The sequence below is a fragment of the Bidens hawaiensis genome, unplaced genomic scaffold, assembly GCF_021521415.1.
Source record: "Bidens hawaiensis isolate Kalapana, Puna unplaced genomic scaffold, B.hawaiensis_p1.1 tig00039149_1, whole genome shotgun sequence".
Lineage (NCBI taxonomy): Eukaryota > Viridiplantae > Streptophyta > Magnoliopsida > Asterales > Asteraceae > Bidens > Bidens hawaiensis.
In genome coordinates, this window is record NW_027496892.1 from 78,106 (window position 1) to 150,194 (window position 72,089).

General features: G+C 36.0%; 3 protein-coding genes across 3 annotated transcripts; all 3 read right to left on the reverse strand.

The window, feature by feature from the left end:
* Positions 1–32,095: 32,095 nt before the first annotated feature.
* LOC143591037 (GDSL esterase/lipase At5g33370-like) lies at positions 32,096–44,643 on the reverse strand. The gene is made up of 5 exons (XM_077071358.1): positions 44,083–44,643; positions 43,830–43,957; positions 35,671–35,913; positions 32,559–32,811; positions 32,096–32,467 (listed from the first exon to the last, which is right to left on the reverse strand). The coding sequence occupies exons 1-5, from the start codon at positions 44,405–44,407 to the stop codon at positions 32,235–32,237; spliced, it is 1,182 nt and encodes a 393-aa protein (XP_076927473.1). The 5' UTR covers positions 44,408–44,643; the 3' UTR covers positions 32,096–32,234.
* Positions 44,644–46,290: 1,647 nt separating this feature from the next.
* On the reverse strand, positions 46,291–60,418 carry LOC143591030 (protein PIR-like). Its single transcript, XM_077071353.1, has 29 exons — positions 60,238–60,418; positions 60,031–60,103; positions 59,684–59,748; positions 59,495–59,572; positions 59,300–59,419; positions 59,042–59,205; positions 58,871–58,940; positions 58,708–58,772; positions 58,395–58,590; positions 58,147–58,298; positions 57,730–57,823; positions 56,807–57,016; positions 53,400–53,611; positions 53,147–53,294; positions 52,041–52,209; positions 51,260–51,336; positions 50,929–51,099; positions 50,761–50,837; positions 50,577–50,679; positions 50,356–50,475; positions 50,070–50,213; positions 49,699–49,848; positions 49,465–49,608; positions 48,631–48,718; positions 48,401–48,528; positions 48,107–48,311; positions 47,860–48,032; positions 46,927–47,133; positions 46,291–46,774 (listed from the first exon to the last, which is right to left on the reverse strand). The coding sequence occupies exons 1-29, from the start codon at positions 60,292–60,294 to the stop codon at positions 46,580–46,582; spliced, it is 3,855 nt and encodes a 1,284-aa protein (XP_076927468.1). The 5' UTR covers positions 60,295–60,418; the 3' UTR covers positions 46,291–46,579.
* A 142-nt stretch (positions 60,419–60,560) lies between these two features.
* Positions 60,561–61,275, reverse strand: LOC143591034 (uncharacterized). The gene is made up of 2 exons (XM_077071357.1): positions 60,955–61,275; positions 60,561–60,716 (listed from the first exon to the last, which is right to left on the reverse strand). Exons 1-2 carry the CDS (start codon positions 61,273–61,275, stop codon positions 60,561–60,563), a joined length of 477 nt encoding a protein of 158 aa, XP_076927472.1.
* Positions 61,276–72,089: the final 10,814 nt, after the last annotated feature.

Genomic DNA, 72,089 nt, shown 5'->3' on the forward strand with positions numbered 1-72,089 from the left:
TATATATAATATAGACCCCATCAAATATTCTCACACTTAAACATTTTTCGTCCCTGAAAAAGAACTCTACACAGGATCATAACTAAGTGAAAACAACTAACTCCCAGATTATTTAATATTATTAAAACAATAGAAACAGCTCGACATATTGACCACGGTTACTGGTATATTTTTCCACTTTAAACCCAGCCACTAACCAATCAAGCCCCCAATTGCATTAAGCGTTTTAAGTTCAAAAGTCACGGCTACACCTACCCCATCTCAGACAAAAAGAACTAGAAAAACTAGAGTCGAAACAGAATGTTTCGACAAATCACCGTAAGCCAAGGACTCATTGGTGGTACTAAGTAGATACAGTCGGTGAAATTTGATGGATGAATGGTCATGTGGAGGCCATACGAACTATTCCTAAATATTATTGGACTTTGTCCTATATATCCCTAATTTGATATATATTGACTAAGAATCTCGAGCCCCAATAGCGATAACTTCAGAGTCACTATCCCCTTAGCAACGCGTAAACTCTCAGCCCCGTCTAGTATGTGCATCTTTGGCCTCTTTTATTATTTTTGGATGTTGTTTTGCATCTTTTATTCGTACTTTTTTTTCATGCTTTTGCAAGATTTTTGATTTTTTTTTTTGCACCTAAATAAATGTAACTATTTTCTAAGCTCGTAAAAAATGGATATTTGTGGTGGTGTGCTGGTTTGAGTGCATCTAAGTCTTATCATCTCAAAGTTTTTAGACTATGGTAATCCTCCTTAAGCATCGAAATTTGGTTTCACCGTTTTTCACATTATTAGATATATAAAATTAGCTAAAGAGGGCTATCAAAGCTAGTTGGGCCTAGGGATGAGCGTGGGACAGTACCTGTATCCGTACCCGTACATGTACCGGATGGTACTCGTACCAAAAATCAATAAAAACACGTACCAATACTCGTACCAAAGTTTTCGGTATGGTACGGGTACGGGTATTTTGGTACAGTACCCGTTTTTGTACCACTTTGTTTTTTTATTTCCAAATATTCGACGATCTTGAAACCGGTACCGTTACGAGTAACAAACAACCTGAATTAATCCGGGTATCGGTACTTTCACAGGTACGTGACGGGTACCAAATTGGTCGTCGATTTAATGATAAGATAGTATTGAAGAACCCTAATTCGGTCGCCAACTTTAAGTGATTTGTTTGTTGGTTCGAGTCTTGGATGTTATATCATTTAATTTTGAAAAAAAACGTTTGATAGTTGTTCAATAATAACATGATCGGAGAATTTATTTTATATATTAAATATGAAGAATCTCAATTAAACCTTTAAACATGTACAAAATACCAAATGTACCCGTACCGTACCCGTACTTGTACCCGATTGTACCTGTACCAAAATTCAACAAAAACGAGTACCAATACCCGCACCAAATAAGCTAAATCGGTATGGGTACGGTACGGGTACGAGTATGGGTATTTGGGACAAAATGCTCATCCCTAGTTGGGCCTACCGACACATCCCAAATCAGATATGCAAACCATCTCTTCTTTTATTATTATTATTATATATATTTCAAAAGTTCCGAGAGCTTATTAACACAACGATAATAATATCATTACCTGCTTAACGTAGAAGAAAAACAATTTTCAAGGGACATTTTTCTTTAAAACTTTTTATTTTTATTTTTATATTCTTTTAAACCTTTCTTTAATTTTATTTTTATTATATATTTAATATTTATAACATCAATTCCCTATCCCCAGATTTAAATTTCACATTGTTCTCAATATGAGACAAGATAAAGACAAAAATAAAAAATAAAAAATGGAACAGGCTCCCCTGGTAAATAGCAGTGAATGTGTGTCATGAGTCATGTTCCATGCCCTCCAATTTGAACGCAAGCCTCAAACTCAAGTGCTCTATACCAAGCTATCACTCACGAATGAACGCGATTCATCAAAAACAAGTGGCATTCCCACACGTGTTTATAATCATCTCATCAACCGCCATCAAACAACCATTAAACAACCTGCAAACAAGAAAAGAAGCTACTGGAGTATCGCAGAAACAAAACCAAAACTAAAACAAAATAAAATGAAACATATTACCAGGTTACCTCCCGGGAAGCGCTAAGTTTGTATACGAGTCTTCAGCCGGACGCACTCCCTAAACCTCAATCAGGAGGCTTCTCCTTTATCCGCTTCCCATCAATACTTCTTAACACTTTCCTGTTACAATTGGTCGGGAAGAAACCAACTACACCGCTCTCATGGGCCCAAACATACGACGTGAACTTGGCCCACCAACTCTTAGACTCCCCCAAAAATGATTCCATGAAATGAAACGGGAGTGACGAACTATTCTTCACACCATGATCTCTGAGCCTATCCTTATTCTTTTAACCAACTTTTTAAACCTCGACACATCCCGAATGGAGATTAAGAGCGGTTCATGCTTTGTTTTTCACAATCAAAGTGCAATGGTGGGAAGACTAAATCACCAACCATCACATGGCTCTCCTTACAAGGCTCCTTCTTGATCCCTGTACTTGTCTCGTTATACAATAGATCCTCAAGCAACTTTAAATCGCCAAGTGGGTCAAACTCTCCTTCATCTGTAACACTAAAATCCATCAACTCTTCACCAAACTCACCCCTAAACTCGTCCTCCCATGAAGGAACATATTCCTCTTACTGCTTTTCCATCCCCAAATTCTCAAATTCGATCACCGGCGCACTAAGTTGTGATTGACTCATTAAACCAAGTCGAATTCCATTTAAAGCTTGTTGGGTTAGAAATGGGGCATTTGGATTTGTATCATGGATGATGCGCAACCAATCAAACATTACCTTATCCGGATCTAGTATTTGCTCAACGAATTCACCGGATGAGTTTTCATAACCCAGAAGATTCCCCCGTAAATCAAACATCAAACGTAACCGGGGTTTCACTCGATTTTTCGCTTTGCAATCCAGAATCCTCTTTATCTCCATCTGCCACATGGTGTAGCGTTTTTGTTCTTTGCATCCCTTCCCGTAAGTCTCCATTACTGCAGACTTAAACATAAACGGATCACAGGCACCAGATAGTAGACGAAAATTAATTAAAACTAAAATTAAACTTAACTAGAAAATTAATAATAAGGTAAAATAAAAACTAAATTAACTATATTAATCTAGATATAAGCAAAAATACAAAACGGCAAGTCCCCAAACTCGGGTCGTTCTCTAATCGCCTTAAACCGTGTCCCCGGCAGCGGCGTTAAAAACTTGATGTGCAAAAATATATATAAATAATAAACACAAATCGCAACTAAGATTTACAAACCAAACAATCTATCCTAGTATACACAAACGGCAAGTGCTACCTAATGATATTTAATTGATTTTATATTATTTGTTTATTTTATTATAACTAATTTAAAACTAACTTAACTTAATTTAACTCAACGAAACTAACTGGAAAACTTAACGTCACTAACGGAGCTCTTAACGAATATGGAGAAACTACTACCTAGGCAAGAATCCTATTGACAGTTCAACGGCTAATAGAATTAACTAATCACACGACACCGGGATCTTAAAATAATCAACTAAGGCTCATTAAACTTCGCTAGATCACCTCTCGGTCTCACCAACTAACCCTCACAAATCTAAGAAGAATGAATAAATGCATCGGGATAAAGATTACTAAGGTACCTTAATGACGCATCTCCTCTCGGACTCAACGACACAAAACCCACTTAAAATTGGTGCTAGCATCTATAGGTATAAAGGGGTAACAATATCTAACCCGATCTAAAACACATATTTGCACGTAAAACTAAACCGGACAAGACCAAAACTCGCTCTCGCGCAATTCTAACCTAACCGAATAAAGACGTGAGATAAACCGACTCCCTATTACCTCTCGGTCGCAAGGAAGGTGAATCTATTGAATTTTAATAATTAATCGCATTCAAGATTCCTATGGCCGCGCTAACCACAAATAGATCAAAAACACCAAGTCTAAGACTGATAGCGTGTGCGAGTGGCTTATATAAATATGATAGATTGGATAATTAGCTTTTGCACAAAATCGTGTTTTAAATTTATAAAAGTGATTTCTACAAAGACTAAACACACACAAAATAGGCAAGTGTACTTATCGTATATGTAGAATAGTATTGGTAAGAACCAAGTATCGATCCGTGGACACAAATGTTTCTAATGATAAATCGTTGTTTTACTTTAATAAGAGGTTTTAATCATTTTGGGGTTAGTTTTTTTGAACTTTTTATAAAATATAAATACTTATATATAATATATAGGTGGCCAAGACGAGAGATTCTAAACGAGTTGTTCAATTATGCAAAGGTTACCATCTAAGATTAAGAATGCACTCCATTTTAGCATTGATAAATAATATTCAACATGTGGTAAACTTGCCGTAGCAATATATGATAGATAGCTCCTTAAGCCTTAAGTGAATATCTTTGGCACTAGGAGGTAACATGCGCATTTTAAAGTCCACACTTTCCTAATGTCATGTCACCTCAATGATGTCAATTTAAGTTGGCAAGTAGTTTCGTAAAGTAGAAAGATTGGGATTGACTCCGATTTCTCAAATACCAATTCTAACAACTTCGGGTGGTTGTAGTTTAGTCACACAACCTCCCCTTGGTTGATTTATGTAGGTTATAATTACACATTCCATTAACATGTGATTTCTTTAACTAGCATGATATCCTAAGCAAGCCATTTTCGGATTACCAAGACTTAGAGAAATACATCATAACTTATATCTCATCATTTCTAAGTACAATATAAGGATCCATGTTTCGATAATGTATTAAGTATTTCTATCTTCCAAGAACATGAATCGATCATGAACGGTTGCCAATAGAATTGACAACCACCAACTTTGAATAAGTTATTTAAAATGGTGAAACATTTCTCATAAAAAGATAATTGTAATATAACCATGTACTTTACTAGACTACACCACATGTTTTGTATAACTATCAAGTAAAACAAAGCTTCTTCATAGATTTTAGATGGTAAAAGGAGTTTAGCTCATAATGAGCATGATGATAAACATTAAGATGAATGATGATAACAAATACATGATTAAACTTGGAACAATCTAACCAAATGTAGATGAATCTTCCTTCTTATTGATGATGATGATGATGGTTGATGGTGATGACCTCCAAGCCTTCAAACTCTTCACTAAATCTTCTATGTGAGTGTTAGTGTGTGTTTTTATAAGAGAAAATCGGATAGAATTCTTTTTAAGGCACACCAAATGAGTGCAACATGAACCACTATTTATAGGCAATTTGGAGAGAGAAGCACGACCCCGTGCTTACGTAGGCACGCCCCCGTGTTTTATAGTGACATGTGCTAAATTCATTTTGTCATTTCTGGTAGATTTTTGCCTTTTCTGGTATTCAGAAGCATGAGGGCGTGTTTCTTGAGGCATGGGGGCGTGTTTCTTTGCTTTTCTTGTGTTTTCTTCTGTTTTTCTTCGTTTTTTCGCTTGTTTCTTCGTTTGGGGCTTGGTTTCACCTGCAATTACATTTTATTATGATAAGTAGCCTTTTATGCTATGTTATTTGATAGAAATTGCAGTTTTTAGAGATTATTTGATGCCAAAAAGATGTATATTTTTATGTACATCAAATATCCCCACACTTGAACATTGCTTGTCCTCAAGCAATATGTTTTATAAATATTCTCTAAAAACTGCAAGCTTAGATTATAACCATCCCTTTAGTGAGCTCCTAGAAAATGGAAACAAAATGATCAATCAAATTTTGTGTTTGTGATAAATAAAAAGGAAAATTGCTTTATGAGCTTTTGTTTATGCAAAACGTCACGTTCTCATAATGTTCACTCGCACTTGGTTTTATATCTGATCATACCTGTGATGTATGTATGTGAACACTCTTTAGTCATAATGCAACTTGTGATAAATAAGCTTGTAACAAGTTCAAATCTCCACCTTTGTAAAGGGTTGCATAGATTAGAAGGTAACATGGGTCGGTTTTGTGTGAGTTGGGATTTTTGGTATTTTATGATGGGTAAGGGCTCTTGTTGAGGATGGTAAATACAACTTTCCTGGTAATCGGGGATTCCGAGATGTCTTCGATGGTTAGCTTTTCATCCTGATATATATATGTGTGTGTGTGTGTGTATATATATATATTATTTTATATCCCTAGTGACTCTTTTATGGTCAGATCGTCAAGACCAGTTTTATCGTGGATGTGGATTAGTTCTTCCTCAATCCTGTTCTGATCATAACTTCCTATTCTAATGGATCGTTCGGCTTTGAGCCTAATAGCCCCCATCCTCATTAGTTTGGTATATTCATGCTGAGACTGAGTTTGACTTTTTCTACATCTTCCTTCGTGGGATCAGTTTCCACAACCTAAGCATCTTTCGTATCTTTTTGCTTTTCTCCTCATTGCATTTAAATGGTGACCTTTGTTCATCTTGGCGCCACTTTTTCCTCACCTCATTGCTTAAGAGAAAGATTCTCTCCCTAAGTTATGGAGGCAACCTAGGTTTTGTGAAGTGTATGCAACAAAGGAATTTGAAATCGAAAGAATGCATTTCCAGTTCTTTAGGGTCTGTCGGTAAAAGACCAGTGTTGTATTTTACCGGTGAGATGGATAAAGTGATAGGGTTTTGGTTAAGGTTTTTGGGTTTTGTAATTTGGTAAATGGTTTGGTGGAATTGTGATAACATTACCTTCTTCCTTATACATCGCTTCGTGCGGTCTTGAAATGAATAATTGCGACAAGTTCTAAATCACACGAAACATATGACTCACTCAAAGCTTCCGAAAAAAATATTTATATGGAATGAGGTTTATCTAACAGTAACGGAGGAATTGGGTATTAACACCATATTTTGCATAAATTATTCTCAATATTACAAAACTTCTTTTTACTTTTTCACTTTCCTTTAGTAATGATTGGTTATTTGCGAAAAAAAATTTGGATTTCTCATTAGGTTTTTAAATTAATCTTTGTTTGCTGCAAAAATATTTGTTGATTTAGAGAATTTATATAATTATTTGGACAAACAATTGGTCAAGTAATTCCCCTCCCCACACTTGAATCTCACATTGTCCTCAATGTGGAAAGAATCATGAAAAGATTAAAATTATAATTGAGTATAGTGGGTTAAAATGGAGAGTTACTTCCCTACGGGTTAACGAAACTTCGATAGAGCGTCCCTTGTTTATCGTCCATTTTCCTGTTTTTGTACCTGTATAATATAAAACTACAAACAACCACAAACAACCAAGCATAAACTGCTGAAAATTGGGTATGGAATCATCCATCCCTTGCCCTGTCGGGCTAAATTAGTACCTACCATAATGTCTTTGGCACCCACGGCCATAAAAGTATTCAAACCAACAAACAAATAAACAAACAAACAAACAAGTACGACAAAAAGTAAATTATTTAAAACACACATAATAATGTCATAAAGTATTACCAACCCATGCCCATGCCCGACCTACCAGTGCCGCCAGTCATCAGTTACCTGTGTCCGGGTCAAATGGTCCCCACTGCTTGTCCATGCGATAGCCCAACCGATCAATCTCTCGCCTCGTCTCTGCATATTCGGCTGCTCGATGTGCATCTGATGCAGCCATCTGCTCTGTAATCCTGTTAAATGAGGCAGTAATGTTAGCTGAGAATTGATCAATGAGTCCATATATACCCTCGAAAGAGTATCGGCTGTCGTGTGACGAGCTGGGGCTGGCTCCTGATGAAGACGGGCCTCCCCGCTAATGGTAGGTGCGGCGGCGGTACTCCCTGGCCGGTGATCCTCTCCTCTTGTGCACATCCTGAAGCATCATTTCTGTAGGGTCTTCTGGGTCCCAAACCTGGTTATTTCTGTCACAAAATCTCCATACATCAGGGTTCCTCCCAATTTGCTGAAGCATCTACATGCTTTCACAATAAACAAGGCTGAGGGCTATTGAATCTGGGCTTCGGGTTCCTTTTGTGTCTGCATTGTAGGCTCTGTAAAGGCTGTAGATCCACGGGCCACCAAAAATCGGGGTATTTCCTTTGGCAGCTGCATTTGTCATGAAAAGCTTGCAGAATAACATTGTGATGTTACAATGTATGTCATTTTTCATGTAGTACAGTGTATCAAAGATCCCTCAGGTTAACCACCCCTTTATTTTGGCCTCGGGCCGTGGCAGTGTGACTGAGCAGACGGTGAATGTATCTCATGAGCGGATCACGTAGTGCTGTGCTTTTTGAGACGCTTGCATTGTATTATTCAGTACCATAACTCAGTTGTTCCCAAGCCTCCAATCTTGTGTTTCCTGCTTCAGCTTCGTCATCAGCATCTTTATCTATAAAGTTTGTTTTAGCGTTAAACCAGATGTCTGAGTCAGTTTCCTCGGTTGTGTATATTCCCAGATTAATTCCCAGTTGGGTGACAAAAGTTGTGTGACATTCTCCCCCACATCTAAACTCGATTGCATCTTCATCCCACATGTAAAATTTCTTCTTCTTTATGTTGAAAGTGGCCAAGAACTCCTTTGTCAGTTCTGTCACCGCCTCTCTCGTTTGCTCAAAGACTCTTCTCCACGGCCCTTTAACAAATGTCTTGTATCGGGCCCATTGATTAACTTGGCGTAGCGTGTCTCTACAAGCGTAGAAGTTGGCTTCTAGATGTCGTCTGTTTAGGTAGCTTAGTCTTGCATTAGCCTGTCTGTTTTTCGTATCACGCCCGGTGAAGACTAGAAATGCATGAACGTCGTCTTCATACTCGGCCATCTGCAATTTATACCCAAATTAGTCAAATTTCATCTAAAATTTTCAATTTCATGGAACAGACAGCAAAGCATGGCTAATGCAAGACTAAGCTACTACTCCGTTTCTTCTGATTTTGACTTTTGGTTGACCACGATTCGTGTTGTTTCGGGCACGGCTCGTGTTTTTAATACTAATTTCTATCCTACTTAGATTCGAACCCTCGTTTCCAACCGGTTATAACAATCGGGTTTTATTAGTTTGTTGGATATTCATTTCAAGATCCAAAACCCGAATTGTTTCCTCCAATTAAACCTTAACAATCAAAACTTCAACAATCCATTCTTCCTATATTAGTAGAGTAACCCATATTATTTTCGGGTTTAGACCCGATTTGATCAATTAGAGAGATTTTAGGGTTAAACTAGACCTAGAATGATGAATTTGAACAATACAATTGTTAAATTAACATACCATCGGTTCGAGATTGAAAAATCGATGAAGGAATTAGTGAAATTAGGGTTGGTCGGCGGTTTATTGTCCAGATTCGAAGTAGGTGTTAGGGTTGATGTTTGGGAAAAGTTATTTTTATGATTTAAAAATTTTAACTGTTCTGGGCTAAAAAGTACGGCGCCGTGCTTTTGGAAGCACAACACCGTGCTGCATGGTGCAGACAGTTTTTCTTTTGACTTTGTTTATTTTTCGAGCTGGTTCATTTTTAAACTGGTTTTATTTGCTGGTTAGTTTAAGATAGTAATTAAAAGTCCTAAATTTAATTAAAACATAAAACATAAAGGCACACTTAAACATAGTAGAAATGAAAAGTACAACAACATTCCTAGATTCTAACACATAACACTAGCGGGAGCAACTTCAACACCAAACAAAGTCGGGACTTCAACGACCACCATTCCCGAACAAGTCTTGAATGTGTGGTGGTGCTCGTTTGGCTTCCAAAAGCTCGGCAAGCTTTTTGTCGAGCTTAACGATTTCTCAGTTGAGAAAGTTGAGCTTGGAAGCCACAACTTTGTGGTGGCCATCCACAACATGGAAGTTTTCGAACCTAAGCAGTTCGACTTTGTTGATTAGCTCGACTACACGAGCTTCGGTTTGAATGTTGCTTTCAACTTGATCTCTTATGATGCGTTGTAGCCTCATGACCTCCTCCTCAAGGTATGATGAGGATTCATGTTGCTTGCCTTTCCTCACTGGCCTCCATTCAACCTTCTTGCTTTCCATTTCAGTAATGTTGTGTTTGGTGTGAATGGAATAGTGAGTTTATGCATGCATTATATATAGACTGGAAAGTCAGACACGGCCCCGTGCTGCTAAGGGAATAAATGTTTCTGAGTCAGAGAATTGTACGGAGTCAACGCGTATCATGCTGAAGATTATAGGGTGACCACGGCCTCGTTCTTAGGGAAGCACGGCCCGTGCTTTTTGTCACATGTAATTTTCTTGTGATTTTCAACAAAATACGAGAGCTAGAATTCTTAGAATGATGTTTAGAAGTTTAATCATCCTAAAAATTACGTTTCATTAAAATTAAAAGGTCATAAAACAAATACGGGATAAGCCCGGTTTTCCTAAAAATAAGAAAATATTCGGGTTAAGCCTGATATCCTAACACGTTGTGCGTAATGCACTTGTTTACGCATAAAAGTAGAAAATTAAGTTTCCTAGATTTCTCTGAAAGGCTCTCCTCCTCCGAATGGTCCTGGCGGTGGAAAATACGTGAAACCGAGAACTTGAAACTAGAGTTGTTCGTTGACATTTTGAAGTTCATGTTTTCCACTGATTCAGTGAGTTGAACGAGGCACATCTCAGCAAGGAGAATCATTTCGGTGAGTTCTTTGAAGAGTTCTTGAAGTTTCAATAGAAGCTCGGTTTTGGAAACATGGCAGCCATCGTTTCTCGGGTGTCGGGAAACGGGGATTGCTTCACTCATCTCATTTGGCATGTTGAATTTTCAGAGACTATTGGTTTGGTTTTGGTTGGTGCAAGGAATGCAATGACACAAGGTGCCTTTTATAGCCAACCAGTAACCTAAGCACGACCCCATGTTTTTGGGAGCACGGCCTGTGTCTTCGTTCTGACAATTTTGTTACAAACCAGTCTGACTGAGATTTTTGCAGCGAAGATTCCGGACCGCGATTTTGGCACGGGACCGTGCTTTTGGAAGCACGCCCCCGTGTTTTTAACTTTTTAGTTTTAGTTTATATATATATATATATATATATATATATATATATATATATATCAAGTATTTACAAGGCCTAGTTTTGTGAAGGACTTGGCCAGACCTTGTTTCCTTGATTTCCTATTCAGGGAGTTGGAGGGTTTTTACCTCCAGAATTTCTTCAAATGGTCCATCGATATATGGTTTTAACCAATGCCCATTTACTTTGAACTTTTGGCTATTTGAATTTGAAATCTCAACTGTCCCATAGTCAAAAACTGATTCAACTATGTATGGACCTGTCCATCTAGATTTCAATTTTCCTGGAAAAAGACGTAAACGAGCGTTGTATAACAGTACACGATCACCAGCTTGGAATTTCTTGTTTCTTTTCAAATGGGCGTCGTGCAGGCGTTTAGTCTTTTCCTTGTAAGACCAGGAATTTTCATAGGCCAATGTTCTCAGTTCCTCGAGCTCATGAATTTGATCTTCCCGGTTTATGCCGGCGGAAGTTAGATCAAAGTTTAATGCTCTGAGAGCCCAGTAGGCTTTGTGTTTTAATTTTACTGGTAGATGACATGTTTTCCCGTAAACGAGTTTGAAGGGTGTCGTTCCTATGGGGTTTTGTAGGCCGTCCTGAGGGCCCACAAAGCGTCATCTAACTTTTATGCCCAATTTTTGTGATTCATTCCTATAGTTTTTTCTAAAATCCTTTTAATTCCTCGATTTGAGACCTCCACTTGCCCACTAGTCTGAGGGTGATATGGTGTTGCCAGTCAGTGGTGAACCCCATATCGTGCTAAGACTTTGTCCATCAGAGTGTAACAGAAGTGGGTACCTCTGTCGCTGATTAGGGCCTTTGGAGTGCCAAATCGTGAAAATAACCTTTTCAGAAATCTTACAACCACTAGAGCATTGTTAGTGGGAAGATCTTGTGCCTCTACCCATTTGGATACGTAATCGACTGCTACAAGGATGTATTTATTTCCGAATGAGTTAGGAAATGGGCCCATGAAATCTATTCCCTATACATCAAAGATTTCACAAATTTGAATGCCCTTTTGAGTCATCTCATTTTTGGATGAGATGTTGCCCGGCTCTTTGACAAGCATTGCATGCTTGGATCAAAGTGTGTGTATCTTTGTATATGGTGGTCCAAAAAAATCCAGCATCAAACACTTTCCTGACGGTAGTGGCGGTACCGTGGTGCCCATCAGTAGGTCCATCATGGCAGTGTTTGAGAATATCTAAGGCTTCCTTGCCTGCTATGCACCTACGAATAACTTGATCAACGCTTATCCTAAACAATTATGGATCTTCCCAGAAGTAAAACTTAAGGTCGGAGAAGAATTTCTTCCGCTGTTGATGAGTAAGTCCTTTTCTTAGGATTCTACAAGCTAGGTAATTTGCGAAGTCGGCATACCAAGGACTTTCGTCTTTCTCCTCTATAACCGCTTGAATGCGCATGAGAATTTCATGTGGGAAATTATCGTTGATAATTTCCTCGTGAAGTTCTTTTGAAGCTGGGCATTCTAAACGTTAGAGGTGGTCTGCGGTGACATTTTATGCTCCCTTTTTGTCTCTGACTTCTATGTCGAATTCTTGGAGTAGTAGGATCCATCAGATAAGTCTGGGTTTGGCATCTTGTTTGTTGAAGAGGTAACGTATTGCGGCATGGTCGGTGTAGACTATGGTTTTGGAAAGAACTAGGTAGGATCTAAACTTTTCAAAAGCAAAAACTACTGCTAACAACTCTTTTTCTGTTGTGGTGTAATTTTCTTGTGCATCATTAACAGTTTTATTAGCATAGTAAATTGAGTGAAAGTGTTTATCTTTGCGTTTTCCGAGTACGGCTCCAACTTCAAAGTCACTTGCATCACACATGATTTCGAATGGAAGGGTCCAATCGGGTGTAGTCATGATCGGTGCATTGACAAGTTTGTCTTTTAATATGTTGAATGATTCAACACATTCTTCAGAGTAGACGAATGGTGCGTCTTTCTCTAGAAGTTTGGTCATTGGTCTAGCAATTTTTGAGAAGTCTTTTATGAAGCAGCGGTAGAAACCTGCGTGACCTAGAAAACTTCTAATGGCTTTGACTGAAGTTGGCGCTGGAAGTTTGGATATGGTTTCTATTTTGGCTCTATCAACTTCTAGTCCTTCTTGAGAAATCTTGTGACCGAGAACAATGCCTTCCTTTACCATAAAGTGGCATTTTTCCCAGTTGAGCACTAGATTTACTTCTTCACATCTGGTTAACATTTTGTCGAGGTTGTTTAAACAATGATCGAAGGAATCTCCAAAGACTGAGAAGTCGTCTATGAAGACTTCCATAGAGTTTTCGATCATTTCATGAAAGATGGCCACCATACAAAGTTGGAAGGTGGCTGGAGCATTACATAATCCAAATGGCATTATTCGGTAAGCGAAGGTTCCATACGGACATGTAAAGGTGGTTTTCTCCTGATCCTCAGGAGCAATAGGAATTTGGAAATATCCGGAAAATCCGTCAAGAAAACAGTAGAACATTTTTCTAGATAATCGCTCAAACATTTGATCGATGAAAGGAAGTGGAAAATGATCTTTTCTTGTGGCATCATTAAGCTTCAGGTAATCAATGCAAACTCGCCAGCCTGTGATGGTTCTCATTGGTATCAGCTCGTCCTTCTCGTTCATTACGACCGTCATTCCTCCTTTCTTGGGTACTACTTGAACGGGACTTACCCAAGGTGAATCCGAGATTGGGCAGATTAATCCAGCGTCAAGTAGTTTGATTACTTCTTTCTTCACCACATCTTGCATGTTGAGATTGAGACGTCTTTGATGTTAGACCACGGGTTTGTATTCTTCCTCCATGAGAATTTTGTGAGTACAAAGGGAGGGACTGATGCCCTTAATATCCATGATCTTCCATGCGATGGCCTTCTTATGGTTTTTGAGAACCTTAAGAAGTTTGTCTTTCTCTTCCTTAGAAAAGTGAGATGAAATAATTACTGGGAGGTGAGAGTTTTTTTTCCAAAAAGGCGTATTCGAGATGGCTCGGAAGTTCTTTTAACTCTAAGGCTGGTGGTTCTTCGATTGATGGTTTTGATTTTTCATTGCATTCAGTGATCTCATATACTATTTCTGATGCTTCTTGATAATCATTTTTGATATTTTCATTTTCTAACATGGGTATGTTGAGTGTTTTGTCTACTTGTGTTTCTAGCAGTGTATTAATGGAGGAATCTCGCATATAGCAACTTACGATGGAATCTATGATGTCAACACAGTATAATGTGTCATCGTGCTGTTGCGGATATTGCATAGATTTTCTTATGTCAAAAGTGATCGCCTCGTCATTGACCTGAGAGTAGCTTGCCGGTGCAAACATCAATAATAGCCTTTGCGGTGGCTAAGAAGGGTGTTCCTAAAATCAAAGATACACTTTTGTCTTCCTCCATGTCTAAAATCAAAAAATCTACTGGGAAAACAAATTTGTCAATTTTGACAAGCATGTTTTCAACAATGCCCCGAGGATATTTAACAGATCGGTCAACTAATTGAATGCTCATGCGGGTGGGCTTTGGTTCTCCTATCCCTAGTTTTGCAAAAACCGCATAAGGCATTAAATATATACTAGCTCCTAGGTCAGCCAAGGCATTGCTAACAGATAAATTTCCTATAAGACAAGGGATAGTAAAGCTCCCTGGATCGGTCATTTTTGTTGGCAGCTTGCTTTGGAGAACTGCTGAACATTCTTCACTTAGGGTGACATGTGAGAGCTCCTCCAGCTTCCTTTTGTTTGTCAGCACTTCTTTGAGAAACTTGGCGTATTTTGGCGTTTGAACGATGGCTTCGACAAAAGGGATGTTGATATGGAGTTGTTCGAAGAGTTCTAAAAACTTTCCGTACTGAGCTTCCAATCGTTCCTGCTTCAACCTTCCTGGGAATGGAATATGGGGAACATAAGTTCGGACTGGTTCCTTGGGTTGTACGGTGCCCGTTGGGGTTAGTCTTTCCCGTGTTTCATCAGGAGACTCCTTCTCCATAACTGGTTCTGAAGTTGGTGAGGTAACAGTGGTTGTACCGCTTCTGAGTGTAACAGCGTTAGCTGTCGCATTCGGGTTAGTGATTGTGTTGCTTGTAAGAGTGCTAGGTGGTCTTTCAGATAATTGTCGGGCAATTTTTCCAATTTGAGTTTCTAGATTCTGTAGTGATGCTTGTTGACTTTTGAGATCGGCTTCATGTTTTAACAACACTCCGATGATATCAATAGCTCTTGAGTCGGCCTTCTTTTCTGCTTCATTTGTTTTGGTCATGAGTTGGATTAACATTTCTTCGATCTTTGAGTAGCTTGGGTTTTGATGGCTACTAGAACTTTGATCTTGAAATTGGGGTTTTGGTTGGAAGGATTGATTCATCGGCCTTTTCCCGAATCCGAGTAAGGTTTGAGTGTTACCTCCGTCTTTCCAGCTGAAATTCGGGTGGTTTCTACATCCTCGGTTGTAGTTGTTGCTGAAAGCGTTGTTCTGTCAAGCAATGAAATCGACTTCTTCCATGGCCATGATGACTTGTTTACAGTCACTCATCTTATGATTTCCTCCAAAGGTGTCACAGGTGAGTCTGGTTTTTGATAGCTCGGCTTGAAGTTGTTCGAATTTTTTAGAAAGGGCTTCAAGTTGTGCTGTAACAAGAGTGTTGGAATCGACGTGATGTATTCCTTTGTGGGTAGGTGTAGATCTTGGTGGGTTGTAAGCGAAACTCTTCTTTGCGGCTTTTTCCAGGACTTCAAATGCTTCGTTAGGTGATTTGGATCCCAGGTCTCCACCAGCAATTTGGTCGATGGCCTGCTTGTTTTGACTAGATTGTGCGTCAAAGAAAGTTTGTACTTGTAACCATACGCTCAGTCCATGATGTGGGTATCTTCTCAGAAGACTTTTGTATCTCTCCCATGCTGCGTGTAACGATTCATCATCATCAGTCCGGAATCCGGTAATGTTGGCTCGGTATTTGGTAGTTTTATCAGGCGGAAAATATTTGAGGAGAAACTGTTCAACCATCTGGTCCCAAGTGGTGATGGAACCAGAGGAAATAGATTATATCCATTCCAGGGCTTGACCCCTTAGAGAGAAAGGAAAGAGTTTAAGCTTGATTTGATCGTCTAAACAGTTTTGAATTTTAAAGGTTCCCCATATCCGTAGGAATCGAGATATGTGAGAAAGAGGGTCTTTGTTGAGGAGACCATGAAATTGAACTGAATTTTCCACCATATAAATGGGTAACATCCTACTTTCGGTTATATTAATAAAATAAAGTTCGTTTATTTTATAGCGGGTCGTTATCGGTTTAGTTGAACAGAATACGAGATGGACTTGTGTTGGGTTAATGGATATGGGTTATGGACTTGGGTTATGGAGGAATGAAGGAAAGACCATGGGCTTAAGCCTATGATCAAAATATATATACCCTTAATCCTCCATTTAATTCATTTACACATATCCCTTACACCTCTCAAACACACACACTTAAGCTCTCTCTCTCTCTCTAGCCTCTCTAGCCGAAATATAGAAGAAGAATCAGATCCCGACCCAAGGTATGATAGTATTTTGTTGTATGAGCTTAAATCCGTTAGTTATGGTCACTAAACGACGAGCCGACACCGTTAAACCGTTTAAGTCACGAGATCCGGGTGGATTCGGGTATAAACCGAACCTATGATGAGCTTAGGAGTCACCCTAGCTCAGATCTGGATTGAACGGGACGAAAAACAGTGAAAAACGAGCTAAAACCCGTTTTTCTGGCGAAATCGCGTTTTTCCGGCAGCTTTCCGGCAAAGGCGGCGCCGGAATAGTGGTACGAGGATAAGGAATGTCAGGGAATGTTCTGACATCCCCTGGCCTAACCCTAGTTCGCTAGGGAGTAATTGACGAATTAGAAGCGATTCGCTAGCTGATTCGTCTAAGGGAATATAACGAACTAGCTTTGATTCGTGTACTAATTCGTTAAGGAAAGATTAGCGAACTAGCATGTCATTCGTTATGGAAATAAGGGCGAACTAGGCCATTCGCTAAGGCCATTCGCTAAGAGAGGGACGAATGAACCCCCTTCGTTATAGGGTTCATTCGTTGACCAGATCAGTTCGTTAAGGTCCAATTCGCTATAAGGACCAGTTCGTTAAGATGCCTGATTCGTTACAAAGCCAGATTCGCTATAATGGCTAATTCGTTATGAATTCCCATTCGTTAAGAACTGAGTGACGAATTAGAACTTTGAAAGAATGACAGAAAAGTCCATGGACTTAGAAAAGAATGATTTAATTATAAATAAACCCTTGAACTTTTAAGTAGCATATTATTCAATGATTCAAAATGCTAATGGAAAATGTGATAAGACAGTTAATGAAAATAAAATTTTTCCAAGCTGACCTGGCAGCTTAACCCCAGCCAGGGGCTCTGTCCCTTGGACCCCGCTAGGGGCTGCCGCCCCTAGAACCCCACTGCCAGGGGCGCTGCCCCCGGACCCCCGTTCGTTGAGGGTAATGATTAAGCTAGAAAGGCGATATGTGTAGTGATAGTTTACTGAAACGTATAATTATTATACAGTTAGTCGTGCACAGCTCAAGAAGGGAATAACCGTAAACGGTGAACGCAACCGCATTGAGGTGAGTTTCTAGCCCTACTTCCTTGTTATGTTTTCGGGGCTGTGTGCATACTCGATGTGATAGTTAATAGACTTATCTTAAGTGGTAAGTGTATGCCTTGTATGATTTATGTATGATGATTGTTTGACGGTGCGTGACCGATCTTCGGATATTGCATGTACCGTCAGGTGGTAGTTAAGATATTATTGATAAGTATGATGAAAGATATGATGTATGTATGAATATATGATGTATGCATAATGTATGTATGTTATGATGATGGTACGTGAACGCTCTTCGGAGATTGCACGTATTGTCAAGGAAAGTATGTATGAACAGGTACGTTACAGTTACACGAAACAAAGGGACCACACCCTTATAATATCTGTGATGTTAGGGACCAGACCCTAATAATATCTGTGATGTTAGGGACCAGACCCTAATAATATCTGTGATGTTAGGGACCAGACCCTTATAATATCTGTGATGTTAGGGACCAGACCCTTATAATATCTGTGAGGTTATAGGGCGAAAGGCTCTTTAAAACGTATGATTATGTATGTAAAGGAAGTATGAAGGTAAGAATGAAAGTATATGCACTTATGTGTGTATGTAAGAAAGTTAAGAGGTTAAGTATGAAATGTAAGAAGGTATTGTATGATTATGTGATTAACTAGAACTCACTCAGCGTAGCTGACTTTTAGTATGCATGCAGGTGAGTAGGATGAGGCAGCTCGCTTGAGGAGACACGTGGTACTGAATAAGGGGCTGGCATCGGAAGACTCAAGACGTTTAAGTTTAATGTTTTGTTTATTTTGAAAGACAAGATGTTGTTTTATGACAAGAGGTGTTTTGTTATGAAATGTTTTATGAAAGCTTTTATATTCCGCGAATGTTTTAATTAACTCTGATATTTAGAACTGCGTTTATGAGTAAATCCAACATGAAAGTAGGGCTACCGGTAACGGGGCCTTACAGGTGCTTGATTTGATTTTGAAATTTTCGGTGATTTCGGGTGGAGCCACTCCATTGCCATAGCCTTCGAGAGTTGGCTTGGCATACTGGCTCATGTTCAGCTAATTGTTCTGGGCCGCCATCATTTCTTCGGTTTGATTTTCTCCTGATGTGGTGGCGTCTACTGATTCGTCTTTGATTGTTTCGGCGGTTTCTGTAGTCTGTTTATGTGCTCGTCGACGAAAGAGTCGTTCCGGTTCAGAAATTGGAGAAACAAGCTCAGGCTCAAAAGTAGAGGACATACATGGGACTAAATCAAAATGAAAACTAAAGTAAAAGTTAGCTAAAGTTAGTCTAAATTAAACTATGAGTTAGGCTAAGCTATTTTAAACTAAACTAAGGTCTAAATTAATTAAGCTAGAGTAAACTAAGACAAGTAAAGGTGAAAAGTAGGCTAGCCGTAAAATTATATAGTTTAATAAATAAAAAGGAAGATAAAAGTTGAAACTTAAAAATTTATACACTTATAAACAATGATTAACTAGTATGATATCCTAAGAAAAGCCATTTTCGGATTACCAAGACTTAAAGAAATACATCATAACTTATATCTCATCATTTCTAAGTACAATATAAGGATCCATGTTTCGATAATGTATCAAAGTATTTCTATCTTCCAAGAACATGAATCGATCATGAACGATTGCCAATAGAATTGACAACCACCAACTTTGAATTAGTGAGTTAAGATGGTGAAACATTTCTCGTAAAAAGATAATTGTAATATAACCATGTATTTTACTAGACTACACCATATATTTTGTATAATTATCAAGTAAAACAAAGCTTCTTCATAGATTTTAGATGGTAAAAGGAGTTTAGCTCATAATGAGCATGATGATAAACATTAAGATGAATGATGATAACAAATACATGATTAACTTGGAACAATCTAACCAAATGTAGATGAATCTTCCTTTTTAATGATGATGATGATGATGATGATGATGATGATGATGGTTGATGGTGATGACCTCCAAGCCTTCAAACTCTTCACTAAATCTTCTATGTGAGTGTTAGTGTGTGTTTTCATAAGAGAAAACTGGATAGAATTTTTTTTAAGGCACACTAAATGAGTGCAACATGAGCCACTATTTATAGGCAATCTAGAGAGAGAAACACGATCCCGTGCTTACGTAGGCACGCCCCCGTGTTTTATAGTGACATGTGCTAAATTCATTTTGTCTTTTCTGGTAGATTTTTGTCTTTTCTGGTGTTCAAAAGCATGGGGCGTGTTTCTTGAGGCATGGGGGCGTGTTTCTTTGCTTTTCTTGTGTTTTCTTCTATTCTTCTTCATTTTTTCGCTTGTTTCTTCGTTTGGGGCTTGGTTTCACCAGCAATTACATTTTATTATGATAAGTAGCCTTTTATGCTATGTTATTTGATAGAAATTGTAGTTTTTAGAGATTATTTGATGCCGAAAAGATGTATATTTTTATGTACATCAAAGACCTAACCATATAACCCTAACCGAACGACACACAATCAATCAATCAAAGTAATATGCGAAATCACAAGCAATAATTATATAAAAACAATATTTTAGCACATCAAAGATTAAATTAAATAATGCTTTTCAATAATAATACGTCATGCGATCAATCAAAACCAAATACACCGTCAAACAAAATCAATATTCATCTCAACCTAGGTAGTTTAGATGTTTAGCTACTCATAATAATAAAAGAAAATAAATCAATTCCGGTAGCAAAACTCATGTACCTAGAAAAGAAATTAAAATAAAGATCAAAACTGAATGTTTACGAATCAAATGCTCCTTCTCAAAACTTTCTTCTGCTCCAAGTCTCCTCCTCCCCTAGCAGCCATGACCTCCTAGCAGCCAGCTCTCCAATTAATTGTTGAAGTTTTCCCTTTTTATTCCATCCCTAAAGCTCCACGGACTTCCTTTTTGTTTATGTCATAACCTTCAAGTTAACTAATTTCTTTTTAGGCCCCTTGGATTCTTATCGGATGGGAAGTAAATAATCACATGAGACTTCAAATAATAATGTACCAAATACTTGGCCACCAATTTAAGTCTTTGCTCCTGAAACAATCTTATTATACGCTTACTATATATTTTTATATGTATTGTTATTTTTATATATTATTTATTAAAAAAGAATATATAGTAATAACAATATTAATATATAAACTCTATTTTTTTTTACTCTTTGGTGACATGATAGTAAAATTACTTCGTTTTAGCTTATTGTATCTTGAAACCATTTAAATTCAAATATGAATTAATAAAAACTACTCCAAAGCTACTCAAAGGTGTATGAAATATTTATAATATTTATATATAATTTAGCCTACATCAATAGGATTTTGTTCATTACTAATATATATCATTAATATTTTCTTGTATATACAAACTTAAATTCGTATTTTCAAAATAATTAAAGTATATCAAGAAAAGAAAAAAAAGAATTTTGTAGTTCTTAAAGAAGAAAATAGAATTGAGGAACCGTCGAATTTATTCATGATCGATAGTTACGGAGCTAGTCTTATGATATACTCCCTCTGTCCCATTAAAAGTTTTCATATTTCCTTTTTTGTTTGTCCCATTACAAATGTCCACTTTCAAAATTTATTAGCTAATTTCCAAATTTACCCTTAAACACACACAACTAACACTAATAAACAATATTGATGGACCCACTTTTCATGGACATTATTTTCGTTTATTAAGAAAAATTAGTAATCATTCAATCCATCTTAAACTTTGTGTTTTTCAAACTATGACACTTCTAATGGGACGGATGGAGTAGTTAATTGAACTTGATTAGGTTTAACCGTGTCAAGGTGTGTGTTATGGAATCAAGAATCAAGCATAGGTTATTATTTTAACCATAAGTTATAGTTTATATAGGTACCAAGTCCATTCGATGACATCCCCCAGCGAGTGGCACCTCATTCGCCAACATTCATACTCATACGCTGAACATACTCAACATATGGACTATCAACTAAACGAAACGGCACACACACCTACAACTCGGGCGTATGGCTACCAAAATGTCCTATACACTTACAAACAAGCTTATAAACCCAAAAACTAAGTTCAGTCAACTACAAACCAGGCGAATGGCCTATAGAATATTACAATTATGCCCTCAACAAAACTAGACCAAATTAAACGATTTACAAAGAAAAAGACATATAAATAAGCATTAACAAACTCACCCATGGATTATGCATTGTAATTTTTCTTTCACTTCCACCCGGTATTCCATGTTCCACCAGCATGAATTCCAAAGACAAAACAAACAAGGACAACCCGCTGGAATTGCAAAGCCAACTCGTTATACCGGCTATGTGTTCACCTGATCAGATTGTTATACAGAATTTGGATATACTTCTTTAACAGATTGATAAGCCACATCTAATCAATCACAAGAATGAATTTTATGTTCACACCTGAATCCAACGCAATCACGGTTTCACTAGTCTTTTCATCAAAATAAGACCTATTGTACTCCTTGTAAAAATCATGAGGCGTGATCTTCAAGGGAATTTTCTTCATAACTCGAGGCAGATTGGCATTAAGAATAATCTTCAAAAATCATGTATGAGGATCCGTTTCTTTGAGGATGGTATGCCTGGTAGGTATATGTGATTGGGAAACCATCTCAATAATTGAACATCCTCCATTTATGAATGGTTGGTAGGCCAAAGTTCTAACATCACACCGAGGCGTAGTCAGAATATTAGTGAACTTTTTAAAATACTGAATTCCCTTCTCCCACTTCACAATAAAACTTTGAGCTCTGGGTCATACATCCAAGAAACTATGTCACCTTAAGCAGTCTTCGCATTCAGGTACTCGGATTTCTGGTTCTCGGACAACTTGGCTTTGGCTTACACATAATATTTCTATTGAACTTTTCTCACATTCTCAAGCCAGCTGCTAAACTTCTTTTAATCATAATCAAATAAATTACCAAAAGAATCAGTTGTCTTCCCAGCAGATGGCACAAACTCCTTCTCAGTTTCATCAAGAATCTCATTCTCTATCTTCTCTTCAGCCTCTTTAAAAATATCATTAGTAAATAAAGGTATTCCTTCACCGTTGTCATTGTTTGTATAAATCTCTAGATGTTCCTCAGCCGTCACATATTCTATTTTAACTTCATCATAGTAAGTTTTATCAGAAGGAATCTTCACATTTTTCAGACTTATTAAAAAAATCTTCTACTTCAACATCCTTCTCTCTCATCATATTCTCCAAATCTTTCTCATTAATCTCAAACAACATTGCAGTTTGTTCATTATCAGTGACTAACAAACTCACCTTCTTCAATCTCATTTGCATTCACTTGGCTTTGAATTACACCACATTCATTGGCATGCATAATAGTTTTGACTTTTAAAGTTTCAAATGGAAGGGGTTCTACATATTCTTGTGGAATTGTAATCTCTTGACCTAATGACTCCCCTGAGCAGATGTAGCAGCTTCAGAAGAAAATGGTTGCTTATCAAAGAAATATAATGGATCAGGATCACTGTCATCATCATCTGTATTCTTCAACTTTCGTGGTTCGTATTTTCGACACTAGAGTTGGAGAATTAGTTCACCTTGTTCAACTATCTTCTCCCCATGAGAAGCAATTGTTTTCTTAAGTTCAATGGTCTCTTTGTATAGATACTTTAAACATTTGATCATCGTGATTTCTTATTGCTTCATTTCATCCATACGTTGATGACCATTATTCATCTGTCGCTTGTAGATGCATAACATTCAACAGGTATAATAGTCGTTTTTGAACTGGTAAAGAAGCAAAATTCACATGAGCTGGCTGAAATGGTCCTTCAAGTAGTTCAAACCTTATGACTTCTTGTTGTCTTTCCAACTTGATATTCTCCATCATCGTCTTTCTAGACGAAGAATAATGCACATTTAAAAAAGAACTTGACTCACTAGAACCAACAGTTGTTGCAAATGGCGAACTAGATGTAGCTGTCACAATCGTAGCTTCAGACATAATCATCTCAGGAACATATGTTGTAGCAGAAATCTTTGAGGAAACAAATTGTAGAGACATGTGAGGAATAAAATAGAAGCAAGGGCTAACCATGTAGTCTCAACCAAAGTAAGAACAGGAGTGGCTTGCTCAGAAGTTGTTACACTTTTTGTTAGCCTTTGTCTCTTTTTAGCTGGCTTGGGAACTACAGGACGAACATTGGGCACAGAAAAATATTGGTTCTCAAAAATAATAACACTTTTATGTCTCTTCTTAGACTTAGCCTTGGCAGGTTTCTCAATCATCACATTGTTTCCCTTATCTCTTCTACTAGCACGCTTCATATAGGACCACCTTCATTTCCACCATCATTATAATCATCATCATCATCATCATCACCGGTTTCATTAATATAAGAATTTCAAATCATCATTACGCCATTGATCATCAGGATGTAGCAACTAACAAGATTACCAAGGTTACCGATCAATCTCTTAAATTTCGGCCTCTCATTCTCATCTTGCTTACGATAAATCAACATTCTTTTCATCGTGTCTACTGTAACTGAATGCATCATATTACGTCATTTAATGCAGTATGATCCTTTGGCAAATTAGGCATCAAACGATTAGTAATAATCTGTAAGAATCGCGGGTATATCAAAAACCTATGGCTTGTTGAGAATACTAGCCATCATTGCTAATTGCAAATATTTCTACATTTGCCAAAACTAGCTCTTCTCCCTCCAAGACAATGAATAAGAAGACGCATAAGATACTTGTACTGAACACTCCGATAAGCTTTGTTGTATTGAGATTCATTGAGGTTCCCTTTGTAGTAGATTCTTTCAAATAACCCCTTGATCAAATCCCCATCAAAACAGTAGACATGAGCATTAGTATCTTTGAACACTAGGCATTCTCTGATTGTCTGGGTTGTTGTCACAATATCATTTCCCTGAATAGTTTCCTTGATGCTTCGTGTTGCTTCCCCATATTTTGTTGTGTTCCAAAAAGGACGTATAATACTGTAATAAGCTGGCAAATTTGTTAAAATAGCACGATAAATCTTGAACATCTCATGAATGAATGATCCCATCAAAATGCTCGTGATCTGAGTAATTATAGCCCAAGAAAGCAACTATATTGTGATTCGGATTTGAAACAAGTTGAAACTCTGCTTGTTGTTCAACAACTATTGTGATTCGGATTTGAAACAAGTTGAACCTCTGCTTGTTGTTCAACAACTTGTTCATTAGCTTGTATTTATTGTTCTTGAACAATATGTGCTTCATGAACCTCATCTGCCTTTTGAACATCATTTACAATATTTTCCACCCGGTCAGTCATTTCTGCACAATGAAAAACATTAGCATTTGAACAAGTTAAAAAACTGACCAAACTACCATCATTCGCTTGCAATTCTGACAAGCAAAAGGGTTCATTCGCTTAGTGAAAACATATAGAATCATACGCCTCATTTAACAATGAATGGACTTCCATTCCCTTAATTTCATTAACGTATGACCCTATACGTTAACACTTGATCAAAACTTGTTCATACGTTAACATTTAACACATAGTTAACTAATGAGACCATTCGCTGAATCATTAAAAAAATAATGCCACATACTCCTACCCAGTAGCGTATAGGGTTTTAAACACCAGTGAATGGTTCATTAACCCTATTGAATGAACACATGAACGTATAACCATATATTCAAAATACCAATTAGCCATTAATCAATTTTTTAAACATCAACATAGACCATTTCACAATTGATATGATATCGATAATCTATTTATACGTCTAAACTGATTTTAATAGACATTTGAATTGTTAACTAGTCACGTTAAGTCCGGTTAGGGTTTTATCGCTAATAGTCAAGATGATCATTTACAATCTGTTCTAATTTTAAATGTTAAGTCCAATACCTAACCGATGATGAACAAATGATGATAATCACACTCAAAATGTTTTAGGGAAAAAATCAATATAAGGGTTGGTTGGGGACAAAGAGTTGTGAAGGTTGTGTAGAATGAACGAATGAATGACCATTCGTTATATATTCGTTATATATTCATTATACACATTCGTTATATATTCGTTATATAAGGGTTTTTGTTTTATATATTCGTATACTATTTTCGTTTTCGGGAAATTTTTATTCAACAACGCATCACATATTTCGAGCTAATAGTATTTTATTATTATTGTTATTATATAAACATATCAATTTTCTTTATTTAGATGTGTCAAAAATTGGGTTCCAATATGTAGAAACATAGATATTACATCAATATAGCAGGTAGGCGGGCAACAACCTGCGCCGCCACCCCTTTCTGAATTGCAAACCCTAACCTGCTAAAGACATACCCCTGCCCCTTTGGAGTCGACACATTGCTATGCACAACCTGTTGGACCCTGGTTAGAAAACGGATAGCTTCCGGTGCCAAGGAGCCAAATGTATCAAAAGCCAGAGGGACAAAAACATGTTGGTTCTCTTCGCAGGCTTTAGCATGTTTCTCCACCTTCTTCGTTTCAGCCCTTTTCATTGCTTGCCCAGCTACAAACCCATTATCCCTCAAACCAGCTAAGGGAGATACCCCTGTGAGGTCAACACAAGCGTGTTTTCCCCCGGCCCAACCAAAGACGAGCAAATCTGCCGGTCGTAGAGTGGATCTCCCTTCCGTGGGGTCTGTAAGGAAGTTTACGGGGGCTTCCTTTTTAGCTGATATCCCAGCTTGCCTTAAGATGTCCCAAAGAACGTCCCGCACCCAATAATGTCGGTATTTGAACCCAGGCATCTCCTTACAATGAACCGCATGCTCTCCGAATTTATCCAGGCAGGCCTTACGGCAGATCGGACATGTTTCGTCTTCTGGGTACATTGGGACCATCAAACGGTACTTAAGAATGGCCCTATACTCGACCGCATACATGCTTTGGCCCAAGCCATCAATCGGGATAACGGTCAGAAAATCTTGGGCATGAGGACCTTGTAAGCATTCAAAAACCGCCTTCTATCAGGGGGGCATTATAACTTTCAAATATAACTTTCAATTATATATAAATTTACCCCTAAACTTAATATTTTACTTATTATGTATCCACACCATAACCCAAGGGACTAAATTGCAAAACTGTATATAAATTATATTAACCTCCTTTAACCCGTAACCCATATATGATCCAAACCCGTTTTTACCCAACCCGAAGACCCGTTTAGTTTTCTTGTAGCATAATACTCGTTCTAATCTTGGAATTGATATATGATTATTATTCGGTATACCTATTGCGGCCTAACCGACGTAACAAATTAGGAAAACAAGATCAAGATGATGCGAATTGCATAACATACAAACCGTCCATGTCGTTTTTGGGTATTCTACCTTAGAGTTCATTATAACACAATTACATTCGTCTGCACGATCCTCATATTAGCGCATATATTTCCCCCATAATCAATTTTGTTAAAGTTGATGTTTGATGGTCTGTTCGTCAACCTATATAGCCGGCTCATAACATTCGCGTTTACCTTCAATTCGTTACTGTACAAGGTAATTAATATATGTATTACGTTCGTATCTAAGCTGTTAACATTAACCCTAAAATTAATTGGATTATCGATTATCAGATTGGAACGATTGAAGGGTTAGGGTTTATAGTTATTTGGGGGAACTTGGGCCAACTGTATTTGTGATTTTGTTTGCGTTTGAATACAACCAAGAACCCCAGTGCACATGGTGGTTTGTTGTGGGTTTAATTTAATGAACCGGCCAAGGGTGCTGGTTCGAACCCCCCTTGATGCGGTTTGGATATTTTTTGTTTTTATTTGTTGTTCTTTTAATGGGTTGGATAATTTATTAAGTTATTATAAATATTTTTATATATTAAATAAACAATCTCTTATAAAAACCGACATCATTAAGTTACGTCGTTTATCAAAAGCTCGTTAAAAACTTTCGTTACGCATATATAAATATATATATATATATATATACATGTATGCATTATATCCTCTTTATTTATTTAAAACCTGACACTTTAATCCATGTTTCTCGTCATTTAACGTTTTATAAAATTGCTCATATTTCTTTTATATAAACATATATATTATATATACTGAACGAATTAAATAGATTTGTATTAAAAGATTTAAACAAAATATTTATTTATATATTATTACATATTATAACTAAATAATTACCTATTATTATGATAATTTATTTATATACTTGTATTTTATTAATTTTGGATAATTAAAAGTATATTTTATATATCAACTTTAGTTATCTAAATTATTAGTTTACAATTTTGAGTATATATTTATCATATCAAGTGAACAAAGGTAATTCTATAAATATTAAAAATAACGACTATAATAAAGAAATGGTAATCAATAATATTAATCTTTGCAATAATAATTATTATGGGAATCAATCGTTTAATCAATAACGTTCTAATCACAACCAAACTTGAATCCATCGAAACCCTAAAACTCTTTATATGAATTATATAATTTGCAATTAATTAATATTATATCATTAATTAGAAATCCTTGTCGGTGCATCCCGAAGGGTTCATCATTCTCGCACATCATTTCAGTTCCGTTCCTCTTATCAGGTGAGTAATCACTCCCCTATTTTACTTATTTTTAACCTTTTTTTTGGGACATGTGCGTATCTTATATATTTAACTATTATCTAGTATTCAAAACCACAACTGTTAATCCTGGTGTGTATATCGATTTATGCTTAACTTGCTATTTGGTTACTTGCTTTATTTGAACGTTGTTTGCTTACTTCGGCAACCGATGTCCATTTTTATGGCAACGGTTTAGTCCTTGCTTGGTAACCAATGTCCATTTATATGGATTGGTTGAGGCCTTTCTTTATGGTTTAATTGATTGTTTATGTGATATGGCTTAAATATTTATTCTTACAGGAACAGTTTCCATCTTTCTTTATTTATTATATATTATTATTGTTGTGTCTTAAACTGGTGTTTTTACTCACTCAATCTAGTGTGACAAAACTTATTTGTATTTTTAATGCATATGCAGGTTATCGTGTGACGTGATTATCAAGATTGTTTGAAGCAACTTAGGATGCATGTTAGAGAAGAAGATACAAGAATTAAATTTTGGATCTTTATTTTACTTGTTTATTTATGAGTTTTATGTACTTGACTATTTAATAAAATTTAATAGATATTGACACTTTTAATATTGCATAATAATACCTTGAGAGTTGTGACAATCAGCTCACGCCCCAATATTCCCGCCGTAGGTTGGGGTGTGACATATTCCAAACAGGTACAAAATACCAAATGTACACGTACTGTACCCGATTGTACATGTACTGAAGTTCAACAAAAATGAGTACCAATACCCGTACCAAATAGGCTAAATCGGTATAGGTACATGTACATGTACGGGTATCTGGAACAAAATGCTCATCCCTACTGCTAACAACTGTTAATATATCTACAATGTCTATCTTATGTCTTCTTAGTTGGCTAAACTGCTACAAGATATTTGCTTTTAAGTCTTAAAAGCCATTAATCTAACCCTCTAGGAGGCTTTCGAACCTTTCACTGGCCGCTCCATGAAGAGTCAACACGAACATGTGACACGATACCGTTAAGGTCCACCCCGCCACGCCGTCGCCGCTATAAAACTTTGTAAGTTCTCACTCGGGTCTGTTATACCGTCATACTTCCCTATCGAGGTTAACAATTTTGTATTTGACGGGAGAGTAGCTTCCGCGATTCTTGTTATGAACTTTGACTTTTCCGCGAAGGCTTTGGGCCTATACGGTTTGATGATGTCAACGTCTGCATCAGAGTAATAATTTACTTGACGTTTTATGCTGCTTTGGCTTCCGTGGAGGCAACTGTACGTATCACTATCGCTATGATCGCTTCCACTGCCTCCGTGGAGGCTTAAATCTTTAACGGGGTTGTTTGCCTGATGGGTTTCACGACTCTAAAAGTAAGTGTGTTCGCGGATTTTGCCTTGACTCGCCCTTTGGCCTTTGGCCTGACCTTTCTGATCTCAACATCTTCCACTTTCGCGGGTCTTCGATTTAGGACTTAAGTCGGTATCCTAGACACGGCGGCGGGATTGGGGTCCTTCATCACTCGAGGATCATCCGCCCTCATGCTCATCTTAGGGATAAGTTAGGATTCTAGATGTTACCTGTTGTCCTTGCCCTCTTTGTTGTTCCTGTTCATGCTTGAGATGGCTACCGGATCTTCTTCGAGGTTTGCTGACTTAGATTGCCTTTTGAAGTGACAAAACCGAGCATCCTCAAAGCGAACTATTGGTCTTGTTCTTGCGGATGCTCAACTTCGATGAAATCTTCGTCATTTTAATTAACCACGTTATTTCGTCTTTCCTCTACTTGGTTGGGACCGCATGTGATTTTTTCCAGCTGGTTTGACGAAGACGGGGTGCACGGGGGAGGTTGAACGGAGCTCATAACGATCGAATATTTCTTAATAACTTGAAGTATTGCTTGTTCTAGCTAAAATGGATAGCGCCAATGAAGAAACACTAGTTTAAACCTCGTCAGGTTAATTCAATATCTCAACCAGGTGGTTTACTGCAATCTTATCTTCGTGAATCAATATTGATCTATCCTGCAAAAACAGAACACAGTGAGCTCGTTACGAGAAGGGGAACGTTGGGGGGGGGGGGGTGTTTCTCGTAACAACCCAGTGTTGATAGTAAAAGAGTAATTGTTTTGAACAATAGAGTGTGGATTCTTTTACCGTCGGTATGGAAGGGGTATTTATAGCCGGAGAGGTTGAGAAGGATGGACCAACTATCACCTTCAATTGAACCTTCTATTCTTATGACTGAGCATGTTTAAGGTTTGTGTTGGGTGGACCAGCTGGTGTACAGAGACATGTGTCATCGTGCCATCGTGATCCTTTGGGGAATCTTGGACTGTGATTGGCTAAGACTTTGCCTATCGTACGATATGTCTCTTTTGTGGGTGACAAGTCTTCGGCCCATACATCATGTCTGGGTTATATTTTGGTAAGAGTCCTTCCGCAGGCGATTTGTTTATCAGCCCGAGTGCGATTTGTTAATCAGCCCGCTGACGACTTTCTTTGTTCCACATCTAGCCGGCATTGCCTGTTTTCCGTTGGTAGCCCTTAACGTCTTGCGGGTGGGGTTGTGACCCTACTTCTACAATACCAATCCCAAGTTTTACAATACTCTTTAATTGCTTGTTGAGTAACATTTGAAACCCATTCCAAGAGTCATCCCATTTTTGATAATTGACTTGAGTTGACACAAGAGTTTTGTTATACTTGACAATTTCTCAACAAAGCTTCAAGTCGTGCATCTTTATTTAGGGCATCATGTTTCAAAACTTCTTGATCTTTTTCTTTGAGTTTATTTTCATACTCATGTTTAGATTTTTCAAGAATTTTATCAAGTTCTGCAACTTGATATGTTAAACTGATATTTGCTTGTTTTATATTAACAAAAACCTCATTTTAAGTGCATAATTTCTCAAGTTCCTATGGTGATACTTATGAAGATGCAACAATTAAGGCAGTTTTCAGGGTCGTCTTCGAGAATTTAAAATACCTCGACCGAGTCAAAATAAAAAGGCTCGTAGGCCTTAACGAAAAGTTTTTATTCGCTAGCGTACATGGATAAAACTTTTATCGACCGACTTATTATAAGCAGAAACCATTATGAGCATGTCATTATCTCATAAACCATTGCAAATAACCTTATTTTTAACACCAAAAAACATATATATGTATTATGTATAAAAAAAGTTTGTGTCCCCAAAAATTTTGTGTCCTGACCGATGGTATGGCTCGCACACCCTCCGAGCCTCCCTTGATAGTTTTAACATTAGTGTATTCTCAGTTGTTGGATCAATTTTTAATGTAAGCATCAGCTCGCACATTCAATTCCGGTTCTACCTTTTTAGTTATATCAACAATTGTGTCATCAGTTGTTTCAACAACTCTTTCATAAGTTGTTTCTTCCCAAACAATATCAATAGCCATGAGAGTCTAAGTTTTTTCCAAATTAAATAAAATTTATAAACAAAAAATAACTTACAATTTTTATATTAAGTTCTTAATCACAATTTATTCTTGACTACCCATTTTAATTAGATTAACCAATTAATAAAGCATATGAAGATGATGTATAATAAGTTATTGTTATGACTTACCACAATTTAATTATAAATAAAACTAATATAAGATATAGATTAAAAAAATTATAAAATATGTATAAATCTTAATCCTCTTATTAGATATTGGGTCCAATCATTTTTTTACCCATAAACCATTTGAGATATTGAGCCTACGGGCCTTTTTATTTCATTACTCGTTAGGACCTACGGGTCTTTTTATTTCGGCTTGTCCAAGGCATTTAAATTATCGAAGACGGCTCTGCAAACCTTCATTGCGGTTTTAAAATTTTGGAACCAGGCGACCTAAAGCTAAAGTAAAAACCAGCAGCAAAACCAAACTGATGAGCGGTTTGGGCGATTTCACAGTTTCTAATCCCGACTGCTACACCGTCTACACTTAGAATAATCCAAGAAAGCACATCCAAGCTAATTCATTTAATTGACCATAGATTTAAACTCACAACAATTGTAGCTTTCAAGAAGATGCATATGAGCTTCAAATCAACATATATATTACATGTTGGAGTCTAGATGCATTATGGTGCTTATGTTCATGGGTCTCATGTACTCGTCAGCACCATTCATCATCTGTTCCACGATATATCTACTCGCTCTTTTTGTCGGGTGGAAGGCATCCCAAAAGACAAACTTGTCTCTGTTGTCACACAACATCGACCACGGAGTGCATAAGCCCAAGCCGTTGAACGGTCCTTGTCCACAACATGCTGTATTTGAGTTTTCAAATCCTGCATGCATAATCAATTAAACGATCAAAAAAGTAGATTAAAACTGAATAACAATTAGTTAAGATAAAAATGTCACGACGTTCTTAATTACCAAATGCTTGAGGATTGGTGATGATATTATTATGCATCAGTTTGGTGTTGGCTGCGATGAAAACATGATCGCCAAGTTTAGCATTAACCTCTTGAACCAATTGGACAAGTTGTGGTTCAAACAACTCTGATGCAGCCTGAAGCTCGCCGGCACATTCACCATTTGAACTGTGTAGAGCCATCTCTGCTGGTGCACAGCCCAGTGATCCAGTACCCATTAGAATTACCCTTCTAACTCCACTCTCATACAAATTCTGTTAAAAGTGATTGTTAGTTTTAACCGTACCGTCTCTATCATAATCAGTAAGGTCTCTAAATATTTTCTAACACAGAATAAATCAATATATATGTAATACGTATGTCGTTTGACACACATACTAATTTAACATGTTCGATCTAGCATTAATTCTGTTAAGCATTTACTGTTATGATCATTGATAAGTAGAGTATATTGCATTCTAATCTGGGTGTTTAAGGTTATTGTAAAACAATAAAAAAATATATATTCTAGAATATATTAAGTGAAAGTGGTAACAAAATAAATAATAAACCTCTCTAATGTTGGCAAGACCTCCACATATATGTTATTATTATTTTATGTTATCTAAATTTTAATTGTCTGTTTCAAGTAAATATGGATTGTTGGTTGATTGAACTTTTATTTTTCATTTCAGTTACTTTTACTCTAAACATGTAGTAATTCCAAAAATATATTTAGTTTGTGCTTTTCAACAATATTCGGTAAATAAAAAGACTTTTGTATATATATTAGTTAAACTAGTTTTTATCTCTCGTATTACAGGGTTGTTTTGCATTATTCGTTTTTAATATTTATGTATTTTTTTGGAGTTTAATTTTATCTATTGTAAGGAAGTTAATAATATATACTTAGAGTTTGATGATAAAAGGGTTCCACAAATAACTAAGATGTTATAACTCAGTTTAAAAGTTGTATGTGTTTGATGAGACCCAGTCTCTCTATCCCTATGGGGTAGATGTAAGGTTGTCTACATCTTACCACCCTACCATAGTTTTGCTATTGGTGGGATATACTAAGTACGATGATGATGATGATGATGATGTGTTTGATGAGACCTAAGACCCGCTTATTTTCTTTACAATAAGATTGTTTTTTAATTATAAATAATATCTTTTTTTTAAAAAATCATATATTAATTTTTAGTATATTCCTATTTTATAAGATTTTCACATCAATAATTTTGTGAGATTAATTTTTAAGTTAATGAGATGTTATAACCCGTTTAAGGACTATATGGGTTTGGTAAGACCCATACTCGTGAATTCGGATCAAATGCACAAAAAGCCTCTATTTACAAATAATGCAATCTGGTGGCTTGATAGAAGGTGAGGATCAACCAGAGAGCTTTTAAATGATTTGTTTATATATATTACTAGTTTTTGTCCCCCGTATTATAGGGGATTGTTTAAAATTTCCGTTTCTAATATTGTGATTTTTTTAGTTTATTTATTATGAAAAGTTAATACTATACTTGAAACTACTTTGATTAATTTATGTTGGGTTTGTTCATTTTTTAATGAAACGTTGAATAAATTATCTACTTAATTTTTATATTTATTAGTTTATATTCATTTGTCATAATTTGGATCTTATTTTGTGATATTATAAGTTAAACTTAAAAGAAAAAAGAATCGTGTAACTAAATCTATATTGAGAAATTAAATTAATGTTTGATTACGAGGTTTGTTTACATTTTATGTTTCTAATATTAATATATTTTTATTGTACTTTCATTTTATTTATTGTAAGAAAATTAATAATATACTTACGGTTTGATGATGAAAGGGTTTCACAAATAAATGAGATGTTATAACCCGTTTAAAAGCTATATGGGTTATATGAGACCCATGACCCGCTTATATTTTTTTACTCTAAAATTGTTTCATAATTATAAATAATATATTTTTTTTAAAGAAAACTGGATATTAATTATATTTTATCCCTATTTTATAAGATTTTTATGGCAAATATTTGGTGAGACTTTTTATAACACGTTTAATGGCTATCTGGGTTTGATGAGACCCATACCTGTGAATTCGGGTCAAATGCATGAGAAACCACCATTTACAAATTAAACAATCTGGTGGCTTGAGAGAAAATAGAGAGGTTTCGTTTATATATATATATATATAGGTATTGGATCATTTCAGAAGTTTTTTTTACAGCGAGAAGTTCGAGAAGTGAAGGTGTAACTCCATTAATCACTAGTTTCACTCCATTTCTTATGTGTAGGTGCGTTGTGTAGGTGCATATGTATGTGTGTAGGTACGTATGTTTGTATATGTGTACGTATGTTCGTATATGTGTATGTATGTTTGTATGTGTGTAGGTACATATATTTGAATGTGGCTCGGTACATTTATATGTTTGTAGGTAGGTTTGAATGTGTAATTAAGACATAAATACAATCAACCTACATATATGTATGTAACATCATATGAAAGGGAGTCAAATTAGGAATTAATGGAGTTATACATTAACTTCTCGCACTTCTCGCTGTAATATCACTTCTCGCAAGATCCATTATATATATATATATATATATATATATATATATAGATTAAGATAGATAGATGTTTTGATAAAAAAATAATGAATTATATTGCTTCTATATTTATATAAAATTAATTTTTTTTAACAGTAGTGTGATTACTAACACAATAGAGAAAAAAAGAGTAGTATAACTATGTAAGCATGACTGGAGTGCTGACTGGTTATAAGTGTTTGTCCTATACACATTACCTTCTTTCATTAAATATACCAAGAAAAACATATTTTCACTATTTTATAGAAGTAAAAGAATACAATATAAACAGAAAGATTAAAATTTAGAATAAGTTATTCTATAATTTGAATCAAAGTTGATCATTTGAATTTAATGTTTTCTATTCAAACATCTACAATTTACAATTCTAAATATATATATATTTAATAGCTTAATGCAAGATGTTAAAAGCATTTAATTCAGTAGTGAATATCGTAAATAAAATAACTATGAAAAACATTTAGTGGTTTTGACATGCACATTGCATATGATCCTTTTAAACTAATTAATGAATATATAAAAGCTTACCATCATAATCTTGCGATACTCCGATATGAGGAGGGAAACATAATCAGGAAGATTATATTGTTGGCGCCTTGCGGAGAAACTAGTCAAATAATAGTTGTTCACAAAATCATTGCCACCTAGTGATACGAGGACCAAACCTTTGTTTACAAGCTCCCTTGCTTGTTTTTCACCTACTATTTTACTTATTCTTTGTTGATACTCTCTGAAGTACTGTATTTGCACAGCCACCCGAAGCACGTTTGCCTGCACACAGTCCAGTCGATTATTAATTATTTTGCTACATGCTAGATAGATTCCATTTATACAATTTAAAAAAAATAAAACACGAATTTAATACCCATAAAAATGTAAAGAGGGTTGGAAACTAAAGTTTTGCTCTCAACATATAAGAATGAATTTCCTAACTAAAATGTTTTTGTTAATGATAAAGGCAATTTTCATACAGGAGTGTTGTACTCTAGGGCAAGGTTATCAAGTAGATGCCACTAATGTTCATCACTACAAGATCAGGTTACCCAAATGTGCAATTTCCATGTCTAAATTGATACTTGATCAGTTTTGAAATGTTCAAGGTTTAAACCTTACCATAATAATAACATTAAAATTGTATTACTCAACTAAACATGAAATCATTTAAAATAGGGATTTGTTAGGGTTAATGTACTTTATATAGTAATTCAGTTAAGATCGGGTTCATATCATGAAAATTTCAATGGGTATACTTTTTAACCACGTCAGTAGTTAAATGGTGAATTCCAAACTTGCGACAAAATTAACCCATAAACCCAACGGGTAATAAGAAATCAAGTTCCCAATGACCAATAGATATTAGACTGGATATGAAATATAATTTACAATCAGGTTGACATCACGACCAATTATATCCTTGAACCGGAGAAATGAGCTTCTTCATACACTCCGTTTTAACCTATTTATCACTATGCTATTTTTTTTAAAGATTTTTTTGTCTAACTTGTATCTTAATAAAAATAAATAAGATTTATTTTAGTTCAGTTTTATTTGTAACTAGCTGGGATCTGTTGTCGTACCTGCCGCGTTTCAGCAGTGCATCAATGTGAATTCAGTTGGTATCAATTAAGTTCGTAACAATACCATCATTAAACCCAAAAAGTAAATTTGTCGAACTAGCATATAAAATACTTAAAACGGTGTTTATTCGGTAAATAAAACTCAGGAGTAGGTAAAACATGAGCATTACGACGTCGAGTGGATTCCAATTCAGTTAGTATATGTTACATTGGTTACGGTATAAACAAACTTGGTAAAACCTAAGTGTTAAATCCCAAAAATTAAAATCGTCAAATTAACATGTAAAGCATATATTTAGAACATTTATTCGGTCGGTAAATGGTAAAAACCCGAGCGATGAGGCGGTGAGTAGACACGTATTTGATCGGTATCAGTTATGTTCGTAACAGTACTAGAATTAAACCCAAAAAATAAATTCGTCAAACTAATATATAAAAAATTTAAATATTTAAAACAACGTTTATTCTGTCAATAAAAATCTGGTGTTGCAGCGGAGAGTCGGTAAAACCCGGGCCTTTGTAAAACCTGAGTGTTTTCGGTCTAAAGCGCTACAACGGTGAGTCAACGCGAGTTCGGTCGATTTTGTAACAACTCGGACTTTCGAAAACTACATCTTTAAATGAAACCCGACCCATTTCAATGTTTGGAAAACTATACTGCATTTATCAAGAAAATTAATTATTATTTAAGTAATTATATATTATAAACTATAACTTTCTTACTTTGGCAACAATAACCCAAAATAAAATCTTTTATCCATTTTGTTACCATCCTCAAACACCAGGGACTTAAACTGTAAATCATGTTATAACCCATACGTTACATCTGGGTATCCATTAACCAAACCTTTGAATCCGACCCGTTTCATCCATTTCGCAACCCGAAACCCAATTTGAACTTTGAAATTTGTTATCTTAATCACGTAGTTATCATAATAATCTCATCCACGGTCTAATAAACGATGAAAACGTGTTAATTAGATGCAAATAGTTCATCGTTATCCCGTATTATCAAAACCGTAACCCTAAAATCTATTTTATATATAAACGAGCATATAATCACAATTAAATTCACACTCAGCATCTTCTCACCATCGCCAACCATAACTCTATCTTTAATTGTATTAATTTTTCTGGCCGGCATATGTTGGATCTCGTTCACCATCAATCAAAGCGAGTTAAGGTAATTGTTATACATGGATTTGATCATGTTAACAAGCTTAACAAAAGACCTATGATTAATTTGATTAATTGTAATGGGATTAATCAAATTGATTGTTAGGGTTTATATTCAAAAGCTGCTTGAACTGAGTCTGTTTATAAATTTCCAGATCTGGGTTATATTGCATGTACTAGTTAAGACCAGCTGGTTAGTTCATATAACTTATGGGGAACAGGTCGCGGGTTCGAGACACTGCCACCCTGATTTTTCAGTATTATTTGTGATTTTTATTTTAAACATTTTATTAAGTATATTATAAATATTAATAATAAAAAAAGCTATTTTATTAAGAACCAACCCTATAAAGCTTGTGTTTTCTCACAACTTCCGTCCGTAACTAATGTTTATGTTTTAATATATATATTATAAGCAAACTTTAATTATAAATATATTTATAATATAACAAACTAACAATATTTATTTTTAAATATTTGATTTATTTTTATATACTTTATGTACAATCACTACTACATAAAGAGGTATTTGCCACCGATTTTTTGCTACGAAAAAAAATCGGTAGCAATTTTTGCTACGAATTAGCTACAAATTAGCTAGGGACACATTTTGCTACGATATTGCTACGAATATTACGTTGCAAGAAAACACTCGTAGCAAAATCCGTAGCAAACTTGAGATAATAAATATTATAAAAATTAGTTCATAAAATCGGTAGCAAAATCCGTAGCAAACTTGAGAAATAAGTATTATAAAAACTGAAATCTTAAAAATTGGTAGCAAAATCCATAGCAAATTTGTGAAAATAAGTATCACAAAAATGATTCCAAAAAGACCGGTATCAAAAATGCGTAGCAAAATAAAAAAATTAATATTTAAAACTTTATAACAAAAAGTTTAGTAAAATTCGTAGCAAATTTGGGAAAATAAAAAAAGTAACATAAAATTCATTTCAAAATGGTAGGAAAAGAAAACAAATTTAAAACTAATTTTCCGAAATCTGTAACGTAGCAAAATAACATAGACCTTTGTCAACAACTATTATTGTAAACCTGCGTTTGAATACTTTAAAACAAGTTGACATGCTTAGTGATAAAATGATAAAAAAAATAGGTTAGAATGCTTTAAAAAGAAATATATCATTTTTACCATAACTGCGTAACGAACAAGAACCGTTAATTCTATAATAGAAAAAACTAATTTATATGGCATTTACTGTGGATTTTTGCTACATAAAATATCGGTCGCAATTTTTGTTACGATTAGCTACGGATTAGTTAGAGACATATTTTGCTACGAATATTTTGTTGCAAAAAAAATCTTAGCAAAATCCGTAAAAAACTTTAAAAAATAAGTATCTTAAAAATGATTCCATAAAGACGGTAGCAAAACTCATAGCAAATATGAGAAAATAAGTATTATGTAAACGACTTCAAAAATTGGTAGCAAAATCCATTCCAAACTTGAGAAAATATGTATTATGAAAATAACTTCATAAAGTCAGTAGTAAAATCCACAGAAAACTTTAGAAAACACGTATTATATAAATGATTTCAAAAAAACGGTAGCAATATCCATAGTAAAATCAGAAAATAAATATTTAAAACCTCACAAAATAAACATTATTGCAGATACTATTGATACCGACTGAAATCGCGTTGGTTCGTCGCCACAATGTTCGGTGTTTTGTCCTTTTTATTTTAATTATTATTTTGTTATTTGTTGTGGCTTACTCATTTATGTTTAGGATTTAGTGCCGTTAATGCAAACTCCATTATCTCAAACATTCATTCATGTGTTTCACTTAGTTAGGATTAATTAAGTGTGCCGGTTATTGCACATACATACACATAGCGGTAATTCAGGAATTACCGAATCACGTGAATCTGACCCCGAATGTTGGTGAAATATGAAAATAATATCTCGAACATATGTTTATAAATTTAGCTATGTGAATTACATGTCAAGTGATTATGTGTTTAGTTCATAGCTTATTTCATGAAATTACAATCCATTACGTGTAAGTTGTACGTGTTCGGCTTTTATAAAATATCTTTAACAAAAATACCAACGAGGCTATATTTTATTTCTTGCCTTAGTATTTTATTCATAATGTTTTGTTATGACCCAACTTGGTGTTAAAATTGCTCATTTTAGTCAAAACTTGTTTAATAAGGGACTATTATTGTAAATGATGATTAAAATAACATTAAAACAAAATCCCAACCCTAGTTCCCCTCCCACAATCGATACTTCTGCCTCCATCCCTTTTCACGATCTCAAACCACCAACAAACCATAAGCAATTTCAATTCTTGCAATTGGTGTTGCATATGAGTGATTCTCATCATTCCTAAAACTAGATGGTAAGTTTTATGCATTGATTTCATGTTTTTGATTAGTTATTGTACAAACTTAGATGTTAAATCTTTGTAATATGGATGATTATGATGTTAATTGATGAATTAGAACCTTAGAGATGACATAAACATGTTAGGGTTTGAGGTTTGATGACAGCAATTAACTGACAGATTTGTTCTCGTTTATTATTTGGTCTCTAACTCGATGATAATTTATTTTTTTAGATCTTTTCTTGTTATCATGATGTTCTAATTTGAGTCTAGTTTCCAGAAAGTTACTATTTGTAATTTTTGGACGAGTTTTGAATGGTTTTTATGATTTTACAAAAACATGTGTCAAAGCTGATGCTGGGATTCGAGATCTTGTCTGTATTTCCGACATCATAACTCTTTTTTGAAAAGTCAAAATGGGCTTGTTCTACTTCTGGAACTTCACCTTTTGAGTTAAGATTTTAATCCAATTGGTCTTGCTTGATTTGGATTAGTATTGTGGCTTAACCAAGTCAACACGTTTTGTTACGCAATCTGATGAACTCTTTGTACCTATCTGTAGTGATTGAATTGTTTTCGTTTTTGTATGTAAGATAAAATTATAATAAAAATAGTTTGAGAAACCTAGTCCATTTTTGTTACTGTTTTAAAATTTTCATAATTTATTTTCATGATTTCCTAAGGTAATAAAACACACATTTGCATGCTAAAATCTGTCTTGTGAATTCTGAATCTGCTCATGTGTTTTGTGATGAGATGTTTGTTTATTTGGCCAATACATGATGTATGAAACATGTTAGAACTACTTTTCACTTGTGACATTACTATAATCATCAACAGGTAATCGGGTCAAACTTGTTGCATTGTGAGTTATTACATTTACTTTTTGTTGTTGTTTATAAACTTATTGAATTGACGGGTTTCTTTGATTATGTTGTATGCCTTTTTTGATATAACGGTTTCGATTTATTTGTTTGGCTATTACTTTCTCGACGACTTTTGATATTGATTCGTTGTATAGGATATGACAACTTACATAATTTGTTTTTAAGTTTTTCTTAGTCACAAACATAAATATTAGATCTCTCATCATAAGGTTCAATATTAGTAAAATGACACATGGTTTTTTTGTTTTACTGTGCTTTTCAGGTGCACTTTCTATGAGTTGCTCCAACTTCACGAGGTGTGTTTGTTTTTGTTCGATTTAAATGTATGACTAATTATAAATGTCGTTGTTTAGTTATGTTTTATAGTTTTCCGATATATATATATGTTGATTTTTCATATTAATATATATAATATAATGCAATTTGTATATCATCGAATGCTAATTTTTTTAACATATTATAATTTTATTTGTACGTAGGGTGCCGGTATATACATTATGAATGGTAGTAAAGATAATTGTGGTAGCGGTGGTGTTCATGATGTTGGTAGTTGATTCTGTGGTGCATGGAGACGCAGTGATTGTGGAGTTGAGTCTCGGGAGCTCAATCCTAGTAGAGCTGCACATGATAAAGAGCGGAGTTGGAACGAAAAGATAGTTGAGTTGGAACGAGAATATAGAGCGGGTTGGAACGAAAAGCAGAAAAAAAATGTTATGTTGAAGAAAATTGAAGAAAATGAGAGATTATATGCTCAAATAAATGAGAAACTTTAGCTGTTATCATGAAACCAGCTAGAAATATTTTTACATATATGGGTTGATATTGCAAAACTAAATTTTGTTTTTTATTGTATGTAATTTTGGATATTTTATGCTATTTTTATCTTTGGTATGGTATTGTACAAAAATTTGAATATATTTTTTATAGAGAAAAGTTCGAAAGAATATTAAGAAAATATTGTAGTTAAATCTGTTGTGAAAGCATGGGAATCTATGTAGCTACATTCATAGCAAAACTCAATCAAATTTGTAGCTAAATTTCATAGCAAAAACCATAGCCAATTCCCGTAGCCAAAGTCGTTGCTGAAGTCGGTAGCAATTTCTGTAGCTAAAAAATTCTATAGCAAAATTATGTAGTTATATATCGTAGCAAAATTTCGTAACTAAAAGTTCATAGCTAAAAAAACGTTGCAAAATTTTGTAGCTAATAATTCGTAGCTAACAATCCGTAGCCAACAATTTTGTAGCAAAATCTGTAGCTAATGCAACTAAAATAACGATGTTTATTTTGGTATCTAAGATCATAGCAAAATTCCGATTCCGTAGCAAAAACTCGTAGCAAATAAGTTAGCTACGAGACTTGTACCCACGGACCAAATCCGTGGCAAATCCCGTAGCAAACCATGTTTTGCTACGGATTTGCTATAAAATTGGCCGTAGCAAATACCTCTTTTTGTAGTAGTGAATTAACAAACTAATAATTATTCATATAATATTTTTATATATTTATATTTAAGGGATATAATATTAATTTAATATTAACTTATCGAGCTTTCATGAATCTATCTAGTTCATGTATTTAGCATATTCGTACTTCTCTTTGTTCCTTTTAGGCTTTATTGTCAACGTGTGATTTCCCGCATTCTTATTATCTCAATCACCTTTGTTCGTCTATCGAGGTGAGTACCACATTCCCCTATTTTACTCGTTTTCCACGTTTTGGGGGCATGCGTAAACTGTATTTCTCATATATACTTATACACAAAACTACAACTTTGTCTTATGTGTTAACAACTTATACTTTACTTGTTTATGTGTTTATATGCTTTCGCATTCGGAGAGGTCCAACATAATCGCAGAATAGTATGATCATATGCCAGTCGTTATGGCTTTGTGCTTCTCGGCATCTCAGTTATACTGCTCATTTGGTTAATTTGTTATTCTCAAATAACTTGTTGCCAATACTTATTTTCTTTATGAACATTTAAACTGGTGTGTTGCTCACTTAACATTGTGTTGACAAAACTATTTTATTTTTAACGTATATGCAGGTCATCGTGTGACCTGAAGTTAGTTCTAAGTTTTGGAAGATCACTTAGGAATAAAGATAGAGAAATAAACAAGACTTTTGATCCATGATATGTGTTTGTTTGATTTTGGATATTGTATTGAATATTTATTGTATTTGAATCTATTAAATAGATATTGAAATTTATAATATTGCATGATAGCAACCTTGAGAGCTGTGACAATCAGCTCACGCCCCGGCATTTTTGCCGTAGGTTGGGGTGTGACAAATTTCAATTACATTTGTCACAATGCCGGAGATAAAACAATAAATAAATAAATAAAAAGTTGGTATGGCCAGTAATGTTGCACCACCTGGACCAATAATAGCTCTCGCGACACCAAACTAATTTATGTTTAATCATTAGTAATAATAATACTAATTTCTCATTAATAACAAAAATACAATAAATTTAATATTTTTTGTGCTGGTAATTAATGTGTATATGACATTATTCATGCATCTAAATGTTGTTATCAAACTTTTAATATAACAAAACAGCTTGTTATGTTATTTGTTTCAATTTTCGAAATCATATAATTAATAATCTGTTATGACGCAGTTAGTAGTACTGATAATCTAGTTATAATTTATTTATTACAAATAAATATGAGGTGAGGTTAACTTACAAATTGGTATCCAGTATCATTGAGTATTCCTACTCCTGCAGACGCAAAGTTTGCACCCTTAAGAAGCTTTGCTTCCGTCATTTCTGGACTCAAATACGGTAATACGGGTTCAGATCCTAAATGCTCACCTGTCATAGTTATCACATGTATATATATCATAAACAAATATTTAAGATACTGGTGTTGAAAGTAACTATCTGAGAAAGAAAAAACACGTTGAAAGTAACTATCTGAGAAAGAAAAAACACGAAACTGATGATGTCAGGGATGTTACGGCCATTTGAGAAGCGGCCGTTTGGACCATGTGATGGAGTGTCGATACCATAAGGCGGCATGTCAGCTCGTGCATAAGTAACCAAAAAATTATTGTTCCCATTATCAACCAGAGAATCACCAAAGACAAAAAATGATCGGGGTTGAGAAGCCCCACTAACCCCGATCACCAAAAGAGATATGAGAAACAATGATAGAAGATCCATGCTATATAATAATTTTAGAGAGGAAAAGAAAAGGTGATTGAAGGTTCTTGTACGTCCCTCTTCTAAATGGTGAAAATAGTCATGACTAGTTGGCTTCATGGTCTATAAATACAAGTTTGAGAGAACTCATTTAATATATCAGATTTCAGTCATTACAATAATATTATATTATATTGTGGTTCAGCATAGACTTTTGTCGACTATAATTATTGTAGCAAAGCGTTTCATCACTCACAGTAATATTATAATTCCTTCAAAAGTAATCAAAACATTAATTGTCAAAATTTATTGTTGCTGACTTCTATTTACTGAATTATTTTGACTCACTTTTTTGTGTGTTAAATAATCAAAGAGATGATAATGGGTCGGGTTTAGGTATTACTAAACCCATACTCAATAATTAAAGTTCATCTTAAATCCGTCGGGTATTTATCGGTAATTACCCGTCGGATTTTGAGGATACCCATCGGGTTTTGGGTTTCTTATCGAGTTTAAATATTAATTAACACAATCGATAACCATTGATATAAAAAAACAAATTGTCCAATTTTATTCAGATATAAATTCAAAACTTATGGACGATATCTTACATGTTCTACTGTTTTTTGTTATCTTTTACAAATAACTTAACCTAAGAGGTAGCAATGTTTTGTGAATGATAACAGATTCGAACATAATTATGGACAATTGGAATTCATAGAGGAAACTTAAATAATTAAACACCAGAACTTAATGGGGAAAAAAATAGGGAAGTAAAAAAATAAAATTGATATACATTATAAAGGATCAAATACGAAAATTGTTTATCATACATTATGTACGTGACACCCTCAACCCTAGATTTCAAAAAACACGCGGTGGCAAATTTGTAAATTATTTCAAATCGTTTCCATCCTAATTAACCGTTGCATCGATTCAACCATCGTCACCAGCGTCATTTGCAGACACACACTTCAATTGATTTTGAATTGAAATACGCCATTTGCAGAAACCCAGTTGCAAACGTTCCATATTTTGTTCATATGATTGAATCGATGATCAAATTGACGGTCGATTGATAATTGTTTGATGATTACAAGATTATATGAAGTGATTTCAATGTTCAATTTCATGTTACAGATGTTTAATTTTTTTTTTGTTAGTTTAGAAGTTCTGTTTAGAAGTTCAGAACTTCAGGTGTTTAATTTTTTTTGTTAGTTTAGAAGTTCTGTTTAAAAGTTCAGAACTTCTAAACTTTTTTGAACACCCAAAACTTCTTAGAACGTTTAAAGATGTTTATTATATATATATATATGTATGTATATATATATATGTGTGTGTGGTGGGGGGGAGAAGGTTAATGTACAAATAAAATTAACGTGTTAAACGTGAGAATTAAGTAATTATATATACAAGTATAGTAATAATGTAATTACATCATAAAGTAATTATCATAGAGTAATTACATAATTACTTTATTTGTATATATAATTAGTGTACTTGATCCTCACATTTAGCATGTTAATTTCATTTGTATTTAATCCAAACCATATATATGAAGTTATGTCAGGTATATCAGGTTTATAATCGAGTAAATGGGTCGATGTTATCGGGTGTATTACAAATCCCAAACGCGCCCCGAACCCACAAAAAAATTCAAAACTAATCTCAAAGTCAAACCAGTCCCAAATCAGTGGGAACCAGAGATACGTTTTAATCAGTTGCTAATCCAAAAACAAAGAGCTTAATCAACACGACACCATCAGTAGACGACAAATGGTAGATGGCAGGCAGTAGATGAAGACAGTGGACGCTATTGTACGCGGTTAAACCTTGGATAAACCTAGTCCATTTAGCTAAACAAGTTCACAGATTCGACTCAAAACTAACCCAAACCTTGGATATACTCTAACCTGCGAAATTTATTTGACGTTCATGGCACCTTAGCCAAATTTCGTATTGCTACCATAGGCAAATTATGGAAAAAATGTCTTAACCTCAAATTCTCTACCAAAACGACAAAGACCTGTTTGATTAAAAACACAAAACGTATATAAGTGTGTACATTAAACTAAACTGTCATAGTATGCATTCAACAATCACAACACAAACCACACGTCTTGCCAAATGTCAGGAACTTTCAATATCCTCCGGTCATAAAACTAGCCACAAACTGAATATTAACCACATATACATACATATTGATTATTGTGGCATTCCTGCATTCATATCTAAAAGTTCATTCATGTTTGTCTTCTAAGTGCGATATAGCGGCAGCATTTTGGTTCACAGTCAAGAACATTTTTGTGGAAGTGTTTCAAAGGCAGATACGGTGTTTTCAAATTTGATTTGGTGAAGAGGGGCCCCGCTTTGCTTAATGGCACACGCTTGCTTGTCTTCAAGAGGGCACCGAGCCTTCAACATTGAAAACACGTGATTGTTCAAACGTCTCGCTTTCTTCATAGCTTCTAGTAGCAATTCCCATCCCTGTAGATATATATGTGTGTGTTGACGAAAATAATATTCATACAAATATGTAGAATAAATAGAATCAGCACGAGCCAACAAGCTTAGATTGACGCAAGTAGATATTATACTTGTGATAATTAACGTTTAATAAGTTATCGCCTTATCAGAACCTGAGATAAGTGAGGACTCTTATTTGACGGTCCGGTTGTGGCACTGTCAACTTCGGCGATATTCAAAACTTGATAAGAGAAGTCAAAGAGCTCAAAATGGAGTTGTTGACCAAGCAAGTAGATTATTGTGCAACCGCCCCATGCCACGGAATCCCCCAACATTTCATGGTTGTTTGGAGGTGCTTGCATACAATCTTCCAAGTATTCCTGCAATTAAACATTTAATACCAATACAACTAAAAAATTTGCCTAATAGGAAACAAGTCATTTTTAAAATCAAACTTTATATACTGATTATTTATTAAAATAAAAAAATCTTTGACAAAAAGTGACCCACCCATTTTAACCCATTGCCCAACCATTTGGTTTTGGTTTCTTCAGTTTTCAATTTATGTTCAGTTTTTTCAACTTGTCATTTGGGCTAACTCATTTTGTTAAGTATTAACATACTAATCATACATCTAGGCTAAAAGCCTAAAATATTTAGGTTACACTATTTATGAAATTCTTATAAATTACTTAAAACTGAAAATTAAACATGCAAATCAATAATAAAAATAAAAATAAATAAATTCGGTTCCATTCGGTTTCGAAATTTGCCATTTGGGCTTGAAATTTTGGGAGCAAAAAAACATTTTGGCCAAAGATTCAAATTTTGGGCTAATTTTATTTTTGTTAATTAATAATTAAGTGATTATTATACTTTTGGGCTAATATTTAGGTTACACTATCTATTAAATTCATATAAATTACTTAAAACTCAAATTAAAACTGAAAATCAACAAATTTGGCTTTTTTCGGTTTTAATTACTTGCAAAACCGAAACCAAACCGAAGGACCGGTTTTATGAAAACATAAAACTAAACCATCAGTTTTCATTTAGGTTCGATTTTTTCGGTTATTTTGGTTTCATGCACACCGATGGCCACTTACTATTTGAAGACCACTAAAAATTCGATAAAAATCCTTCGATGTTGTAATATCAATAAAACCCGTCTTCGGTGCAGCACTCCATTTAGTGCAGTATTTATCAAGTGCAGCACTCGTGAAGGCAAGTGCATATTCAAGCACACTTCCAGTATTTAAGTTAGCCTTGTACAATAAATCTGCAACCAAAAAACACTCAAATTTACCATAAAACTTTAATAAGATTATAAGGGATTGTGTACTGTTAGCATACCAGCAGCTTCCGCTTGTTTTGACATTGTGTAAAAGGGTGCAGGATTTACACGGTTGCTTGAAACGATAGCAGCAGTGGCTGATTTATAAAGAGTGACTACAGGGGTATTTCCGTCTTCTTGTGATTGTAGGATTTGACCATCGGTACCAGGTATTAGCCCTAACCATGAGGCTACTTGCATGAACTGAGTTGTGTCAACTTCTCTCTGTTAAGCAACAATATTTATTTATGCATATTTGTTACTGTAAAAAAAATAAAAAGTAGTTATTAGATGTTAAGAAAATGATAGCTCACCAAAACGATATCGAGCAGGCCCATCCAATATAGAGCACTTCCAACTTCCTTAATCCCATGTAAAATCTCAGTTTTGAGTTCGGTTTTGGATTGCCACTTAAGAAGTTCTTTCACAAGCCTCATACACCCTGAATAAGGAATAAATACTTCAGATGGCTCCCACTATAAAAATTCCAAAATAGCTTTTTTTTAATCATATTTAAAGAATTAACTGTTTATAAATTATACACCTGTTACGCCGCCATCAAATGGGAGCAAACCGATAGACTTTGGAAGTACTTCTTGCAATCCAGTTATCATTGGCTCAAGGGTTGTTATCTGAATTAGTTGCAACAACCCATCAAAGAAACATAGTATTCTGTTAATTCGGTTTAACCAAACAAACCAAATTCAAAATTTTGTATATCCGATAACCAATACGACAACCAAATTCACAACTTGGATATGGTTAATAACCAAACCGAATTCACAATTCGGATCGAACTTTTTGGTCCGAATACGGTTCAGTTTCCAGATTTTTTTGGTCTTCGGTTATTTTCACACCCCAGCTTTTACCATATCCTTATTAGTACAAACCAGGGGTGTGCATGAAATAAAAATAACCGACAGTACCTGAAATAACTGACGGTGTTATGTGTTTTTAAAAACCGAATTTCCGGTTTGGTTTCATTTTGCATGTACCGAAAACCGAAGAAATAAACCAAAACCATAAAAAACAGAATAACAAACTTTTGCTATGAAATTTATGAAATATAATTTTTATTTTTGATTGTTAAGCAACATAAAAAAACTAATAAATGTTGTAGCCTAAATATTTTAGGCTTAAATGTGTAATAATCAATTGCTAATTAACAAAAAGTTTTAGGCCCAAAATCTTCAGACCTAAATGTGTAATAATCAATTAATCATCAAAAGATTTTAGGCACAAATTCATTATTTTGGGCCTTTTCTTTTCGGCCCAATGGCCCATAAATCTTCGGTTTTTGGTTTGGATTAAGCCCAAACCGACCCGTGGACACCCCTAGTCCAAAATATTAAAAATTATAACTACAATTTGTAAACACCTTAGTTGAAATATGATCCAGTAAGGCTCGAATAAGCCATGGCAATGATCTGGTACCCAGAAGCCGTACAATGGAGAACATGTGAGGTAAACCAAAGAACCCACTATGTAATCGAGCAAAGCTTTGGTGTGCTGAGTTTAACTCCTAAATCCCACAAATTAATAAGATAACTGTAAGTAAAATGAAAAACAAATCAATATGGTGATGGTTTTATGTAGTGATTAAATTTCTTACTGGAGTTCCACAGTAGAAGTTTGGTTTGGCATATGGAACTGATGGTTTCTGTACAGGAGCAGATGGTACTTTTGATGATCGAACAAAGCGTTGAGTTGTGTTACATAGGATGAAGTTTGGTAAAAAATCATTTTGCACCTCCGTCCAAATCTAGAAAAAGACAAAGTTACCCTTCTTAACATTGGATTAAAGTAATATGCATAACATAAGGTAATTAACATTAAAATGATCTAGAGGAACTAGTTATAATCAGTGACTGTAACAAAGAGAAAGATAAGTGAAATATGTAACAGCACCACACATTTTATTAATGTAACAATAAGTCAATAATAACGACGATGATGATGATGATGATGATGATGATTTTAAACCTGAGAAGCAAGTCGACTTGAGTAAGAAACAAGAGAGACGTTTTCCATCATCTCACTTAGCATAATACTGAAAGAATCTATAGTGAGATCCCGTGACAAGAAATCATGAGTCATTTGTAAGATTTCCAATAGCTTTTCCAGTTCCTGAATAAAAGTTTTTTATATAAAATAAAAGATTAAAAATAAAAAATAAAAAACCCAACGAATCACAACAAAAATTACAAAGTGCCCATTACAAAGACTTTAAAAAACAAGAAATAAAAGTTATTAACTTATTATTACTTACAACTATAGCACACAAGTCCTGTGATTCAAAACGATCAAACAAAAACTCAAGATTCTCTCTAAATAATTTGTTCATCCTCTCAGCAATTAAACTCCTCAAGTTGATCGTCCTTCCAAGTAACTGTAAGTTACAAATAATTACATATGTATGAGAAAAATAACAGAAAACCCTAATTATAAATAACTACATATGATATAAAGATAGAGCCTAAATATTATTACCTTGACCCGTTTCATGTTGAGTAGGGCAGTGAATCTCATTGGGCGAACAGAAAACTTTTCTCCATTATCCAGTGTGAAAAGGAATGACGGGTCAAGAAGCTCGCTGAAAAAATTAATATCCCAATTGTAACAACTAAATTTAAAAACAAAAAAAATATATGCAAAAATGAAGGTGTGAGAATACCTAGCAGCCCAACTTTTGTAATGTGTAAAAATAGACTCGCACAATCTTGACACAAATATATCAAAACAGTTATCCACCTGCAAAAAGATTGTACAATGTATATGCATCCATTTAGTAACTACTTAGAAAGTCAAACACAAGGTCAACAAACCCATTTTAATAAATTACCTCAGCTTCAATCTCGTCATAGAGAAACCGTTGCTTGAGCACAACAAGCGCATGTTGAGCAGAATCATTGTATATGTCAAATGGCATTAAAACACTTTCAAGAAGACCACCATTTTGTGAATCCAATACATGATCGACCAACATCCAAGGAAGAGAGCAATCAATAGGAAACTGCAATAATAGTGTAGATACAAAAGGTTTAAATATTGCCCGCGTGTGACCAATTTTAACAACCGGGCTTTAGATAGTTTCATCAATACTTATTTTTTAAACATACAATTGTTGAAATTTCTTACACCACGATGTTATGCGGGCGAATTTTCAGTCTTACCTGAATGACACGAGAAGATTCCAAATAAAATTCTCTAAACCATAAGAAACCAAGATCCGTCAACGTTGCAACAGTAACTGAAATATAAGAAACGAATATAAAAATTAATGCAGCTATATCATTAATTACTGAAAGTCTGAAACCACAATAACGGACTGAACGTTCAGTGAACTGCTCGTGAACTGTTAGACGGGAAATTCATTTACTTAATAAACGAACGAACATGAAATAAAAAATTGTTCATTTAGTTAAACAAGCAAACACAAACAAATGTCGCATTCGTTAGTTATGTTCCTTAATTTATGTGTGTTTTTCATTCGTTTATATATTATGTTAAACATTTTAAATCCACTATAACTTAGTCTTGTTTTATTATACTTTTAGGCCCGACGGATCGATGCTCACGTTTAATTTTAATTAGTGTTCGCTCTGGTTATTTTTGTTCATCTATGTTCAGTTATTGTGAGCCGTTCGTTTATACTACTTGCTAAGACGAACACGAACATGCCCATTATTTTAACTAACAAACATGACCACCAAACCCCTGTTCGTTTCTTCGTTCGTGTTTGATCGTTTATTAAGCTAAAGTTAAACGAACAAACACGAACATGTCCCGTTCGGTTCGTCTACAAGTCTAACCACAATGAGTTAATAACATTTTTCTTATAATATATAGAGATTTCAAAACCTCAAATTCAATATTTTCCTTCCATAAGCCAAGCATCAGAATATAACAAAGTAGTATCTGCTACTGACAATAGTCAACAAGATGAAGGGATACCTGAATAGTCTAGAATATGTAAGAAAAAACTAAGCTTGTAGAAAAAGGTTTCCAGTTGTTTCAAATCATTTACAGGAATGTCAGAGCTACTATTCCCAAACAGCCCTCCTGGCTTCCTCATATTACCACCAGATACCACCTCATATATCAAAAACTGCAAGCAATGAACCTGAAGAAATGGAAGATAAGATGACTGATTGTTGATGATTTAGAAGAAACAGGAACAGCAATAATTGTGACAAAACGAGGTACTCTGATAACGGCTCAAAATGGGTTTGGGTCTCACCATGTAATATTGTAGCGGTCAATTGGGTTGATCAGAAACAAAGTTTGACCAAAAATTTAAATAAAAATTAGTGTCAAATTAGGAGTGTAAATTTCTGACACAACACAAAAACATGACACGAATCCAACACAAAATTCACGGGTTTCAGGTTGCTATAAACAGGTTCGGGTTGTTATAAACAGGTTCGGGTCAGTATCAGGTCAAACTCACGACCCCGTTTAGCTAAACAGGTCGCTTGCGGGTTGACCAGTTTAACCCATTTGATTTATTATTTTACCATTTTTTTAATGTGTATTATGTTATAAATTAAATTGGCGGGGTGTTTTATGCCAAGACTTAAAACAAAAATAGAAACTGACATAAGAGTATATACACTTAAAATGTAATTGATTTATTGTGTTGTAAAATTGTTACTTTAAAGTATTAATATGTGAAAACCATAAAAAATTAAAAATTAAAAAATAAAACTTTTGGGTCACTCATGTCGTGTTTGGTCAATCCACAAGTATGTGTGGCGTGTTCAGTTCATGTGTACAACACAATTTTCAGGCTTGGGTTCGCAAAAGTGTGGCACCCCTAGTCAGATATGATTACAAAGTAAAATTATTTCAATAATAATATTAGCTAAGTACAAGGATTCAGAAGAATTTTATACATTATAAAACACTTTTAGCTACTTTAGACCATTTCATCCGTTACTTTTTAAGCTGAATTTTAGCATCTTACATGTTTGACATGTTAGAGATACATTAACCCAAATGACCCGTAAATAAGTATATCAGTTGAAATTGCAACCTATGATACAAGTCCAAAAGTTCACCTGTGCAGCAGTTGGTGCAACTGCCCTTGGAAAAAAGAAGTTTCCTTTGTTTTCTTCACTTCCATGTTGTGAACTTTGCAACTCAGATTCAGGTTTGGTAGTGTTAGCCATCCAATCAGCTGAAAGGGTTCGCATATCAGACAGTATCCTGAAAAACATCAAAAAAGTATCGTATAGGTTTATCACATAAACAAAAAATCAGTTTATAGTAAAACTATTTATACAAATACAAGATAAAACAGTTTATGCTGACCTGCAAAGGTCCTTTTTCTTTCTGAATGTAGTGCGTAACATGGCTGCTAATGTGTTTTGTACAAAATCTTGAACTTCAGCATGAACAGTTTCCCATAAGGCATCTGCTACTAATGTGTCACACCTCTGCATCATTGACCCAATGCTTTTTATGTAGCTCACAAGTTCAACTAAAGCTTTCCTTTCATCACTACTGTAATTATAGCGTACCACCTGAGAAAAAATACAAATTTTGACTTTTATGTGGCAGAAGATAAAAAAGAGATCAATGAAAACACTGTTAGGAACAAAGCGGCGCGCGGAAGCGAAACAGCACACACATGCACAACGATAAACACACATAAACGAAAATATAAACGACACAAGAATTTAACGTGGTTCGGTCCCCGCGAGGGGACCTACGTCCACGGGCTGCAACTAGGTTTTCTTATTAAGCTCAAGGCACACAAGATTACAATTACAACTAGGGTATATATAGACTAAATCTAGGGTTCCTAACTTGTTCTCCAAGTTAGGCCCAAACAAATAAGATGGGACCCATTAGGGCCGGCTAACCCTAATTAGGGCCGGCTGCCCTAATACCCTTTGTTCGAGTCTCCAACCCTAACAATCTCCCACTTGGAGGCTCGAGCAATCCTCAATCCACCATCCAAGCAAACCCTATACCTGTAACTCCAGTAATCTTAAAAAACAGAAATCTTCCAAGCCTCCAGTTCCAAGAACAAGCTAAAACTTCACGGTCAGAAGTTCTCCAAGCCTCAAGCTCCCAAGAACAAGCTATGATTTCAAATAAAAGAAGTCCTCCAAGCCTCAGTTCCCATAAACAAGCTAAGACTTCAATCTAATCCTCCTAGTTGCAGCGGCCCGCTCCTCAATTACCTGAAGAGCCAGTTGAAGCTCCATTGAGCTCCAACCCAACAGTCATCAATGACCCAGCCATGGCAAAACCCGCCATTGACTCATCCTCAATCTCAACCGGCTCCCACTGATTCGAACTACCGGCTCCAGAGACTCCCAGAGAAAACACCACTCTCCAAAACCTGCAAGTACCCAGGAGAGATTTTCCCATTCGGAATTCCGGTATTCAAAACCCAACGGTGTTTTGAACTGTACCTAGAACACGGTTAGTGCTCCCACTGTTCCAAAACCCCTGACCTAGTTTAAACCTCCGAATGCACTCAGCTACATCCCGGTGGCTCCAGGATTCACACTTGCAAAATGAATCCACTTAGCTCTACCCGATGCAGCGAGCCAAGACTTTAATACTCGGAAGTTGGTTCCCTTCTTCCAGCGATACATAAACTTGTACCTTCCCAAAGTCTTCAATAAGATTCACCAATACTTCACTACAGTGGGTAACATGAAATGAAGTATACCAGAATCTCGAACCCAAGAGTCTCACTGCCTTCACTGAGTCCCAATGCATCAACCCAGACACATTCTCAGAAGCAGAATTCATTATCTTTTGACATTGACTCTAAAGAATGTCACGAACCTCCATGCAGCTCCACGAAGTCAACTATGCCCAGCTCCCACTGTCCCTGTTATCCCAACCCATTACCAAAACCAACATTCCATGAGATTATCCCCGATCGTACTTTTCCCGGTAAACGTGTTCACCCAGCACAAGATCCCGGATCCCCTCAAATGTCGAACTGCTGATCACCACCGAACAAGAAATAATTTCATAGTTCCAGACCAGCTAACCGGCAAACGGTTATAACTAACAGCAGTAGAGCTTTACCGAAAGCAAACGGTACCAAGGATTCCGCGATTGTACACCCGATCAGCTAATCCTAACCGAATAAACCTTTCAACCTGACTTCCCTTTTTTTTCACTTATGTCGTCACCAGCACACCAGAATCAGAATACTTAAAACCCAAAGCATTCCAACCTGCTAGTTCCATTTTCACCTGTTTTATCCCACAGTACCACATCCAAGTTCCTTTGACAAAACCAACCAACCGAAATCCAAACCGGTCAAACCTTCGATCATACCCATCCCGTCTTCAGCTATAACAATAGCAATCAGGAAACAAATCGAAACAGTGAACACATCAATGGTACGAGCCAGAACTTGACGGATGTTCTCTACCGAACATTGTCAACTGACCGATTTGCTCCTACAATAAACTTCGCAGACAAATCTAAACCCAAATATTGATTTTCACGTAACTCGGTTCTCAAACAGTTGATAATAAACAGTCAACAGAAACTAACTAAATCTCTAACCTTTATTCGACGAATCCAAGAGTTTTATAACCAAACCCTAATCGGCGGCTTCAAAGAGATTAACCTGGTACTATAAACAAAACCATTTATACCCGCGATGTCATAACCCGAAACACCTGACCCGACCTTCACCTGCAAACCCGAGTGAGACCAGCAACTCCAAGAGATCCAAAACCGGAACTCTAATTGCAAATTCACTCCAAATCAGCCCCGAACAGCCCTGTTTTCTTTCCCTTTTTGCGCAACCTAGGGTTTCTCCTTTACGAATCGTTCTTCCGTGCAATACCGTGTGCAACAACGAGCCAAAGCTTTGATACCACTTGTTAGGAACAAAGCGGCGCGCGGAAGCGAAACAGCACACACATGCACAACGATAAACACACATAAACGAAAATATAAACGACACAAGAATTTAACGTGGTTCGGTCCCCGCGAGGGGACCTACGTCCACGGGCTGCAACTAGGTTTTCTTATTAAGCTCAAGGCACACAAGATTACAATTACAACTAGGGTATATATAGACTAAATCTAGGGTTCCTAACTTGTTCTCCAAGTTAGGCCCAAACAAATAAGATGGGACCCATTAGGGCCGGCTAACCCTAATTAGGGCCGGCTGCCCTAATACCCTTTGTTCGAGTCTCCAACCCTAACAAACACCATCTACAAGTAGCATATTTCTTCAACATATTGATTAAAGGTGTGCTTGGATGTGATTATGTAATATTGAATTGTTATGATTTGATAATCGGTTGTAATAAAAAGGGTTGTTAACAATAGTGTTTGGGTGCAGAATTCTTGTTTAAAGTTGGAATAATCAGATGGTAACAAAAATCCTGATCATTTAAGATCGTAATACTAAAAATTACATAAAATAGCGTTTTTTTGTGATAACTAGTAAAGAGAGTTTGTGAAAAGGAATAAAAGGTTTCGTATTAGATTTAAAGAAGGGGCAATTAAGTAATTTCACTTTACTCTTACATGATCAGTTTCAATATAACATAAAGTGTGGAAATTCAAAATAAAAGAAAAGGAATAAAGAATAAGAGATATCTGCAGGGGCTAAACTAAAAATTGTTGAATTCAGGAGCCAAAAACTGAAACTTCCTTCAGTCTTTTCTTTTTTTCATTTCTAGATTTTATTAATTGTTTATGAGCAAAAACAAATAAATGGAAACCTTTTCATAATCAGAAACTGATGATGTCATTTCACCCGACTCAACAAAGTCCTTGCAGGGGCGTGAGAATTTCCACGCACATTGCTCCCAAATGCGACAACTCCATCGGCTTAAAAGCTGAAATCCTTCAACAACCATATCATAAATACACCCTTTGACTTCCTTTGACCATTCAATATCTGCACTTTCAATCGTCTTCAATAATGCCAGCTGCAAAAAAAAATGAGGAATACAATTAATATCAAGACACTCACATACAAATATTCACATTAGAATAAACAGATTATTAAGTCCAGAAACATAGAATAAATATGGGCATGTAAATGAACCGAGAGATCATGAATCATTCGGTGGGAAGTTCGTTTATGTTAGTTTATCAATAAACGAAGGAAGATGAACAAAAATGTTCATTTAATTAAACGAACGAGCATGAATACATGTCTCGTTATGCTCACGAACATCCGTTTGTGTTCATAAATATATGTTCACATTTACAGTCATTTATGTTAGTTTATGTTTGTCAGTTTACCTTTGTCTAAATTTGTTCGTTTACGTTTGATAATATATTCATTTAAAGTTTTTAGGCTCATTACAATTTAGACTAGTTTTAATAGATATTTCAGACTAACACATAGTTGTTCAAATTTTTTAGGCTGATTACAGTTTAGTCTAGTTTAATAATTTTTTAGACCAAACACATTAATTGTTCATCTATGTTTAGTTATGTTCGTTTGTTTACATTCGTGAACCGTACGTTTATAATGTTATGAACAAACACAAACACGTACAGTTTATAACGAACAAACACAGACAAGGAACCTTGTTCGTTTGATTGTCCGTGTATGTTCGGTTTGTTTATAGGCGTAAATAAATAATAAACATTCACATAGAAATATAAAAAAGTAATCGAAGGAAATAAACACCTGGTTCATAGCAGAAGCAAAACGGATAGTAAAGTCATCATGCTCAGCACGAATTGCTCCAATGTGATTTATGATCAAATAGTGTCTCTGATAAGTGAATCATGTCAAGGCAACTAAAACAAAATCAACAAGATTCAAATTCAAATGGTTTTAAACGCTGTTATAGATGTCATGTCAAGTACTGACAATTCTTTATTTCATGGTGCTAGGATCAAATTCAAATCAATTTTAACGTGCAAATGCTACGATGTGAAGAAAGGCCAGCATGGTGGCAATTTCGTAATTACTCTGAATAGAGTAATTAACTAATTACGCAACAACAAAATACAAAGTAGACTAATAATAATTACACTACTTGTAAACTGTAGTGTAATTATATCGGTAGAATAAAATAAAAGGACAATAAATGAAGGATATTCATGCACTTCACGGGGTGGGAGTTCATGAGGAGCCGGAAGACTTAACAAACGTGTTTGTGCAGAGAATTTAGGAAAGTACATAGAAAGCTCCTTCAATATTGCAGCTGGTGAAAGATGAAGATCTGGGAATGCAGGTATCACTGGATCATTCTACAACAAATATTAAAGTAACAGCATCTTGTTATTTTTCTTATATAAGTTGTATTACATATATGTTAAGAGTCTGAAGAAAAGAAAGCAATATACCTTAAAAATAGCAATTAGTCTGTTCATCTTGACCCTTTTGTTGAGTGACTCGCTATCTTTATCTGAAGATGTTGCTAAGACAACAAGAACAGGAAGAACACGAAGAAGAACATGTCTTTCAGGGAAAAGAAGTGCAAAATCCAATTCGAGGCACTCGGTTGCATACACAATCAGAACTTGAAGGATATCTTCCACACTATCATTGGTCAAGGATTTTATAAAGCAAAATTTAGTGTGTTGCTTAAAAGTGCGCGCTAAACCTAAACTAATAGGTAACAAATTGTCATAATAATAATTTAGCTTTGTAGGATACTTGTTTGTACGAAACATTTCAACATGCAAGTTCAACAAAATGGCCCATCTTGTGCTCAAAAAAATCTGTAAGAAATACAACAGTTAGTTCTTTAAGTGACATATTAATCAGTTTATCAAACTTCCTGAGTGTTAATATAACTTTTTTATGTAATCATGGAAACCTGTAGATCGTCTAACTCATCTCTCATTGAATCCGTGTCTTGCCACTGAATGCTGACTTGAGTAAATGTCCTGATAATCATCATATTATACATGCATGTGTAGTAGTATTGTGATAACAAAAAGGAAAAAAATTGATGTCAAATTAGTAATTCTGTGCATGTTAATTTTACCTTTTATACCAAGAGAAATCATTAGGTATACTTGCTTTTGCATTTTTAAGATGATCAAGTTGAACCAAAACATCAAGTAATTTCAACATGGACCAAAGATGAGTTACAGTGGGGCCATTAATGCGTCTCTCAGGCCTTGAAAACCGCTGCATATCTGCTGCTAACTACATAATTAAAAAAATAAAAAGTGGTTAGAAGTCAAAAATGTAAGAAAGAATTAATATCGAGACAAAATTGAAAGAAGATTATAAGTCATACTTTAGAAGCAGCTGATGCTTGCCATCTTTGTATCTCACGAAGCCGACTCATTTCCAAGTCCAGTACTTTATAAGTTTCTAGATACAAATCAGCTTGACTTTGCTTCATAGAATCTGGAAGCTGGACACAATTATAGATATTATCATATCATGACTATATAAAACCGAAAATATACTAAGAAAATGTTCAAGAAACCTGAGGTAGTGCTTTAACACAGCTTCTGTATGCGTAGAGTACTGACACCATTTCCTTGCCTTCTTGTATAAGAGTATTCTACAAAATACATATACAAAATAATTATAGATTTATATATATCATAAAATGCACCGAAAGATATCTTCAGCATTCTAATATGAAAAATGAAATAATATAAGAGCAAAATACCAGCTGATTAAGTGCTTTTGTGTCCTCTGATAAAGACAACCGATATGCATGAACATCACTATACTCTGCAAAGAGGAGATATGAATGAAAGAATTAATTATGAAAGAGACATAATATATATATATATATATATGTATGTATGAAATCAAGTTTAAGTAAAAAAAGGTTCTCAGGGTATATAGTTAGTTATATACTAGACATGAGGTGGCAGTCTAAATATACGACGTATATATATATATATATATGACTATAAAAACCAGAGAGAGACATGTTATAATACAAAAATCTGCTGAATACCACTACATGTGACATAATAATTTATAGAATAGAAAGAAGTAATAGCATACCAATTGGACTAGTTGTTGCACCTCTTTCTGATGAAACCCACAATGCTGGGCCTTGAACCTCTGGTTGATCATCCTACTCGATAATAAATAATATATTATTATGGATTGAAATAATGAAGCATTAAGCTTTTGCAATAGGAACTATTAACAATTGACAATTATTCAGCGATCTGTTAATAAGTTGCAAGTAAATGGTAAAAATAATACCTCCAAGGAGAATGTAGAAAGAGCGGCGATAGCTTCTTCAACAGGAACAGCCGCCATGGAAATCGATCTGTTAGGTCAAATAAAAAATAATAATAAGTTAATAAAACCTAATATCTTCAGCGAATGCATTGAGATACATAAATTGACTGACAGTACTATACTTTACTACCTGATGATGAATCGAATTGAACTGAATTGAAGAATGAATGGATCGTTGTGATTGAAATCAGATCCAAAAAGTGGTGTGAAATTGAAGTCTAGTGGAACCCACACACACTCATGAATTCGGTTGAAATTGAAGACAACCAACCCCCAAGATTGAATCAATAACCACGTTTTTCAACTACTTTCTTTCCAATCCAAATCCACCTCTCTCGCGCAGCACTTTTTCGACTTGAAATATGTTCCACCTGAATCAAATTCATCTCCAACCCGTTCGACCCATGACCCGAACCTGCCGACCCGTGAGTATGCCGAACCTGTTTGCACATTATACACATATTTCTTTTTTGTTTTTGAACGACCAATAAATTCTTTTATAACGAAGAAAAAACGAGGAAAAAACAACCCGAAACACCACCACACAAATCCACCCTTACAACAAATTTAAATTAAAGCTACACCACTTATCCTATATTAGACCCGGCCATTTAGATCACTTTGCACCTATAAAAAGCTTAAAGCTTTTATCTCACCAATCATACTATGTAAATGTACCGGTTTTCTTTCAAACAACAACGAATTCCTCGCCTTCCAAATACACCACATTGTAGCAAGGCAAACCGCGTGGAACACCTTTGCTTTTCGTGTAGGCAAACAAGAAAACCTATAAAGCTCCAACAAGTCTCGAATTGAGAAAGCAAAAATAGGAGGTACCTTGCACCACCCAGCTATGATACACCAAACCGACTGAGCAAAAGAGCACGACACCAACAAGTGTTCAGCCGACTCAATCTCTTCCTCACATATTGGACATACAACTGATGCAGATATCGCGTTTCGTTTCGCCAGTGAAAATAACGTAGGTATCCTTTCCATTTCCGCTCTCCAAGCGAAAACCCCCACTTTTCTTGGAACATAACTACACCAATCAAATAGAAAACAAGTATCTACCTCCAAGTTTACTGCAAATTCCTTTTTTACACTTTTCACTGAAAATTCCATCCCAAAATTCAGACCCCACTTTGGTTGATCATTATTATCATCTCACAGATAAACTTGCTGACAAGCCAATAATAAATCCTTTACCTCATCTAAAGTGTATGGTGGTCTATACCACACACTTCACCACCATACATTTGCAAACGATCAGCCACAAGGCACCATTTATTCAATTCCAAGGAGAATAGTAATGGGAACCCACACCACTGATCAATCCAAAAGAAAGTATTATTCCCATTTTTAACCTCAAGTTGTATCATATTATTTAGGTCCACCCCAAGTTCCCTCACCTCACCTATACTTTTCCAAGGACCTGGGATCGAAACTTTTACCGGCATGGTCAGCCATAAACGAATGGACCACACTACCTTTCTCCAAAGCCCGTCTCTCTCTTTTCTGAATCGCCACCACCACTTCGCAAGCAAAGCCAAGTTTGTTTCACGTAACGAGCCTATCCCGAGACCGCCTTTTTTAACCGGTGCCATTACTTTATCCCAAGATACCCAATTAATCTTTGCATCCTCTTCCGACCCTCCCCAAAAGAAAACACGACGTAGCCGATCGAGCTTTTCCAACACTCCTACCGGAGCCTTGTATAATGAAAAATAATAAGTTGGTAGAGCATTCAGTACCGCTTTAATTACTGTTATCCTTCCACCAATCGACAAATTCTTCGCTTTCCAAATCGATAAACGCTTCCTAAACAGATTCACTATCGGATCCCACGAGGCAACCAGATTCATGTTCCCACCCACTTGTAAACCAAGGTATTTAAAAGGAAAATTACCCGTTTTACATCCCAGCAAGTTCGCCACTGCTACCCTTTCTGACTCATCTACACGAGTACCGTATATCCAACTCTTTGTAAGGTTGATTTTCAAGCCCGACACCAAATAGAAGCACCTTAAAATCCGTCTTAAATTTAGCACATTCTCTGTCTTCCATTCACCAACAAACACAACATCATCTGCATATAGAAGGTGTGATATCACCGGACCACCCATTCCACATTTTAGACCCTTAAAAACACCCACACTACTGGCCCGTTTCATTATACATGTTAAAGCCTCCATTGCTAATACGAATAAAAACGGGGATAACGGATCACCTTGTCGGAGCCCCCGGTGGTACGAGAATTCCATCGTAGGTGATCCGTTTACTAACACCGACGATCTCCCACCCACTAACATTGCCGAAATCCACTCTCTCCATTTAATCGGAAAATTCATTTGTTCTAAAACGGACTCCGGAAAACACCAGTTTAGTGAGTCATATGCCTTCTCGACATCCACTTTGAAAATTAGCCCTCTTTTTTTTTGACTTTTTAAGCCACGTTACTAATTCATTCAACATTAGAGGCCCATCAAGAATACTCCTGTTAGCCAAAAACGCACTTTGCTCCACTGACACTAATTTCCCGACCACTTTCTTTAAGCGATTCACAAGTACCTTCGAAATTACTTTATTAATACAACCAATTAAACTAATTGGTCTATAATCCACCAAGTTCATTGGATCCTTCACTTTTGGTATCAAAGTAATAAAAGAAGATAGAACACCAAAACTAAGCCGGCCAGTCAAAAAGAACTCGTAAAAAATTCTTAAAAAATAAGCCTGAAAACATGGGCAACACCTTTTAATAAATTTGAAATTAAACCCATCCGGCCCGGTCTCCCTCACAGCCCCATACCGCCTCCTTAATTTCAAATTTCCCGCCTCTTCATTAGTTAACGCATTCGACCAATCCTTGGCCTATTCGGGATAGGTTCGAGGAACCGAGAGGCAAAGTAACCATACACCTCCCCTTTTACAACCGATGGATTAGCTATTCATTCATCTTGAACTAATATCCCATGCATTCTGTTTGATGACAAATTAGCATTTAAAATCCGATGAAAATAGGCTGTATTATCATCACCATCCGCAGCCCATCTAACCCTTGCCTTTTGCCTAGCATCTTTTTTGTCTTTCAATTTCAACCGCTTCCACTATTACAAGACATTCTGCCCTCAAATCCATTTCCTGTTGTGTTAGTTGTCTCTGTTCAGCCAACGTATATAACTCTCACAACTTTTGTTTTCTTTCCTCGTAATCCCCATTCACCGCCCTCTTATCCATCTTTTAATACGTTTCTATAAACCCTTATACACGTATAGTCATCATAAACAATATGAAAGATATATTATTAACACACATGACATAATTATGAATCGGTTTGTAATCAATAAACATGAAATAACGAGAAAATATGGTAACATGTTACACCCCAAAAATATTAAAAGTATAAAATAGGAGTTATGAAAACTCACTAGATAAAGCTAAATGGACAAAAGATGAAGTTGAGCGTTTAAGCGAGCTAAACTGGATGAGTTCGGTTCGATGACAGGTCCTAGAAAATATTTCTAGGTTCAATATAGGATTCAAGAAAATATACGTAAATGAAAATTTTGGTGGCCTAAAGAGTAAAGAAATCGGGGGCCTTTTCTAAAAAATGTTTATACTTTCTAAAAGTTTATTCATTCCGCTTCACATTTAGATATCCCCCACTTGTGGCCTAGTGGTAAAAGACTTGGATTCTCCAGTAAAGACTCAAGTTCGAATCTCACTTGTATCACATTTTGATGGATAATGGCAATGAAGGATTTGAGCTAGGCCGTGTGCAAAGGTTGTTAGTTCGAACTCTGAGCCCACCCGGGTTTTCATCCCATCGTGTGTTACGCCAGAGGGTTATGCTCTTGTGGTGGCACAACGATTGTCAAGTGACATTCGGTGTATGGTTTCCCAAGGGAATGCCCAAGTTTGAAGCCAATGTGGGCCCGGTTAAGACAACATAGTTTGGCCAGAGTGGACATCAGGGCTCTCAAAATTTGGAGAGTGCGGTAGCCTAAATAAAAGAAAGTCGTCGTTCTAAAAAACGATACTCTAATTTGATAACATAAGCTAGTATGTGAGCTGTTTCTTAAAATAAACCAACCATAATGTAAGTACGTTGAAACACATGATGAATGTAATTTGATCAAAGTATACTAAAAACATCTTGTGGACAACAATATAAACATTGGTCAATTTTCAACATGAGCGTTTACTATTATTTTCTTGCATAAGATGATATTGAATTTTAACTAAATTAACTCATAACAACTTTTAATTGCAAATTAGCAACAACTACACAATGTACACATGCTCATGTTATTATTCTTTTCAACAACATATACTACATATGCTCATGTTGTTGAATTAATCTTTAGTTTAAATTTACTTAAGATACTAAAAAAAAGTTTGTTAGACTAATCGTTAATGTAAAAAATAAAATATAGATAAAATACTAGACGTAAATAGATTATATCCAAATTTGGGTTTTTTTTTAACATTTATTACTTTATTGGGGTTAGATCCAAAAAAAAATCAAATATTTAAAAACTAAGGGGTTGTTTAGCAAGTGTTAAGCCATTAAGTGCTGAACCAGTAAGAGGTCTAAATGATTAAGAGACTCTTAGCCAGTAACAGTCATTAAGAGGCTACCTCTTAGTGGCTCATAACTTCATAATGGTTAAGAGATAACCTTAAGTCTGAATGGTTAAAAGGCTACATGTTAACCATTCATACTTAAGGCTATCTCTTAACCATTAAGAGGGTATGAGCCATTAAGTGGTAGCCTCTTAATGACTGTTAAGAGGCTACCAAACAACCCCTAAACGCTGAATTAATAAGTGTTATTTAGTTGGACTTCTGAATGACCTTGCAGAATGACTATTTTACCCCTTTGAACTATTTCGTGATAAATGAAATGTATCTTTTTAATCAGAGCTTTTAATATTGTGCCGAATGAAATATATCTTAAAAATAAACATTTATTATAACAAACAAAATCCAAATTACACTAAAACCAAACAAAAACAAACTTGCAACCAAACAAACCATAACTTTTAGCAACAAGCTCAATCCGCACAAGTTCAACCAAGACTGAACATCCTATCCTAACAAAATCTAAAAATTATCCACAAATAACTTCTCTATTTCAAACTTAAAAAGTATGAAAATCCAATCCGAAATTCACCAAAAGCAAAGTACCTTCAACAAAACAAACTATTAGACGATAAAATATACATATAAAAAACTCAAAATTAGTGGTTGTTAACACTTGGTGTCAACATTTCCATGTTAATATGTCTAAAAGCATAATCGGAAGATGAATTTGCACCATATAAGTAGTAAGGGTGGGGGTTTTACACTAATGTTTACCAAACAAAGCTGCAATAATTCATCGTATAATTTATATAATTATAAAAGTGAAAGGAAGGTGCTTCTAAATGTTGGTCTTCGTGTTTTAGTTGTTGTACACCAATTATTTACTCTATGTTATCATACACGTGTATTTACTTACCATCACATGTGTCCTTCACTTCTGTATTCTTCTTCTTTCCTTCTATAATCAGTTGCATTATTGTCAGCATATGTGAGACAACCAGCACACATTTGCTTGACGATCAACCAACATAATGTTGTCTTCATCGAACCAGTTGAACACCTAAAGGTAATTTCAATTTGCTTAATTTTTCTTCATAGTAAATTTTTCTGTTGGACCAAATGCATGTTGTCGATGACCTTTGTTTTAATCTCTGACCAATTTATGTAGTGGTTGTATGCTTTTGGTTTTTGATTTTTGTTGTTGCACAACAAGTGTATGATGAAATGTCTGTTGCCATTTTACATGTTCATTGCTTATTATTTGTTGCATGTTAGGTGCTCTGTTGATTATTTGTGTTATATAGGGATGGCAATTACTTGGTTCGAGTCGTTTTAGGCAGTCTAGACCACATAACGGATTACCCAAAAATGTCCCGTTTATACCTTATTTGTTGCATGTGAGGTGTTCAATTATTGTTGGTGTTATATAGGAATGACAACAAGTCGGGTTTGTCTCGAGTTTAGACATCTGATTAATTTGCAACCAATAATGATTATCCTAATTACTTTCTAAATTAGGTTTGGGTCGAATTTAGTTACGGGTCAGGAGTGGCTTGGGTCATTGCGAGTTCGTGTCATAACGTGTCCATTCAAAAAAGTGCCGTTTTTGTTCGGGTTGATATGGGTTTTGGCCTGGAAGGTTGCGGGTGTGTCGGGTTTCACGGTTCCATATACACGAATCTGAAAGCCATTGTAACATCTGCCCAAATCCGACCCGACCCAGGTACCCGTTTTCGGATCCGATTTTAAGATTTAAAATTTGATTATTAATCTTTGTAAATTTAACATTAAATAAATTATATATATATATATTTTTATATTACTTACTAATAATAATAGTTTCTTTTCCGCCGACCCGTCCCTTTCTTCCTTCTCTCTGCCGTCCCGCCTCTCTTTTTCTCTCTTGTCGCCGTCCCGCCCCTCTGCTTAACCCTTAAGCCTGGAACCCCTTTTTCTCTTAACTCTTTGCTTGTCCTTTGGTTCTTCCCGCCTAAGGATGTCTGCGCAGCTCCACGCGCCAGACTCCTTACAAGGAAGCCTGCGCGAAGACCAACTGTTCCTGCGATACGCGAGGCGAACTGTTCCCGCGGCGCGCTAAGGATTGTAGTTCTTCCCGCGACGCGCTAAGGATTGTAGTTCTTCCCGCGGCGCGCTAAGGATTGTAGTTCTTCCCGCGGCGCGCTAAGGATTTGTAGTTCTTCCCGCGGCGCGCTAAGGATTGTAGTTCTTCCCGCGGCGCGCCAAGGATTGTAGTTCTTCCCGCGGCGCGCTAAGGATTGTTCTGTCTGCCTTCGCCCTCGCGCACTCAAGCCTTCTCGCGCTAGACACTTAGTCTTTTCTCCAGTTTAAGCCAGCCTGTATGCTTTTGAAATATCTTATCTTTGGTATGAGCACTGTAGGTCAGTTCCGACATCTGTCCGAAAAGCCACTTTCGGCGCAGCATGCGCACCAATCCTATTGGTTGACAGAAAAAGTGACTGACATAATCTTTTGAAATCTTCTTTTGCATGTCTTGAACAGTGCTTTATCTGACCCCTCCCATGCTATGAACAGTAACCTGTCAGCCTTCCCCATCCCCTGCAGCTGCCACCATATCTTTTGCTTTTGAGATCTTTTGCTTTTGATATCTTTTGCTTTGATTTGATAAGATCTTTTCCCCCAATTCAAGGGATGTGTTCCCTAGGGTTTTCCTATAAATAAAACTAATTTCTTGGATATTTACACTTAAAACTCTCCCCAAAATCTTTCTCCCTTACTCTCTGCCGAAGATCCTCAGCAACGCCTCCAACTTCCCTCTTTGCATCCGTCTTCTCTTCTTTTCTGCCCAGAAATCTCGGTAAATAAATAATATATAATTCTTTTTAATTAATTTGTTTAAGTGACTTACATATATTCAAGGCATAAAAACCAATCGTTAAACCAATAACCTCTTATTTATAGGTTAACTTTCGCTTGTTTAAAAGTTGGTTCTTGCATTATCTTTCAACACACCTTTTACAAGTGAGTAATCTCGTACTTAATCCCCTTTTATTTTTAACGTTTTGGGATGTTCATGTGTTCGTACAACTTGAGTCTTAAACTTGTTTATGAAATTCATGTGCGCAAAACCCCATGTGTTATGGACGTTTACTTGGCTGTTTATTTGTATGTGTGAATCATTAACAGCTTTGTTCGGCCTATTCCGAAGTTTTCATGGATCCATTAGATGAACACGGGAGACCTATCGTTTACGGTTTTCTTGTTTTGTTTACACATGCACGTATGATTATTTGTTTTTGTGCTCGATTGGGAGCACGGATTGAACTATGAGCTATGATCTACTTAGGCTTGATCACAATCTGATTACACCCTATGTTAAACCCCAGTTAAGCACATGTTGCGCGCAGTGTTTGTTGTTATCTATTTATATCTATTAAACTTGATTTCTCACCGACACGCAAGTGTTGACGTTTTATTTTAACACATGTTCAGGTTTGCTGTAGCTGCTTTTGGGAATCTCAAGGACACGTAGGATGTTTTCTTTTTCTTTGGACCTAGATTAAAATGTAACAAGACAAATTATGTTATTTGAATATTTTGAGTTATGATATGATTTATGTTACTTTACGATTTGTGTTCTGCGCGTGCGCAATGAAAATGTATTTATTAAATATAGACACCCAAATAGTGTCACGAGTAATGAAACAATACGTGGCGCCCCGATGTATAATCCGCCATCGGTCGGGGTGTTACAGATTGGTATCAGAGCTCCGTGACTTTAGGATAGGTGGTTAGACGTAACGACCTAGAATACCTAAGAGTCCCTTTTCGCGCATGAGAAATATCTCATGTTTGCGCGCTAATTGTTAATTACTCGATATTTATAAAATATGCTTGCGCATACGCAGCACATGATTTCGTGTTTTATCCACGATCTTTCGATTTTTATTGTTAAATTTCAATTTATTTCTTTACTTACATATTCGTTTGTTGTTGGGATTTAGCATTGAAAATCCGAAAAGTCATGGTGATACATGAATAGTTGATTTTCAATCCCCATTAACTTTATGTTTTAAATTGAAGATTTGAAAAGTCATGGTGATACATGAATTGTCAATCTCCAATATTCATTTACTCGATATTTTAAATTGAGAATTCGGAAAGTCATGGTGATGCATGAATTGTCGATTTTCAATTCGAATTCATTACCTGTATTAAGTTTGCATTTAAATTCATATTTTACTTCAAAATTTGATAGCATTTAACTCCGCGAAACAAGCTTTACGACGATATACTTTGCGCTAAAACGATTTCCCATACCAAGATATTAACAAAAATTAAAACTTTTATAGAATGCCTCCGCTATCAGCTCGTCATCAGAGGAGAGAAGCCGCGCGCAGACGTAGGCAGCAACGTTCCCAGGAAATGGCCGCCGCAATAGCCCAAGCCTTAAACCAAAATAATACCAACCCCTCCGGATACAATATTAAATCCTTTAATGCGGGTAACCCTCCGAAATTCACAGGGCTTGAAGGAGCCACCGTAATGCTCCAATGGCTCGAGAAAATTGAGAACACCTTCCTCCATACCCAATGCCCTCCAGACCGACGAACCTTATACGCCTCAAGTGTCCTAGAATCAAGGGCGCTTACTTGGTGGAATGGAGTAGCTCACGCGCGTGGCGCAGAGGCTGCTTCTAGCATGCTCTGGGAGGAATTCAAGGATCTTTTGACTCGAGAATTCTGCCCTCCCAACGAAATAAAGCGCCTTGAGGAGGAATTTTGGAACTTGAAGCAGTACAGTGGCGAAGCGCGCGAGTACGCTACGCGCTTCCACGAACTAAGTTTGCTTGTCCCGCACCTAGTTACCCCTTCCCGCCGCGCCATCGAAAAGTTTCTTGGGGGTCTCCCCATGGAAATTCAAGATTCTGTATGGGCCAGGAACCCAGCAACCCTCTCTGACGCCATCGAGTTGGCCGCTGTGCTCAGCGACAACCATGTCAGGGCAGGAACCCTGTTCCTGCGGGGAGCCGAAAAGACCAAACTCACCAAGACTGTCCCAGAACCAACAGAAACCAAGCCAGAACCCTCAAACCGTAACAACCTCAAGCGAAGGCGCAGACCCAATCATCAAGCCTACGCGCTTACCAACCCGCTCATTGTCCAGCAACCCGCCTACCAGCCTCCAGTACACGCTCCTAACCCACTGTCAACCTACCCAACACCCCCTGTAGTCCATAACTATGCCTTAACCAATCCCGCACTCCCTGCCCCGTCAACTAAGAAACCTTACACAGGAAACCAACCCTTTTGCCCAACCTGTAAACTTCATCACCCAACTCAAACCCCGTGTCGACAATGCAACCGATGTGGCCGTATTGGTCACACTGCTGAGTACTGTAGAGTCCTTCCCGCCAACCCAATCGTGCAAACCCCACCAACCTACCCGCAAAACCCACAATCAACATACCATAATCCACGACCCAGGTCGTGCTATAACTGCGGTGACCCCAGTCATTTCTGGAACGCGTGCCCGAGACTGCAAGTACAAATTACGCAAGCTAATCCGGTTAACCAAATTTCAAACCAAGTGGCGCGCGGACGAGCTTTTAATATAACCGCGCACCAAGCGCAAGCGAATAATGACGTGGTTAATGGTACATTTTTACTTAACGGACAATATGCATCTATACTTTTTGATACTGGCGCCGATAGAAGTTTTATTTCTCGCGCATTTGAACAAAAACTTGCGCGACCGCGAGTAAACTTAAACGAAAACTTTACAGTTGAAATGGCTAACGGTGAAACAATTATAATAAACTCCGTGATCAAAGATTGCACGCTTAACCTTAATGAACACGATTTTCTAATCGACCTCATTCCCATGCCTCTTGGAAGTTTTGATGTTATTATTGGTATGGACTGGCTCTCGCAAAATCGCGCCGAAGTAATCTGCGCCAAGAAGTTGATTCGCATTCCTCGGGAAAATGGTCAAGATCTTCATATCTACGGCGAGAAACCATCTAACGGTCTTAAACTTATGTCATGCTCTGAAGCCCGAAGACTTTTGCGGAAGAAATGTGTCGCGTTCTTAGCTCATGTGGTCAAACCCGATGAAGGAAAGAAGAAACTTCATGAAATCCCCATCGTGCGTGACTTTCCTGAAGTCTTCCCCGAAGATCTTTCTGGTTTACCTCCCACTCGGGAAGTCGAGTTTCGTGTTGATCTTGTTCCTGGTGCATCCCCCGTAGCCAAATCTCCTTATCGACTTGCACCCGCTGAAATGCAAGAATTAGCAAGTCAACTTCAAGAGTTGACCGATAAAGGATTCATTCGCCCTAGCTCTTCGCCGTGGGGTGCTCCGGTGTTGTTCGTTAAAAAGAAAGACGGTTTGTTTCGTATGTGTATCGATTACCGCGAGCTGAACAAGCTAACCATTAAGAACCGGTACCCCTTACCGCGTATTGACGACCTCTTTGACCAACTCCAAGGTGCCTCTTGTTTCTCCAAAATCGATCTCCGTTCTGGCTATCACCAGTTGCGTATCCGCGAAGAAGATATTCCCAAAACTGCCTTTCGAACCCGCTACGGTCATTTTGAATTCTTGGTCATGCCCTTCGGTTTAACCAACACACCCGCTGTCTTCATGGATCTAATGAACCGGGTGTGTAGGCCTTTCTTGGACCAATTCGTGATCGTGTTTATCGATGACGTTCTGGTATATTCCAAAACCAAGGCCGAGCATGAACAACATCTTCTGTTGGTGTTGCAAAAGCTTCGAACCGAACAACTCTATGCCAAACTCTCCAAGTGTGAATTTTGGTCTGACGAAGTACAGTTTCTTGGTCATGTTGTAAACAAGATGGGTATTCATGTCGACCCATCCAAAATTGAAGCAATCAAGAACTGGATTACACCGACCACTCCTACCGAAATCCGTTTCTTTTTGGGCTTAGCTGGTTACTACCGGCGATTCATTTCGAACTTCTCAAAAATCGCCTTGCCTTTAACAGCATTAACGCACAAAGGCAAACCGTATATTTGGGGCTCGAAGCAAGAAGAAGCCTTTCAAACGCTCAAGCGAATGTTGTGCGAAGCTCCTGTTCTAACGTTGCCAGAGGGTACTGACGACCTTGTCGTTTATTGTGATGCCTCCAACCAAGGTCTCGGTTGTGTACTTATGCAACGAGGCAAGGTTATCGCTTACGCGTCAAGGCAACTCAAAATTCATGAAAAGAATTATAC

Bases quoted from the DNA above. Each gene is read 5' to 3' on its own strand.
- LOC143591037 (XM_077071358.1), bottom strand. From the start codon at position 44,407: ATGAAGCCAACTAGTCATGACTATTTTCACCATTTAGAAGAGGGACGT. The intron at 32,812-35,670 runs GTAAGCTTTTAT...CACTTTTAACAG, and splicing joins AGTATCGCAAGATTATGATG to AATTTGTATGAGAGTGGAGT. The intron at 32,468-32,558 runs GTAATTAAGAAC...TTATGCATGCAG, and splicing joins CACCAATCCTCAAGCATTTG to GATTTGAAAACTCAAATACA.
- LOC143591030 (XM_077071353.1), bottom strand. From the start codon at position 60,294: ATGGCGGCTGTTCCTGTTGAAGAAGCTATCGCCGCTCTTTCTACATTC. The intron at 59,206-59,299 runs GTATGACTTATA...TTAATTATGTAG, and splicing joins AAGCATCAGCTGCTTCTAAA to TTAGCAGCAGATATGCAGCG. The intron at 50,214-50,355 runs GTAAGTAATAAT...ACTTTTATTCAG, and splicing joins AGGACTTGTGTGCTATAGTT to GAACTGGAAAAGCTATTGGA.
- LOC143591034 (XM_077071357.1), bottom strand. From the start codon at position 61,275: ATGGAAAGGATACCTACGTTATTTTCACTGGCGAAACGAAACGCGATA. The intron at 60,717-60,954 runs GTACATTTACAT...ATGTGCAAACAG, and splicing joins TGTTGTTTGAAAGAAAACCG to GTTCGGCATACTCACGGGTC.